Below are 61,137 nucleotides of genomic sequence, written 5' to 3'. Positions count from 1 at the left end.
CCATAGCCGCAAAGTTGTACTTCAAAATAACATTGCAAAATTGATGCCAGCCATCGCCCGACCACGACCTCTCGGCACGGTGCTCAGACAATGACTAACTTTACAGCCTTCCTTACCTTTGTATGGGCAGTGTCCTGGGCTCGCTGGCGTAATTTTCAGCCAATCACGGCGCATGGTAACAGAGGCTTCCACGAAATGCTTACTCCTGTTCCCACGACGCAGCGATTTTGTCTCTTTCTCGCACTCCCGTGACCGTAGCACTCACGCCTAGCGTGTGAAACAAAGCCCAAACTCACGTCAGCATGCCTTCCCACACTAAGAAGCCAGCAAAAAATAATTACTGAAGTATAAATTTATGAATTTTAAAAATAAAAGAAATAAACCCAAACCTAACCTGAAATTTGACAAAAAAATTATAATAAATGATTATTACTGGATTGCATGAGGAAGGCTGTAATCTGGGTTGTTACACCCATAATGCAACGGGCCAGATGCCTCAAATATTCAAACGAAATAATTGTTTGAATTTAAAGCACTGCCGCCAAAGCAGCAGGCAATTCACATTATGCCATTCAGAAACACCGCCAAAGAATTTAGCAGAATCTGATAGATAGATATATATATATATACACACACATACATATACAAATGCCCAATGTTTTCAAAAGCATCTAAATGTAGATGTTTATTTAAAAAAAAAACAGATTTGGTAATAAAAAAATGTTTGTAAGCAACAAGGCTGGTTACGTGGTGAGTTTTTAAATAAATGTTTGTAAAGTGTTTAAACCTTAACTTGAATCTAGTGATATATCCCCACTCGTATTTTTTTTCCTGTAGGTATTTATTTAGTGTATGTATGATGCGGCCATTGCTGTTTGTGATGTTTATCATGTGTAGTAAAAGACGATCAGTACTTATTGACCAACACATTATTTAACTGCATATACCAAACATAGGTTATGGGCCCAGGTGCGTCAATGCAGATCAACGAGTTCGGACGAAGCGGGAGTGTGGGTATTAATAACATTTCCTATCGTGGTTTCACGGCGTCGAACAGTCTGTCCTGCGTGCAACTTGGAGATTTCATATGAAACCTTTGTTAAGCTTAGAAGACCAGTAGGATGTCGTCCAAGGAAACATCAAGATCGATAAAGCGAAAGACAAATATCGCAATACATTAACCAATATTTCATTACTGGTAGAGACATATTTATTCCACCACATTGAAAAATATCAAAGAAAACATGGGACAAGATCCAAACACTATTTGAAAATTGTGGTCTCACTCTGAAAGTTTGGTTGTTGCGTCAATTAATCTTGACTCGCTTGGATAACTGAAAATCACTTACGATACGCCTACATGATATTAATTTTGAGATATCTGATGAAAAGTTTGGGACTTTATTGCTAGCAGATCTCCCAAACTAATGATATGGCCTTGGACAGCTCAGGACTTTCAATCACAGTAAATGCCATTAAAATAAAATCGCTACTAGTTTAAGCCAAGTTATACATCCAATACAATTTAGCACTCTACAGTAATTGATCGTCATGGAACAACAAACAAAACAAACCCGTGCTGTGCCTCGCAAAAACAACAACTGCAAACAGACAAGACATTTTGCTGAAGATTTTTGTGTCAAGGCAGTGGCGTAGCCAGGATTTGTGTATCGGGGGTGTTAAGAAGCATGGCCCCCCCTGTATTAAAGCGGGGGGTCCGGGGCTCCTCTCCCGGTAAAATTTGGATTTTAAGGTGTAAAATAGTGCTATTTTAGCAGTTTTCAGTACTGAAATTTAAATATTGTAATGGTAAAAATTTTATTAATTTTAATATGAAATTTGTTTGAGTGATGAATAAGAAATTAATTAAAGATTTGTTGCTAAGGGGGGGGGGGTTTGAACCCCTAACCCCCCTTCCCCTCCTGGCTCCGCCCCTGTGTCAAGGGAAATGAAAGAACGAGGTATAGTTATTGCGACTATAAAACCAACAATGCATTTTTAGAATGTATGATACCAAACATTGAAAACAGTGAAATTGAGTGGTATTTAGATTCATGTGAATCAGTGCATTTGACAAATAGTAAGTTAGAGAATTGTGTGTCGTAATCTAAGCTAAAAATCCCAATGACAACAATCCTCTCACGACAGTATCAGTGCCACTAGGGGTCTCGTTTTGCAAAGTGCACTGAAAGTGGAAGACGAATCATGCTAGGATTTAGAATTATTTCACACTGTGAATAGTTATTATAATTTTATAAGTAAAGGCTTTTGACATACAACTGTCTTTTAAATAAAAGATTTGAATTAATTTTACATACACACTGGCCATTCGAATCGGTGGACTGCACTGCGCAACTCTTCACTCAAGGGTGTGTTCGTCGCACATGCCTGCCTAAGGGGTCGTTGAGGCATAACAGTCTGTTCAACCAGAGGGAACACATATGTTCAGCAGCAAGGTTGCAAACTACTAACAGAAATCCATTTTGACGAAGACATGATTTTAATCAGACATTAAATTCTGTACAGTTGCAGAATTTGTGTGGGTAAATTACAGTAACACTGAAAATGCAAAACACGTTACACTCTCAATAGCTGTGAAATACCTAGAATGTGACAGTCTGGCCGGGGACGTGGTAGTTCATAATGGAGTCAGCCAATCCCATAATGGCTTAGTTGAAAAAAAAAAAAAGAATGATTTTTACAGCACGAGCTGTGATTCTACATAGACTATGCTGGAAATAATTAAAGTTTGATGTCTGCAAGCATATGCATTAATTAATGATGGTGGAGTTGCCGTCGCCCGGATTCTCGTGTTCCAGACTCGGCGAGTGGTTCCTAGCGGGAAGGCTGTTTTGTTGCGTGAAACGTGTTTCCGGGAGGGCGCCAGGCTAACGTGGTGGTTAGCCCCGAGGTGGGTCGTGAGGTCCGAAGGCCCCTGCGTGGCCTACTAGGAACGGCGGCAGTGGTCGTGATGTTAGGGGTCCCTAATGCCTGCTGTACCACTGGCCCTACACAACATAGGACGCTGATCCCTAACTGGATTGGGATAGTTTGCAAATAACGTACACGGTTTTGCACTAGTTATGTTAGTTTACACGTCGCGCACGGAGTGTGCGGAGTGGACGTTTAATTACGTAGTTACACTTGCAATTACATTCACACGATTTCCCTACATAAAGTACACTGCCATTATACACTGAGCGCTCTGACGCCCCATCACTAAAGTTACGTCCTCACGCCAGTCGAGTTTGAGGGAGAGAGTTTGATTGGAGTCGGCCAATCCTGTAATTTGTGAATGGCGACGCGCGGGCCCACCTGTGTGGACTGCGGCTCGCTATTAAATTAATGAAAGTCTTCGATTAGATGTGGCCAGTGCCTGTGCACTCGGCAGTTAATTGAAAGTCTGGTATGGTGGGAGTCGGCCCGTGCCATATATTGCACGGTAATGCGTTGTGCGGGGCGTGTTATGTTTACGCGGCTGGGATAGGCCCTACACCGGAAAAAGACCGGGCGCACACGGGGAGTAATTAAAAAAGGTTTTGAAGATTGACACTCACAACTGTATTATTAAAAAACTACACGTGACTGACCCGGGCACTCCTACGTCGCACTTATGTTGCACGGTGTTGTTAATTAAAATGGCGTATTCTTTAATGTGTTGACGTCCCTCGGCTTCTGGTCCCTATTTCCCTGTTTACTAGAAATTCCTGTTATGCCCGTACTGCTCTCGTCGGAGAGGTGTGGGTCCAGGCCGACATGGCCGGGACCGGGAAATGCGGAACCTGGAGGGATGGTGAGGTAGAATGACAGGTAGATCGAAAGGACCACTCGATGTTGATCGTTCCACGAGCTCTTTTATTGTAATCAGAGAGCTTGCCGTGGCCTGGCGGATCCGTCGCGGGGTGCGCGCCCTTCCCACGAAGACCCGGACTCCCGAAGACCGTCTCGTACGGCCCACTCGTCCCGACGCGTACTGGCAGTTCTCCCACGTAACAAAGTTCCTGATATCCAACTGCTTCGCAAAGGCACGTGACACGTGCGCGGTTCTTACGTACAAACTCGTAACGTCGGCGATGGTTCAGCAAAGAGTAACTATGTCCCTCACAAAGACACGTGATGCGTGCGCGGTGCTTACGTACTGACTCGTAATGTCGGCGAAAGTTCAGCGATGCGTAACTATGCTTACGCGTCCTATAATGACCGACTCGTGACGTAACTCGTAACTCGTGACTCGGACACCCAATCGCGTGGGCGGCACAACGTAGGCAGCGCGGCTGCTGCGAATGCTCGTACTGTGGCGGTGTCGCCGGACCGTGAGCTCGATAGACCCGTCTCGCGATCAGCGCGGAGCGGAGCGCGCGTCCGCCGCTGCTCGAGTCCTGAGTTCAACTGCTCTCCCCCGCCCGCGCGCGGGCTGCGGGGGAGGGGAATCGGCTGGCGTGGGAGAGTGCCACCCCTCGCGACGCAGATGAGCGCCAGGCCGCACTTACATACAGACACTGTGACACATTTACGAGAATTACAAGACCATTTACACACTAATAAATACATTACGGTTACATTATTTACACCCTTAAAAAGTCACGGTCATTTGGAAAGAATATATACAACACAGAAACATTTACACACTAACTCCGGCTCACTGGCGTGCTAGGGCGCACGCGGGTGCGTCCCTGGCCGATGCACAACACACTGAGGGTTCACTGGGGAAACAAGGGAGGACGTTGACGAGACATAACGGCCTGAAGGAGCCGAGGAGACACTTGGGTCGACGTCAGTGTATTGAATTTAAGATGTGCGGGATTCGGGTTGTCTTGCCGATTAAGTTAAGGGCGTTGATTATACCTATGTTCCGCGGCGCTCGCCTGACTCGGGTGGGCCATGGCTATGGGCGCGTTCCGTTAGCGGGGTCGGATACTGGCGGTAGCAGGTCGGGCTTTAGGGTGGCCTTCGGTCGGACGACGTCAGAGTTATGCTCTGTATCGTAAATGATCCGGGGACATGTGGGAAGTTGACGTCGTCCGACTGACGACCATCCCTAAGCCCGACCTGCAACCGCCAGTATACTCTCCCGCTAACGGAACGCACCCCTGGCCGTGGCCCACCCGAGTCGAGCAAGCCACCGAGCCGAACGGCCAAACCAGACATTATTATTATAAAGCACACTAAATCCGAGTGGACTAGAGACGAACCACACCCATTCCCCCTCAAACAATTAATTACGAATTTTGCGACCTTAAAGTCTCTTCCAGACGCAGTCATTTAGTTTTTAACGTAATGAGGTCAAGCTTGGCGCGGCAGGGGCCGACGCGCCACTGGACGCCATGCCAGTTCCGCAGTTCAACTCGACTCGCGGACCGGGACGGACCTACGTCCCACGGAGAGACCACAACCATTGTCTTCATCGCAAGTAACGTCCGGTAAATATAGTCATTTAGCATAAACCAAACCTTTTTCTATTCACCTCTCCGTGCGTGCCCGGTCCGTTTTTTACGGTTCAGGACCTAATCCGACCGCGTAAACGTAAAGACGCCCCGCACCACACCTGGTGCGCAGGGTCGTTCTTCAGCATACAGCACGGGCCGTCTCCCGCAAACCACAGAACTTTCTTAAGGCCACGCGCCTTCGCGCTGACCACAAACCCGCAAGGGAAACTTCGCCAAGTTTAGTGGCGGTGCGTGTACCACCCCAGTGGGCACGGCACCCGCGTAGAAACAATCGCTTACGGGACTGGCCGATTCCAGTCACCCACAAACTCTGTGTGCCACGTCAATTGTGCGCGCCTAATTTTCATTAAGGGTACTTTGTTAACGTAATTTTGCGCCACGTCATTTGTGCGCGCCTAATTTTCATTAAGTGTACTTTGTTAACGTAACTTTGCGCCACGTCATTTGTGCGCGCCTAATTTTCATTAAGTGTACTTTGTTAACGTAACTTTGCGCCACGTCATTTGTGCGCGCCTAAATTTCATTAAGTGTACTTTGTTAATGTAACTTTGCGCCACGTCATCTGTGCGCGCCTCTCTTGCATCAAGTGTACTTGGCCTGCATACTGTTACCCGAGAAACCAGTGCCACGAAACATTGAACATGTACCGGCCTGCACCCCGCCACGGACAAGTAGCCCTCAGGGGCATGTCTGTGCTCAGTAATTGTATGGTGTGACGTCAATCCCTTGAATAAAGGCACGTCGCTACTACGGCAACCCCACGCATTCTTCTTTAACGTAAATTCCCAAGCAATACCGCCGACGGTTCTAGCGGACCACGCTGGGGCAACGAACCACGAACCCCCATTGGTTAGACACCGAGCTAGCTTGGCGCCCTCCCGGAACATAAAACGTTAACCAGACCAGCCACCCCGCTAGAACTCGCGCCCGGACTCGAACACGAGACCGCGGCTGACGGCAAAGTGAAACACAAATGGTTTTAAGGTCGATGAAATAAATTACTAGAATTATTGAATCAGTTAGACTAAGAGCAGTATTCCAAGAAATTCGGGTAAGGTAGTGAATAGGCAATATCTTGTTAGGATACAACCATATCCTAACACGTACCAGAACTTGGGTTATCCCAATCCTGTGTAGGTAACTGAAAAAAATCGTTTTAATAAACTGTGTCCTGCATAAGGCTAGAAACTTGATTAAATGAATTCTAGCTAATTATTGGCTACCATCGACATATTTGCTACACCAAAAATCATACAGGTAGCAAAACTATCGCGCGAATTAAATGGTGTAATTTTAATTTTCTCAAGAACTGTTAAAATTGAAATTATTTGTTTTTGTGGCTATTAAAGTGCACAAATCGTGTTCTAAGATATTTTCGCTACCTATCACAAAGTTTCCTTTGGCACATATTATGTCCCCCGATGATAAAAAAAAACTGACTGTATAATTGTGCCAGATGCAGTTTTACCACCTGGCTGAAATTTTTTTAAAAAAAAGTTGTCTCTATGCATGCGTGAAATTTTGGTAACAGAATGGCAACAGATTGGACGCCAAAATCCGTTGTTTAAAAATAAGGGACTGACCATGTCCTGTCGTGCACTTAGGGATATGATTAGGGTATAGTTGTAGCATATTCAACACCTAAACCCTTACTTTTTTGTCTTGGAATACCGGTCTAAGACGAATGCTCTCCATGGGAAGATGTATCAGCCTCGGCCTGATAAAGACTGCTGGAGAAAGGACGGTGTGAGGAGGGAGAAATAGCGCAACTTTGCGCCCAACCCACAAGAGATACAGTAAATATTTTTACGTTAAACTTACAAACTAAATACATAGCAACTGACTTTATAATTTTTTTAAATTTAAAACAAAGGGTTAAGGTTGTCTTTAAATTTTAGTTTAAATAAATTGTTAAAAGAATATAAGTAAAAATGGATACTATCTTTTTATTTGCATAACTATTATAGACTATATTTATTACTAAAGGCTAATCCGCTATTTGGAAACACACTTGGCAACAATTATTAAATTAGAAAATTAAAAGGAGAATTAAGGGAAACCCTCACTGAATGATTGTTGCAATTTCTTGTTTTGTTCTCATGTAGACTGTTTAGAGGATGCGTTCCGCCAGCGTGGGAATAGTACTGGCGTAGTGGGGAACGGCTCTACTATCAGGAAATATGGCATCAGTAGTTATAGACGGAATGTAATTATATAGGATGTTCTTACATTTCTGCTATAACACACTTTGATTATTTGACTACCATATTTGTGTCATTTGCACACAATAAAAATCAACAATATATGTCGATATGTGTCGTGCAGTATTTTTTTACAATCTATATTTTCGTCCAATGAAGAATCGGAAGTGTTATTTAGTTTTCATGTGTACTCTATGATGAATATTCAAATAAAAATTTAAGAGGGAAATTTAAGTTTACGTTATTGCAAATTGTTACTTAGTTAAAATACTTTGTTTTAGGAAAATTGTTCAGAATGTCATCTAAGGATAACATTTTAGATTTAGATGAATTAACTACAACTTTTACTATTCTAAAAAATGTACGTATCATGGAGTTGTCATGTTTACTAATAAAATCCAAATTTGTAAGATTTGTCATACATTGTTTATTTGTTTGTTTCATCTCAATGAAGTCATATTTAGAGGAAACTGAAGAGCGGAAGCAACTTGAAAGTCTTGTGCATAACTTCAAAAAGGAACTTATTCTTTCTCGCCAATGTGAAACTTCTGAACGTCTAAGGGCAACGAGTTGTCAACAATATGTTGCACACGAGCAAGAAATTGTAAGACAGCTAATTGCAGTTAGAGGTAAGCTTTAGTGTAAAGTGGCTTTGCTTGTAGTTAATACTATAGTTTTTGGTGCATACTTATTATCTACACATGCAAGATAGCATGTGGCCCCCACATTAGATACGGGCCCTGGACCCAGGATCGGAGACAGGGGGGCCCCCCTATTTTACAGTCACGTGCTACATTATAATTGCATGGTTATTATTTCTTACCTACACTCTTTTTAGAATGTTATTTAACCTGAAAATATCTATTTAAAATTTTAACATATAATTAGCTGTAGGCATAGAATCTTCTGAAATTTCATTGGATAGAAAAAATATTCAATATATTTTTCTAGTTTGTAAAAAATTATAATAGTTAAACATTTAAAAATTAAAGGGGCTGGGCCAGGGCCCCCTCCAGGGGTCCACTCAGCCCCGCCCTTGAGGGGGCCATGAGATAGCATATAGGACATTTTTGGCATGAGGTAAGAGAAAATTAGACTCAATGGCCATAAAAAATGTTCATTCTGCTGACAAATTTTAGTTAAATATAAAGTATTATAAAGCACGGAAATGTAAAATAAATTTTTGCAAGTTGTTCATTCATTATTCTTTATATGACCAGAAGCTTATCAATTAGGTACAGTTGAAGTAATCAATCTTGTGAACTGCCTATATATAATTTTGAAATAAAATTCAACATTAACTGTAGCTTTTTTTTTTTTTTGGTCACAGAATAGTGAAAATAAGTTAGGAGTTACAAGTGTTCGTCACATATACATTTATCACTTGTTCTAATGATGCTTGTTTTTGCCCTGCCATTTATTTGATACAGATTTGCTAATATCCTCTCTGTCTATTTGATTGTATGTCAGTCCTCTAATTTAAGATTTTTTGAAGAAATATTTAAAAAATAAGACTATACCTACAAGCTCTTTTGTACACATTCAATGTATTAGTAACTTATTTCACAAAAATGTACACATATTATTACCGCCAATAAGTTAAAACAAATAAGCACAGATTTAAAATGAGGGTACATTGCAAGTGCCATGGCTTTTACATAAAAAGAAATTCCAAATGTTTACTGGTCTGTGTAATATTACTGTTTCTATGGTACATAAGGAAGCCTGTGACACAGTGATTCGGCTAATGCCATTGTGCTTAAGCATAGCTGAGACTGTTTTCCATGAGGCTTAATTGTTGTCACTGCGCTGCCCTACTGTTTACTTGATGCTAGCTGCAACTTGATCCTGTGGTTCTCCAAAGATCTTTAAAAATATAGCGTAGCTGAGACTGTTTTCATAAGTACAGGGATGTAAAAAATGACAATACATTACGGTTGGGGAGGAGACTGTGGTTTTAACTAATTAGTTTTAACTTGAAATTGAAGCAAACGTGGATCAGGCTTATTTTCAAGGTGGTGGCACACCCGTTTCTTCAAAGATACCATTTATAAAGTTACTAACATATGAACGGCAGGAAATAATTATTACGTTATGTGATTTGCTAACTGTAGGTAATGTGACTGAAAGATGAATTTTGTAAACTTCAGTCTAAATATTAATTTCAGATTTAATAACTCTGCATATTCAAATCATATACCAGTGACAATTCTCATTGGTAGGTTTAGAAATCTAGCCCTTAGAAAAATTCTTGAGATTTTTTTAAATAAAAAAATACTTAAGTAAATTTTTTTTGGAATTAGAAAAAAAAAATTAGGAGTTTTATTTTCTTTCCATAGTTCTAAGTGATTTATTTAAGAATGATTTTGCCAGTGCTTGTTATTGATATTATGTAGGCCTACACTAGGGCCAGTAAACCCATACAAATGTTTTGCAAAATAAGTCACAAAACTTTGTGTGTTCAAGTTTCTCAGCCCGTTGCTTCTGTACGGTTATTAAATCATCAAAGGTGGCATAATAATTCATATTCTAGCATTTACTAACACTTAGCTGCAGTTCTAAAGCTGTCTCTTCCTTCATGGTGTGCAATTAAGATTTCCAAAAAAAAGTATTTAGTGTTTTTGTAATAATACTGCTTCTTGAGAGCCATTATTTCAGCATAAAGAAATATATATTGCACACAGCTCTTGAATAAAGGTGACATTATTGTTTCACCGAGCGTAGCATTGCTTTCATGACAATGTTAATTTGATAAAATATATCATGCTGCACATTGAAGTTAGCCTATATCTATTTTTAAACTACACCTAGGTAAACGATCGAACTGATGTTCAGGATCCATGCAACAATAGAATTTATTTCTATTTCTGACATATTTTGCTCAATAGAAGTTATTTTTCTTTGTTTCTACAGTACCCACAAAACAGCACATACAAAATAGCTTTCATAGACTTATTTTTTGAAATTTTTATTCTTAATCTGAAATTCTGAAGAAAAAATAAAATAAAAACAAGTACCTACATTAAGATGAGCCTTAATAGATCAAGTTGTTCGCAGAGCAGCTTGTAAAAAAATTACCCATTGAGAAAGAAACTAAGTGCACTGCTTTTAAGTACTAATTCTGTGAATCTTAGTATAGGCAATTGTAATTTTTTTTTTCAGGTGAAAATGTGAAGCTAATGGAGAGTGTTGCTAAGTTCAAAGAAAATGAAATTGCTCTGAAGCAGGTTTGATTCAGTTTTAAGTATAATCCAAAAAAATATCATTAGTTAAAAAAATAATTGTCAGTAAATTCTCAACCAACTAACAAATTTCCACACGTGCTGTAACTGTTTTTCAACAAAAAAGCTCTATTTTATGTTGTTTTTTTAAGTACAGTGATAGGTCTTAATTCAGTACGTTTCCAGACCACGGCCATGCTGGATTAACGATTTTGCGGTTTTATTGACAACAATTATTTATTTTCACGGATGTTACATCCTGTCATACATTATTTTCATATGGTCCGTGAGCTTAGGGATAAAGTTTTGCTTTCACTATTCAGTCATTTCACGGAAATATTTTATAACAGTGTAATAATGCCCCTTTTTTATATGTATCAAGTTTGCAAAATTTCAACTTATAAATTGATTATTGATGTATTGGATTAGATACATTAAAGTTACCTTTTTAAATTTCATTCTAGACTGTTCACTTTGGTAACCATCAACTTCGTTAAAAATATTATGTTAATTTCATTGGGGAAAAAAAAGGTCAGACAACCCACAGATTCTGCATACGTACCTAGTAAATTCCCAAAAAATTATACATATATATAAAAAAACTGCCTCCTCATAGCATGCTTCCGAGAAGTGTGAAAGAGCCATAAAAAGGTTAAAAACAGTAGGTAACAATTTAAGTATTATAGATTATGAAGTCATTCTGGGTAAGGACATTTGTTACTTATTTCTTCTGCCGTCAAGTTGAGAAAACAAAAAAATTATATATATATATATATATATATATATATATAGAGAGAGAGAGAGAGAGATAGATAGAGAGAGAGAGAGAGAGAGATAGAGAGAGAGAGAGAGGTATATATATTAATGTATGAACACAGTGAAATAAATTACTCAATTCAATTTGTAGGGTGGAAGAGCAACAGACGTTCACCGAATCACTTTTGCTTTTATTATAGAAGAGTTGCCTCTCTTTACTTCCTTGACATTACTCACATGAATACTAAACATATATTTAGCTCTTGCAATAATCCATTCTCAGTAGTGAAGATATATTTAATCAGCATACTCCGTGTCCTGTAGGAAGCTGGGTCGCGACAATCCTCCAAGTAGTTATGAAGTAAAACACTACGCAGCAGCACCAGTACGATTTTCACACCCCTGCATGGTGGCCGTAATGTGATGGGATTGCGTCATTTGCTCGGACTGGTAGCAGTTGGCTTGTGTTTCAGGAGCTGACCTCACAGCAACTCCAGCACGAACAGGAGACAATGAAGATTCAGGAGCAACACAAAGTGGAGCTGGTCTGCCTCAACACAAAACATGATGTGGAGATCAAAGAAAAACAGGCAAACTGGGACAAAAAAGGTGACTTAGTAGTCCCTGTGACGGTAGAACTTTGAGTATTAGACTATGAACATTTAGAAATTACCTAACTGATTAGCAGCAAAATCTGTTTCACAAAAATTGACTTTTATTAAAGTAACAAACATGAAAAATGATTGTTCTTTATATCGTGTTGACATCTAGTCCATTAGACGATGAAAAGTGACGAGATTCTAATGGAGCACGGATGGAATAGGAGTGCTACAAGAAAACCCACCAGCACACAGCAGTGTCCACCACGTTTCCTACTTGCAGGGATAATGCAGGTTCAATCTCGTCAGGATTCAATTCCAGATCGCTGTGGTGGGAGGTGAGGGGTCTGACCACTCAACCACAGAGGCTCCTAAAATAACAAATAATTTTATGATTTCTTTGATGAATTATAGAAGTTCAGGTATTAAAAACTATATGTTCATGATAAATTAGTGTTTGTCGCCATACTGCTTGCCGTGAATAAGAATTAGCCCGGATGGGCGCCAATCTGCGTTTCTAAAAGGCTGTCTGCATATTCAGTCGCAGGAGCGAGGGAGAGGGTTGGGCCACATGGCAGGACATCAAGGATACGGAGTTGTTCTCGAACTGAAGATGTCCTGGATCAAGAATTACGTACACGGACATTTTCTTGTATAGGCTGGTTTAATCGTCCAGTTGTCTTAGACTCTGCAAACAGAGACTACCGTATTTACTCGCATAATGTCCGCAGTAATTTGGCTACATTTTTGACAAAAAAAATGGGGTGCGGACATTATGAGGTGAAGTCTGAAAAAAAAAATTTTTCCTCAAAATTTTACGTTTTGTGTAGAGTAAAAAAATTGTTCTCTCGTAATTAGTTTACTAGCAGAGCGCTGGTGACTGGCGACCCTCCGCAGCGGACGTGAGAAATGTGACAGGTGTCAAGATAATTGGGTGCCGGCGATTAGTGGAAGACACCACTCATTTTTTTTTCTTCTCTCACTCGCGTGTGCGCTCTTACGTTCAGAAGCCGCAGCCAGCCTACAAAAAATAAACGCTTTGCGTGAAAAGATATTTTTTTAATCTTTCATTGAGATGGCCACTGACAGCATGGGGCAGATGTCTAATGTCTGCATTAGCCGGCGCCGGCGAGCCTCCCTCCCTGTCCCTTGCCCACTGTGTGTATAAAAAAACTGTGCGCATGTACCCCCACCACTTCTCCGCTACCTCCCCTACCTTGTGACGTAGTGTGAGTTGACGTGTACTGGCTTGTGCTATATATAGCCCATCCCCTTGCAACTAGTGTGACGTTGCAGGCAGCTGCGCAGTGGAGTGCGAGTTTCTGAGTCCGGTCGGTTTCACCACGCTACAAAGCCCTCTCAGTGACCGCTCTGGAGAAATGAACAACTCAAGGTCAAAGCATTGTTGACAGCGTCGGTAATTTTCCATCCCGTTACTGTGCCTTTCAGGGGTGGCCAAGGTTGCTTTGTCTGGTGCGGACTTTATGCGGATTTAAAAAAATTCCATTTCAAGTATTTAAAAAGAAATGTGCGGACATTATGCGATTAAATACGGTACATACTTGGGTAGCTGTAGCATTGATAGTGACCTCGTCCTAAAACTATCATAAGAACTAAACACAAAACTTATCACTGCATGAAAGCGTGGTCTCGAGGAGCAAGGAAGTACGAGCGTGGTCATAAGGAGCGAGGAACTATGTGACTGCCCTGCCTCCTTCTGCCGGAGGAGCTAACTGTGGGGTTCCGTGCAGGACACTGTGCAGCTATCCTTGCCGTGCGGAATGCATAACTATTGTTTATATGTTTAAAAGAAAATACATAATTATATGCTGGATTGGCTCATAACAGCTTTAGAAGGGCCTTAGTGCTCAAGAATCTGCATCAATTTTAAATATAAACTGACATTTTTTTTTTATTATTGCTTTTCTCCACGTAATTTCACCTTAGTTTCTCCAATCATTGTAAGTAAAATTTTGGTTATTACGAGTTTAATACTTAATGTGAGTGTGTGTGTCCTGTTGCCCTACAGAGACTGAGTGGAACAAACATCGTGCAGAGCTGATGGCAAACATAGAAGCCCTGCAGAAGAAACTGGACATCAGCGCTGAAACAGCGAGCATCGCAGCTTCGCTGGTTAGTGAAACAGGCTCTCTCATCATTTTACAGAAAAAAAAATTGTGGTTTTCAGCCTGAAAAATAAAATATTAATTGGCCAACTTTAGAGTGAGAACCTCTAAATTGTGATATGAAACTACTTGGGTTGAAAAGAGAATGAAGCACCTCCATACTTAACCACCAAAGGCCATCCAAGTATGTACAGGTTCACCTAGTTTAACACTTGTAATGTTTGGCATTGATGGCTTACGTGTTTCATGAGTGCTGCCAACAGATAAAAAACAGTTTTATGATACAGGTGTGGGTCATTTTCAGCTGTAATTACTGTTTTAATAATGGTGATGGGACAGTCTAGTATAAAGATTTTGTTACCAGCGATGACTAGAGCTGGCCCTATGGTTAAATTGTTTAGGTGTCTACTGTCATCAAGCTTTTGTATCAATATTAAATTAACCATTAGCATGCATACACATTCAAGGTAAAAGCCAAAAGATTAAATTCATATAGGTGGTGTTTTTTTCTTTCACCTATGCTGTGCATTATATTGACCAACTTGCACGTCTGTCTAGGATAGATAATTATACAAGAGCTTGTGAATACGTTCTGCTTTTGAAAGTACATAAATGATTAGGAAAAAAAAGTCACTGAACATGTAATGCTAGTAAACAAGCAGAAATGAAAGAAAAATGTACCTGTATTGGGGGATTAGGTTACCTTACTTCGGCCGGTATTTGAAGACAAAAATAAGAGTTTAGGTGTTGAATATGCTACACCTGTACCCTGACCATACTCCTAATGCAGGATAGGACATGGCCAGTCCCTTATGTTTAGGCAACGGATTTTGGTGTCCAATCTGTTGCAGTTCTGTTGCTCAAATGCAGTGCATGTGCAGAGATCACTTTTTTGTTGATTTCGTCCAGATGGTGTACCCGCGTCTGGCACCATTAACTCATATATATTAAATTTCATGAAAATAGGGGGAGATACCAAACATATTGTTGTGCGAAATGAAACTTGATTGGAACACTATCCTGGAATACATTTTGTACACTTTAATAGTAATAACAAGAAATAATCGCAACTTAAAAAAGTAATTAAGAAACTTAAAGGCAGTTCCATTTTTGTGTGATGGTGCTGCTATCTCTTTAAGTATTTTTACCTCAACAATTGTATCGATGATTGCGAAAGTCCAATAGAATGCATTTGAACCAGTTTCTAGCCTCGCACAAGGCACTGTTTATTAAAACGGTTGTCAATTTGTTCCCTTACTGGGATTCGGTTTGGACACGTTCTGAAATACGGCCCGCGAGTTAGGTTACGGTTGTACCCCAACAAAGCAGTGCTTATTCGGTACCTTACCCTAACATCTTGGAATACCGCCCTTAGTCACAGTTTGTTTTTGTATGCATTTTTTTTGCAGTTTGAAGAGAAGATAAATAACCTCCAAACAGAAAACGGAAACCTGCGCAAAGAACTGCGAGATATGCAAGAAAATATTTCCCTTCAGCGGGAGCGGTACAATGCTAATATCAATATGTGGAAAAAGGTCAGTACATAATTGTCTGGGCTCGTACATGGAATATGAGATGTCAGAATGGGAATTCTCATTTCATATTTGGTTGTAAACATATTTGGTTGTAAGAAAAATAAACTGCAAAGAACATAGTGACTTGTTGAATTTCTTGAGACAATAAGATTTTTTAAAAAGATGATGAAATCTCTTGGAATCTCTACCTTGTGTATAAGAGGTGTGATGTCTCTGAGATATTGTATTCTTGGTGATTACGATATCTCCTGCCTCAACATACCAGCTCCTGTTTGTCATCATGTTTTCGCTTAATGATATTTCTGGCCACTCCCAGCCCAGAGAGCGCAGCTTTGGATGCATTCTCTGGCAGATTCTAGGTAGCAGATAAAGGACACTCCTTAATGCATGCAATTACATTTGAGCGATGAATGCAGTCTCAAGGTGATGATTCGACTGTTCGGCTGGCAGGGGAGGCTAGGGAGTGAAAGAGATGACCCAAGATGGCGTCAGCAACACAGCGCTTAAATGGGTAGTGTCGAAATGTTTGGGAACAGTGGAGCGCGGATAAGGACAAACAAGAGTGTTGGTTACTGTCCAGTCAGATACTAGTGACATATGTAAATGATAGTCTTTTAGGACAGAATTTGGACTGAATTATCTATTTCAAGATTTAGTGTAAAGTATTGCAAGGAATTTAAACAAAATACTTGTGTAAATATTACTAACTAAATAGACATAGACTAAAACAATAATTGGGCTCTCCTTCAAACCTGATAAGTCTTTTCTCATCATTATATGGTAAATATATGTTATTTTCTTGACATCATTAATGATCATTATATTCTATGACTTTGGTTTTATAAATCATCTTAGAATATTTTCTGACGAAAAACAGTTTGCAACATAATAAACTAGTGTTAGTAACTAGTAATATACAACCATGTTGATTTGTCTAATTGCAGCAGCTATCACTAACTTGCTTGAGATTCAGGAAATACGAATAGTTTCTCTGTGGAAATTTCTCACATAATTTAGTAATGGGAATAGGGGGGAGAAAATGCAGTGTAGAAGTGCTCTCGGAGCACGTGGCAAGTCTCGAGGGACGTTGCAGAAATCGCTGCAGCAAGAGCGCCCGCAGAAGACGCCCCGCCTCGCCGCGGAGCGCCAGCTGCCAGAGCCACCCAATCCCCCCTCCATCCTGAAGAAGGCCAAGAGCGTCAAATTTGGCCGCGACGCTGTCCTCAGCTCTCCCAACGACTTCCAGGACGCCGGCGCCGGGGGCCCGAAGGAATGCGATAGGGTCTGCACGCCCATGCCGTTCCCTTGGGACGTGCCGCAGCACCCGGGGGACACTTCCTCCAGGTCGATTCCCAAGAAGAGGAGGCTGTTTTCCGACAACAGCGCCATGGACGAAGACCTGTACGAGCGCTGATCTTGAAGACTCAAGTACGAGCACAGGTAAAGTCATCTTGACGAGTAAAGAACTGACCTTTCTTGCCTTTATGTAATGCTGGTGTGTTGGGTCCAACACTACTGATTCAGTTACCTTATGGACTCCACGTGAAATACGGACTTCACTTTTCAAACTACAGTAGAGCACCCCTCAACCGTAATTCCCACAAACGGAACTCCCGATATCCGGAACTAAAATTTCCAAAAAAAATATTAAAACATAACAAAACATCTCCAAAACATTTCCGTACTGGAACGAGGCGTTTTTGCTTTTGCCTGACTGTACATGTAGGCGCGCGCGCGCACGTCTGTCAGAGAGCTAATTATAGCCAGTCTTTCCCACGCATTGCGTAAATACACAGCTGGTTTTCGCGTCGGACGTGAATTACTATAAAGATGTTTATGCTATAAGTAGTTTTATTGTTTCACTATGTCAAGTAAACGGAAAATTCCAGCTGGCCCGAGAGTATGTACACCGATTCCCACTACACACGCTGACACACGTGATACTTCCAATGTGTGTTACTTTCAGTTTGTAGACAATAATTTAGTACAAATATGTATTGTGTACATATTTATGTGTTAATATATGGTTAAACAGTCTACATTTACCTGTATTTCTCTATCTCTGTGTTTTTAAACGAGATGCTTGAAGTGTTATTCTTGTGTATGTGAACTGTAAACTGTGCGTGGCAGTGACTATACACTCTCCAGGAAGTGTGAATCACTAGCACGTCAATACAGAAGTAACACAACATAGCAGCTGTAGTTCTACTACCTCCCCTGAACGCTCTTCTCGTCCTCTTCGCTCACGCACGCACCCACCCACAGAGATAAGAAACACGTGCCTGCCAGCTTGCTTGAATGGTCATTCAACCGGCCCGGAGGCCGGCCCTACCGCCACTCCCCTTACCCAGAATTTCCCCATAACCGGAATAGACCTCCCCCCAATGATTCCGGTTGAGGGGTGCTGTACTGTACTGCATTAACTAGTTTTTTTTTTTTTTTTTTTCCATGATAAAATATTAAATTAACAATTTGGTTAATTTTCAAATACTGTTACTACGTATTTCTTACTTTGCCCTTTTAAAAAAGTTTTTTTATGCTCTCTCTTCTGAAAATTATTTTACCATTAAATATTATTCTGTCACGTCAGTAATACAACTGAATTCCAATAAAGTTTAGTTAATTAAACATTTGACGAGGGCCTTCCCATGCTGCTTCAAGATTAGGGCAGCTGCCTTTCTTTAGCTGAACTACTTAATTTAAGTCTTATGAAGTTTTAATTTGTCTTAAAGAGCAATATAATATTGAAGGTATGCATGTACATAATACATATATTATACTGTACGTTTACAGTTATGAATCTGTTATTTGACAGTTCCACTTTTGAAGATTTTATTGTATCTTCTTCATTATTTATATTTTTTCTTTACGTCTGTTGTACTGAGAAAAGCTAAATCGCCAAGACATTATCTGATATGTGTACTTGAGCAATCAAATAGTTGAACTTTCAATAAAATTTTCTGGATTCCTGAAAAACTAAGACATACGTATATTTATTCCATATTAACAACAAAAGAGCACATTTTAAATACACAGAATGCTTGGAATTTTTCTTTTATCCATTTTTTAAAGTCTTGTTATGGTGGCAGTAGCTGAATGACTTAAGCAATTGCTAAGTTTTATTGTGTCTTCATAAAAAGTTTAGGATTATGTGAATATAAACACAAAACTAAGAAAATAAAAAAGTACAAAACTGCCTGCTGTCAAAACATTCAACATGCAAACATAAACATTGCACAGTATAAAGTTTACCAGCAATACAAAAAGGTAAGAAAAATATTTAAATCGGACAAAAAACAATACAGCATAATGCGACAACCCTAGACGACACACACACTGAGACACACATAATTTAAATATATTTATAGGGGTCACTTGCAACATAGTCTCAGAAAATTTATAAACTTGTATGTCTCCTGAATCACATTTAAAAAATATATATTCAAAAATGTTACTGCAATTAAAGAGTATTCATATTCTATGTTGTGAAGTACACTAGAGTCCCGTTATAGCGAGGTGTCACGGTTCCGGGTTTGATCCTCGCTATAACCGAATTGGATAGATTTTGGCCCCCCAAAAATAAAAATTTACCGAAAATAGCATAAAAATTGTGTTTAAACCTGTATAATGGGAAAATAACAGGTTATATTAACGAAATCTTTAATTTCTGTGAGCAGATGTGTGAATTCTCTTTAAAACGATACCCCACAAGCATGGGCGCAAATCTGTAGGATTTCCAGGGGGGCCCGTGAATTCTGTGGTTTAAGAATTTTGCGCTAGAGGTCAACCGAAACAAGTCTTCTCTGGATGATAAGCTCGTATGTTATACACTTTATTTTTACGTAAGTGATATTAACAATAAAGCAGAGCAACATATGTTTTAGTAATTATTAATTAATGACTATAATAAGTGATCGCTCAAACATGTTTGAATAATTTGCTAACCTAAATACATAAAATATCCATGAAAAAATCTATAAAAATAATATACGTGAATATAATGCAAATAGATAACACCCCACCCATACATTACCATTTTCCAAAAGTGTTTATTATAATTTCAGATCTTGAAGCCAAATCTTTAGCTAATTCATGTAAACTAAGTTCATCCAAACGACTTTTGTGAACATGACACACAGTCACTGAGTTGAGACGGGTTTGAGTCATAGTACTTCTTAACCATGTCTTCAGATGCCTCAGAGCTCCCATACAACAAACGTGAAAACAGAATAAAATTTCACAAATGATGTATTTCTGTTGCCGCTATAACAAGAAATACTAAAACAGAATAAAATAAATTTTTAAGTGGGGCTCCCATACAACAGACATGATTTTTTTTTTGCCGTTTTTATAGATAATGGTACGGAACCCTTCATGCGCGAGTTCGACTCTAACATTTTGTCGGGTTTTTTATGTCACATCACATAATTACTGCGATTCAAATGCTGTTCGTGAAATTCTTTGTTCACAGTTTTTGATGTGCCCTAAAAACCCAAAGCGCCAAAGCTAATAAACGGATCAACATCAAATGAACGATCGAATCATATTAAAACCCTTAAAGACTATTTTATTTAGTAAAGGCATCAACCAGGTAAAAAAGAAAAAAACTTAATGACACAAATGAAAAATCTCTGAGATAGAACTATGAAATTTATCCTACAGCTAACTGAACCACATACATTTCTCGGCTTATATTTAGTATAATCAGTATTTTGGCAGTGAGTTATTTAGTTAAAATATGCCGCTTGATTAGTTATTAAAGAGACGTGTTTGCTTCCTTATTAACTGAAATACGGATGTGTAACGGAACGTTAAAATACTTCTTTCTCACTCTTACTTCTGTTTACTCGTGCAGTGTTGCAGTTATCAAATAACAAATGTTATAAGGTGATTATCGGCCATGAATTGTGAAAATTAACGTTTGATAATAAAAGGGGAGTGATTTTAATTCCATATTGACGAGGAAAAATATTATTCCCTGTATATTCACATGTAACTTACAGAGCAGCTAGCCTTACAGAATGGAGATGAGCTAAAAAATTCCAGAAAATGGTATATAAGTTTCAGTTCGTAAATAAACTAAATTCTGCTATAATTACTGTTAAAGTATTAAGTTGTTTATTTACTGGAAAACATAACGTTACATAATCACTTAAATAAAATATATTACCTAAATAATAGTCACTACTTATAAAACAATCAAGCTTACCAGGTGAGAATCAGATTCTGTTTTCCGTTTCTTCCGCGCCACGATCTTATCCATGTTGATGTTTGCCAAGAAAGCAGAAGAATGGCGCACATGAGAGCAAAACCACTTTAAAAACAGACTACCTGAAACCTATAATACTGTCGTTTCAGAGGACATGGTAGTGTGGGTAACAATGGGGAGGAAATGCTAACGGAACCCTACCCTACCTTCGTCCTTTGGAATGAACGGTTTCTAGGAATTAAGGGTTTCAAATTTCTCACTGGAAAACTACATACCATGGCTTTTGCAGAAGGGGTAAGGGAAAATAACTACGGAACTCGAAGGTAGGAATGTAAAGCATGTCAAAGTGTCTGTCGTCGTTGTAAATAATAATCTGATATATATAGATATATGTTGTGTACATTATTAACTTTAAAATCACGAAGTGGGCCCCCCCAAGGAGGGGCCCATTAATTCCAAGGGGGGGGGGGGGGCCGGGCCCCCCTGGCCCCCCCGGGATCTACGCCCATGCCCACAAGTACGGATGCGATCACCGATTGCGTCAAAATTAACCAGAATACCCTATCACGCCACGTAAGTATAGCACCTCAGCCTGGAATCGATTACTCGACTTGGCCCGCGGCCGACGCAGCATTGTGCTGCTATCTATTGTCGACGCGGGCTGTCTGCTGGCGGCCATGTTGGTTCGGGATGTAGCAAACAGGCAGCGCTAGTGTAGCGCGACGATTTAATTCCTTACAAAAACGCAGGAGTGCGGCAACGCACGTACGCCTCACAACGAAATAGTCGCTGGAAAACTATACTTTTTTCATTTAAAGAAACCTGTCAACTTTTTTTAGAAAATAAATTTGGAATTAAACTCAAACCATCTCCACCCCTTTCCCGGACAGATACCCCAACAACTGACCGAAACAAAAGTTACAAGAAAACTGTCCTAGCGATTAGGAAATAAATACGGTAGTGCCTACTATTTCTCAGATAGTAAAATAAATGTGACGTGTTTGTAAACGTGTCATGACCGAAATAATTCCAAACAATTTTTGTGTATTTGTGTATTATTAACGCGATCAATTAGCAACAAGTATAAAGACGGCTCTGACTTTTTTGGCCTAACATAGTTATAAACAGTGTTATTATTCGTTAATGAAAATGTCCCAACAAATTAATTAAGAGCATTTATATATATATTTTTTTATTTGTGCACAATGTCATGTTCAATGGCGGGAAAAAATAGATTTTGTCTATTTTCTAAATAATAAGAAATGCGTACAAGTATATGTATATTCAAAGGCTTGGTTTATTCGACTCGAGCATACCTTGGCCTTGAAGCCAGACAGTGATGCTGTGACTGTGAAGTCGCAGGCACAGATAACTAATGGAAGTTTGATAAGAGAAAGAAAGGACGAGATTCTATTTTTAACGCCACACATTTAGGTGGCGACTGCAAGGCTGAAAAATGTGACAGTGTCAACGGCAAAATGTCTAGCGACGTAGCGGTGAGCGAGAGGGGTGGAGATAAAGCAGACAAATAACCAAAGCGCGCTTCACGCGATCATGCCGTAAATTCCTCAAAAAGACCTCATTATAGCCGTGTTCTCGCAATTACCGTGCTCGCTATAACGGGATTCTACTGTATATTTTCCCCCATATTACAGGCTCATTAATGGGATAAGAATTTTACATTACATTACACTACACTACAGGTAGGTCATTACATACATTATTTATTTTGTTTACTTTTAAACAATGTGATTGAGAAGGTAACTGCAACAATGCTATGAATTGTTTGTTTACATTCAGTTTCCCGACAACACATTTCTTGAGCCAGCTACTGCCATACATGGGCACGGTGTATTGTTACACTTAACATTTAATGTGTATTTGTACAGAACTTTTGTTTCTAAGAATAAACATTTTGAATGCCAATGTTTATTATATTTTGTTTAGTTTTTTAGTCACTTCTTGTGGTCGTTTATTGTATCTGACATCCGGTTGCTGGATGTTAAACTTATTATTAATGGTTAAATAAAACATCCTAGTAACACAATATAACCACATTATATCCGCCATTTCCTTGACTCGTTGCCACAACAAAACCAACAACTTCCAGTGCTGACTACACAAACAAAGGTTAATTCTCTACATCCCCCTTCAATTTTAAGTTATTTTGTTTTTACATTTTAGATAACTTTAAATTGCCCCTAAGTAAACAGGAAGGAAGTACAGTACAACTTTCAATCAATGGGCACAACAGATAGCATATTTCTAAACATTATGAATTTTTGAACAGACAATGCCTTTGTGAGCATATCTGCGACATTATCCTCCAATCTCACATACTCCACAACAAGTTGATTCTTTGACACAACATCTTTAATAAAATTTACTCTAATGTCAATGTGTTTCGACCTTTTTGAGTTTTCATGATTGTTTATCATATGTATAGCACTTTGATTATCACAATATAACAAAGGCACAGAGTCACTAGATGAGATGTTTTTCAGTAGACCATCAAGATGAAGAATTTCACATGTTGTCTGAGCTGCTGCAACATACTCTGCCTCTGCGGTCGACAGTGCTACAGTCTGCTGTTTTGTAGACTGCCAAGACACGAGGTTTCCTGCGAAGAACACTGCTGATCCACTGGTACTCTTTCGGTCTTGCTTATCTCCTGCCCAATCAGCATCCGTGTATGCCACCAGATTCTCGTGCTGATTTCTCTTAAACACTAAACCATAGTCTTTGGTGATACTCAGGTACCGTAGTATTCGCTTCGCTGCGTTCCATATACAGTTGGTTGGTCTGTCAAGAAATCTGCTTAGAAATGATGCTGCAAACATAATATCCTGCCTACTCACTATACACACATACATTAAACATCCAATAAGCTGCCTGTAGGGTACATTCACATTCTCTCCCGTTGGGTGTGGGATTGCATCATGAGACATTGGTGTTTGCATCCCCTGGCATTTTTCCATGTTGAATTTCTGAAGTATATTTGCAATCAGATGTCTTTGAGATATCGTGATTTTTGTCCCATCATTTACAATTTCCATGCCCAAAAATGAATGTAATTTTCCCAAATCTTTGGCATTATATTCATCTTTCAGGTGACATACAGATTTCTCTATTTCTTCAATGGTACCAACAAGTAAAATATCATCTACAAACACAATTAAATGCAAGTCTTTCTTGATATAAAAACAGGCATCACTAGCAGAACGTTCCAATCCTGACTTAGTCGCAAATATGTGAAACCTCTGATTCCAACATCTTGGAGATCCTTTAAGACCATACAGTGCTCTCTTCAGTTTTAATACTTCAGCATCACATACAACCCCTTCTGGTTTCTTAATGTAAATGTCTTGATTTAGTTCTCCATTGAGGAAGGCAGTGGGAATATCCAATTGCCTCAGTTCAAAGTTCTTTTGCAGTGCAAATGATAACAATGCCCTGATCGTTGACATCTTTGCTACTGGAGAATACACATTGTAGTCACAATTTTCTTGAAAACCACGTGCCACCAATCTTGCCTTTTTGAGTCCATTTTGTTTTGTCTGGAATATCCATTTTGTGTCAATAGGTTTAACTCCCTCTGGTAACTTGGCAGGTTCCCAGGTATGGAATTTATTGTGAGCATCAAGCTCACTTCTACTGCTTTTTCCCAGCCATTTCCTGTTTCAACTGCTTCAGAGAATGTAGTTGGGTCACCAGTCATCAAGCAATACGCACTATACAACTCATATTCACCCAGTCTTCTTGGTAGTGACGTGGTCCTCCTTTGTCTTTTTGGTAGGTTGCTCATAGTCGTTCTCTGTGAATTGTTGTCAAATCCTCTAAAATCTTCACTTTCATCCAGGTCCACATTTTCCTCACATCCATCAGTTTCTTCCATACTAACTATTAGGTTAGGATCGACAGTTACTTCCTGAAAAACCACATCTGTCTCATCAAATGTAACATCTCGTGACACTCCTATGCAATTTGTTACTGGGTCCCACAGCCGGAATCCATTTGGACTATATCCGACCATCCTCACAGGTGTTGCTCTTGATTCCAATTTTCCTGTCTGTGGCAACTTGACAGCCCAGGCCTTTGCACCAAAAATTCTTAACTTAGACAGATCAATCCTTCCATAATACACACCAGCTGGAATCCCCCCACTCAGCACTGTCGTAGGTGACCGATTAATCTGGTATGCAGCTGTTCTGATTGCTTCGCCCCACAGAAATTTTGGCAAGTTAGTCTCGATGAACATGCTTCTAACTTTGTTAAGTAGAGTCTTGTTCATCCTCTCACTTACTCCATTGCTCTGTGGACTATACGAGGCTGTGTACTCTAATCTCACACCTTTGTCTGAACAAAAGGATTTTAGTTCATTGGATGTGAACTCACCCCCATTGTCACATCGCACACGACTGACAGAACCTCTCCCAAGCTGAGAATTCAACTGGTTGATATACTTTATCAAATTTTCTCCTGCCTCCGATTTGTTTGCAAGCAAGTACACAACAACAAAATGTGAATAATCGTCAATAATAGTTTGATAGTACCTCTCGCCATCCTTTGTTGGAGGATTTACTGGCCCCCCCACATCAGTATGCAGAAGTTCTCCAATTCTCTGAGACCTTGGTACCTTGACGTGAGGAAATGGTTGTCTCTCCGCTTTTCCTTGGCGACATGAGTCACACACTTTGTTTGAAGTTGGCAGGCCCATTGACGTCAAGCTCTTGCGGTTCAAATGTCCGAGCCTCCGGTGCCACAGGTCCTCTACTTCTACCAGGGTACACTTTTCAGCTTCCCTAAGTGAGAAACTTATGACATACAGTTTCCCAGCCAACTCACAAGGAATTTTCAGATCACTATCATCTATTATTTTTGCCACATTTTCATGAAAGATCACCCTTTTTCCAGACTTTACAATCTTCACAACAGATAGTAGATTCATTGTCAGGTTAGGGACAATAAGTGCTTCTATTTTTATGACTAACCCATTCTTGTGAAGCCCAAGGGTTCCTACCTGTGTCGCCATCGAACTCTTCGCCATTTGCAACTCTGATATTTACCGGCTGCTTGAGTTCCTTAACCTTAGACATATGATTTTTCACGTGCATACCAACTAGATGATCTGTACATCCCGAGTCTAGAACAAACTGAATTTCATGCGTTTCTTCACTACACAACACAGTCTCTTCACTAGTTGCCACAAACGAAACTTCTTTGGTTTGACCTTCTCCATCATCGTAGCATAGATAGTTACTTCTACTTGCGTAGCCATCTCTATTTTCATGCCCACGACTCGGGTGTCTTCCATAACCTCGGTCCCGCGAGATGTTAAGATTTCCCCCAGATGATTTATAATTAACCTTATAGCGTTTAGGACAATCTGCTATAAAGTGTCCTGTTTCACCACACTCAAAACACCTCTTAGGTTTAGAGTTAGACCTATTGTTAAATTGTGTAATAAATGAGCTCTCACCTACCTCACTTGTCTGCATATGGTTCAATTTCAATTCAGCATCCAACAACCTTGATTTCACAAAATCCATAGTCAAATCTGTGTCTATCGTTTCCAGAACTGTAATTACTTTCTCATATTTCTCAGGTAATGTTAATAACAAATGGCACACAATATCATCTTGCTAGAGCTTTGAGCCCATCCCTTCCAGGTCCCTGACTAAGTTGTCAAACATATTAAAATGATCCTGAAGAGAAGTCGTACATTTTAGGCTTAACAACTTTTTCCGCACAAGCAACTTTGAAATAGTGCTTTTTCTTTCGAAGACGTTACTGAGGGCGGTCAACATACCCCGGGCAGTTTCACAGTCCCGAACATAATCAATATGACGATCACTCGCACAGTTTATAATGATATTCTTAGCTCGCCTGTTTACAGCTTCAGCCTCTTCTTTCTTGGTTGAATCAGCCGTACATCTATCCCCTTCTTGATTCACAATCCACTTTATTCCCTTTTCGTCCAATAGGCACAGAACACGGTATTTCCAGTTTTTTAAAATTGGTGTCTGTTAACTGTGGATATGAAGTTGTACTGATATTAGTTGCCATGCTTTCAGGCTCGTACACACTCAAAACTGTTTCTCAACTACTGCTTACAATACCGGCCACGACTTCAACATTAACAGGCTGACTGTTTATCTGTTTCACTGAGTTTCTGGGCCCATAACCTGTTAAACTTATTATTAATGGTTAAATAAAACATCCTAGTAACACAATATAACCACATTTATATCCGCCATTTCCTTGACTCGTTGCCACAACAAAACCAACAACTTCCAGTGCTGACTACACAAACAAAGGTTAATTCTCTACACTGGATTAGGTAATTCAGAATGGTGGTGTGTTCCAACGGGTCTTGCTGGACCAAGAGAGTCTGTGTCCAGCTTCATCATATCTGACGAACACTGAATCTAGAGCTAATTTGTGTTTGCAAAGAATTTTTTAAGATCCAGTGCATTGGATGAATATTAAGGGGGATTAATTTAAAATATTTTGATTCAGCTTGAAATAAAGCTTGTGCTAAATTTTTTTGGTTTGACATTACAAAGGACTTGGCTTTGGCTACATGTTGAAGTCAACACTTGTGAACTGATGTGATAATGGTAGTTGTAGACACCCACGTGCAAAAGTAAGTTACTCCATCGCTGAACAGACTAGAGCCTGTTAGTAAATATGTGGTTGCAACAAGTAAAAGTCATTCCTCCTAATAATAAAGCAATTTTGGAAGAGATTGAAATGTGAAACCAGGGCATAAATACATATATATTTACTGTCTTTGAAAGTTACTGTTTGCCCAATTGGCAAATTGCTATTTAATTAACTGGAGGAGGGCTTAAATTATTGGGTATGTTAACTATGATGAGGATTAAACATGTTATTCAATGGTTTGTTACTTTGCGCACGTCTGTTAAATGACATTGAATACATGTACACATGTGTCAAACAATTGTCCACAGGTATACATACGAGGTTTTTTTTTTTCAACCTCCGATCGGCTGTAATAAAAAACGGGAATGAATTGGGAAATTATTTTAATGTCAAAAGAAACGTACATCTTTACTCTATATTTCCACATAATCACCGTGCAGATTGAGGCATTTGCCGTACCGATGCACCAGCTTTCAAATACCCTCTGCATAAAATGATGCCTCCTGCCTATTCAGCCACGTTTTAACAGTGCTCTGCAGTTCATCATTGGTGTTGAAGCGTCGTCCTCCAAGCCACTTTTTCAACGTGGGGAAAAGGTGATAGTCACTCGGTGCCAAATCCGGACTGTAAGGAGGGTGATCAAACACTTCCCATCTTCAACTGAGGTGTGAGTTGGCCGCTCCACATGGTTGGTGGAAGGGGGTAAACACTACGAGACGTGTCGATTCGTGTACGAGCGATTAGGGTATCGATTAATGGGCATGCCATGGAGAAATTAAACTGTAATCACACTGCAGGGCACTGTTAAAACGTGGCTGAATAGGCAGGAGGCTTCATTTTATGCAGAGGGTATTGGAAAGCTGGTGCATCGGTACGACAAATGCCTCAATCTGCACGGTGATTATGTGGAAAAATAGAGTAAAGATGTACGTTTATTTTGACATTAAAATAATTTCCCAATTCATTACCGTTTTTTTATTACAGCCGATCGGAGGTTGAAAAAAAAATAACCCTCGTATATTTCACTTATGTTATAAAATGTCTCTCATTTGTCTAACAACAAGTTCAGAACACTAAAACCAGGATTTGTACAATTTATGTGCACAACACCAAGTTATGATCACTAAAAATATGGCATTTAATCATTCACAAATTAAAAAAAAATTAATTTACCAGCTATAAAACATGAGTAGTAACGCAAAACGAAAGTTTAACATAGTCAGGAAGTAATTAAATTTATTTTTTTCTCATGCTACAATTCTGATTATCAAATGAAGCTTACAACATACCTACAATTTCTTTTTAAACATAGTACTTACAGGTTGATGCACAAAGTAAAAAATTTGTTGTTTTTTTATGAATGTTCAAAAACATTACAATTTGTTCACACACAAGATTCATCAGCTAAATATTTATTTACTTAATTTAATAGAGACATTAATAAAGAAAAATTTAATGTAACATAATTCATAGAAATAAAATGCAATACTAAAAAACATCTTCAACACTTAACTAGATCACAACAGTCAACAATACAATATTATGCAAAAACATACATTGGCAATGCAACATGTGAAACAGTTCCAGTCACTGCTGTGTACATTACAAACAAAAATTCTTGCTTCAACTGCAAGAACCTACAAAAATATATATCATGAGCTATATTTAAACCTACTGCTATATAGAGTTAAGAGTATACTTCATTGCAGATCCTGTATTATCAAACTAAAATAGACATTGTAGTAACTTCTGGTCAGATCAACAGCAATGGAAAACCAAATTCCTTTAATTGATATGCTTGCAGAAATTTCACATGTATTATTCAGACAATTCACATGCAAAAATTATTTCGTTAGATTAAGTACACAATAGTAAATAACATAAAATATTTAATATAGTTTCCACAGAGTTAAATGAATTACCACAATATTTTGACATCATACATTGTATAAATATGACAAAAAAGTTACAGACATTAACTTTTAACTGGTAATTTGTGAGAAATTTAATGAAGCAATGAAATGTTCAGTTAACTTAAGTGAACAACCCTAATGCTTGGAACTATTCAGGGCTTTATTCCCACGAATCAAAATACAGAACGTCACCAACTCGCGCGCACATTTTGTGGTTAATTTTTCCATAAGTAGTTATCAAATCAAATTTTAAACTACATCAAACATGAATATAATTGTTTATTTTATCTACTTGGCTGCACGAAACTCATGTTTACAAGCCTTCTGCAAGAGAAACTAGACTTGAAATCAATGAATTATTATTTTATTTAATAGGCTGACATGTGCTGAGTAAAATGATAAAACCAACTACGAACGTAGGTATGTCCTTAGAGTGAGTTAAAGCGGTGCCAGTGTTGTCCAATTTGGAAAAAAAAAAAAAAAAGTTTAGAAATAAGACCTCGCGTACAGCAGCAAATGCAGAACCATATTCACCGGGCTAACAAGTATGTAGATTCACTGAGACCCCATTTCCTAGCCAGAAGCAAAGTTGAAAATATAATCCAAAACACTGAAAATCACCTGCTACATAAGGTTGAAGATACAAAAAATAATTGCACAAAAATTGAAATACAAATGACATAAAAAATAAAATAATAATTCTCTCTAGTGACTTAATGAAAATGCAGGACAAAGAAACATAACACAGATATTTTAAAGCACCAAATAAATGCACCACTCCTACAATTAGATGATTCCTAAACAAAAAAAATTAAAACTACAGATGTGAAAAACACGACGAGTAGCAACCATCACTGACCTGAGCCATCTTGAAGAATGCCTTGGACAACAGACAAAGCAAGTAATTAAGAACGAAACAACTGAACATAGGAAGCTTACAGAAATGCCAACAGGTTGTACGGGTGGTACCAAAAAGGGAAGAAAAAAGGAACCGAAGGGCAGATGTTTTGCAGGAAATCACGAGAAGAAGCAAGGCGAAACTGCAAGGAACTGCTTAGCGATCACAAGGGCAGCACGCCGGGATGCGGCGGACAGGCAGGCGTTACCCCAGGGCAAGAAGCGCTCTAAGCTAGCACAGAACATCCGGCAAAGAAAAGGACGGCTAACTGACTGGAATTATAATAAACAATCTAGATATAAAAAATATACATTTTTCAAAATTAAAAATCATGATAGTAAATAAAGTTAAATCAGAGAAAAACATAAAATTAAGTTAAAGATGAGAATAAATTTAGTAAAAGTTATAGGACTAAATTTAAAATAAATATTGCTGCTCAAAATTTAATTTATTTTAATACTATTTTTTTTTTAAATATAGTGCCAGAACTAGAAACAGCATAGATTAAACTAAAATGTGACGTCATTTAGCCTTGACACAAATACATTTCACATAATAATGCCCAAGCTTACAGGCCTTCCAGTTGAACTTTCAAAATGACAGTTTTTTGTGCCGTGAGTGTTTTGCAAGTCTGTGCATACCTGGACACAATTTTTAGTGTCATCAATCATTCAAAATTATTACTTATTTATAGAGTTGTTTAAATATATTTATATATGTAAACAGCTAGTGCAATATTTAGTCTCCAATTGGGCAAGTACAATACATCAGCTACTATGTAACACCATGAACTACAGCCAACTAAATTAACAACACAAGCCAAAAAGCAGTCCTGAATTTTTCAGTTTTAGATTTTTAAAAAAAGCACCAAAAATTAAGTAAGTAAACTAACAACTTGCAGGATTGCACAAGCAGTCAATATTTTTAGGATTATAAAATTCCATTGACATTATGACTGAGTTCAAAAAAAAAATACACTCTACTAAATTATTAATGTAGGTAAAATATTCTGTTTAAAAAATCTAATCCCAGTAGTTGTACATATCACAATGCTACAATCAACTTTTGCGTTAAGTCATCTCTCACACAAATTATAAAGTGCACAAACTGAGTTACACTGAGACAAAAATAAAATTATTAATACATAAGTTACGAGATTTAAATGTGTGCTTTAAGATAAAATTTTATTTAGTTTTTTAATGCTTAAATGTACTTTTTGTGATAAAAAATTATGACAAAGATGCTAGAATGGTGCACATTCCTATGGGCAACAGTTTTCATTAACTCGCAATGGTTAGCATCTCAATGGCGTCTACAAAATGCAACCCAGAACAAGAAAACAGACTATCAATACATAAATAGCAGTTCACTTTTCACATAGCATAGCTGATACTGTATTATAAAAACATACAAAACTGCATGATAAAAACCACACTTCCTCAATAACACATCAAGGCTACTACAAATTCACTTTGAACAGAAAGGTAAATCGCAAGCATCTGCTACTTTATTTGGTTGCCAGACATATTCCATGACCCAGACATTATTTGCATTGTTTCCTAGATGCTCACTGACATTATGCTGTGAAGGTCAAATCACCCTGATTGTACTAATGTTTGGTAAACTGTTCTTATGATATAATATTTTTTCACAACCAAACTAATGAATACAACTTTCAAAGAATTTGAATTAAATATGGTACTCATTGAGTGTCAAATTTGACACATTTTTAATTTTAGAGTGCAATTGATAAAAATTTACACTAGTAAATATTTTCTTCTAAATTTCAACAATTATCATGGTCTAAAGCTAAAGAATGAAGAAATGATTGTAGTTAAATAGAACTGCATTTAGAAGCTATTATATTCAAAGAAATTAATATAAAAATAATTAAAATGAAATAGGTACCCAAAGTATTTTGCCATAAATCAACAAAATGTACATGAAACAACAATAAACTACAAATGTTTATTACTTTTGTCATTGCCATAAGCAATATTCAGCGATCAGCAATTCTACAGCATAATTACATGTTTTTCTCAATCTCACAACAAAAGTATCTACTAACGACTAACCTATCCAATCAAAAACACATAACCTAGTCAACTATTTCCACTAACAATATCTTTCATAAATCTTTTAAGCTTTAACATAAACTAAAAGTGTACTTCACTTAGTAAGTGAAACTCAAGTACAAATTAGTAAAACAAAATCTACTCCCGACAACTACACACAACTAGGCCCTTCTACCTAAACTGATCACATTTCATACTGTAAATCATAATCTCATGGAAAAATTAAGGACATCTACTTAGAACTATTGCACATGTCACATGTGTCAAACAAGCAATGACTACATTAATAAGGGCAATAAAATTAATAAATGTCATTATTTTTTCAATTGTTACTAAACAAAGCATCACAACAAACTAAAACTACAGTATATTAAAATATTGCACCACTGTTAGTGCGGACACACAATAAATCCGTTCAGCACGACTGTGTCAGACTAAACATTTACACAATGTTATTTGCGTATTTCAGTGTCATGAGGCTGTATTTACAAACTACATCTCCATCTGCCAGGCCCAGTAAGCTTACGTGTCGTACTGGAGGAGGGTGAGTACAAGCCAACCAAGGGCTTGATAAGAGCTATCAGCAAGAGCTGCAGTGCACCTGCATTCCCGAGCTCGCATCTAGAGGCAGACGCCAAACAAGAGAGAGAGAAATCACCGACCACAATAAATCATCTTGCATCCTAAAATGCATTTCTGTGGATTATAAACCTTTACGATGTTCCCAAAGCAATCACTGTGTATCCAAAATGCCCGTCAGAGATCAGGTTGATCAAATTTGAAATCTCTTTACAGGATGCCTAAAGATACCTGGAGAATCAAAATCAGGACTTTTTAATACTAATTTCTTACTAAATTTTTATATCACAGTCATTTTAATATACAAGGAAAATTAAACATACTAACAAACATATCAACTAATCACAGGAATGTGTCAATTTTTAAGTTAGAAAGCTAGAACCTTTTCAGAGATAATTTCCACATAATTTAAATGGTCAGTATACAATATTTTTTTAATGTGTAATTTAAAAAAATAATTAAGACATCAACAAAAAACAAAATAATTGTTAGTAAAAGGCTACTGGATATTAAAGTTTCATGACTTCTAGCACTGATACTTTTTTATTTCGAGACTTATCAGTGACCAGCCCTTCAGTTTCGTTGCCTTCTTCGCAACCGGTAGACACCCTGCTGTAGGTCATTTATAACAATGAGCAGAAGTAATAATAAATTGTACTGAATGGATGAATTATTAGAGCTTAACTTCTTGACTACAATGAGGGGCTCACTAGCAATATCTGCAATGTTTCCCAATTATTTCAAAATTAAATAATTAAATTTAATAACCCTCAACAACTATCACCCCGACATCACATTGTATCCAAAAACAGTTCATTTAAACACACACTTGCTGTATTTTCATTGAATTCAAGGTCAAGTAATGTATTTTGAAACAAAATATTATTCAACCAAATTTTACAACTTGATACATGATCTAGATCACAACACAATGGATAAACAGCCAAGTGGGAAAGGAAAGTGTAGTGCTATTCACAATATTTTATGCAAGTTAAAATACTTTACCCTAAAGCTCACCAGCCATACAGTGTCCTGTGATACTTCAGTGCCTTCCTCTTAAACCGAACCATAGACTACTGACAAGGTAGATCAACTGTTCCTTTGTGTGTAGGCCTATCACATCATTTTATGATTTTCAAATGAACTGTCAAAATAAATTGATGTCAACCATGGCACATACGTTTCCTTAAACAATGAATTAAAATCATTTAATGTAAAGAAATAACATCAATAATTTACTATCCATAAACTATTAAACAATTAAAGCATTACAACTCCATAATATCAAGTAATTTTAGATTTTATAATTCCAACAAACTGCTAACTTTGTTTGCCATGACACATGTTACTACTTTTTTTATCACATTATTTCCAACCCAATCCACACAGGGCTTTCTGTAAATCAGTCTGCGAATATTTATGTAGTAATTTGCTACTGGTTCCTCACGCTCGCACCCCATGTCTCTGCTCCATACAATACCGTACTTTGAACTATTAAGTTACATAATTGCACCCAAATCATGTTTTGAATGTTTCCATACTAGATCATCACATAGAGCACGGTGTGCCAGGAATATTAGTTGAATCTTAATATAATATTTAATGTTTTGAACCCATTTTAAAATTTTAACTGCCATTAATAAATAAGTACCTCTTAAAAACAAGTAATACTGTATTAAATAAGTTTTTAAAGTTAAGTTTTGACACAACAGAGTATGGTTTCACAAGGTAAAATGACATAAACAAGCTAAAAATAGTATACGCATACTGTATTGTTTGATAGAATGTTATAAATAGTAGATGTTAGAAATCACCAAGAAAAAAATGAGTCAGCTAGATAAATGATATCATAAAAAATAAAATGAGTGACAAAATCTGTAAAGAAGAAGTGGGTAAAAAAAAACAGCAAAGATGAGCATTCACATATCATTAAGACACTTAAATATGCAAATACGAGTAATAACACATCCATAAAATTTTATATATCTTAACTAAAAATTTAGTTGTTGCATTATCACCCAATAACTCTTTTATAAAACTTTCCAACAGATAAAGATAAAAGTGCAGCAGTTTTTTTTGGACATACGCCATTGCAGCATGGTAATGACATATGTCCAAAAAACTGCATTAAATCAAAATTACCCATTGCATGAATCATTTAAAGAAAGATAAAAGTGTTGCAAAATGCAAGATGACAAAGATAAGCAAATTGGTGGAACTCTTAAACCACGTAAGCATTACTTGGGGCCAAACAAGATTCGGATTGATAAAGTTATTTTGCATATTTTTTTTTTACTTATAGTCTTGTATGTGTGGAAGTGCATTGCAATACTTTAATTTAAAAAATGGACTAGCAGCAGGCCAAACATGGAAAACAGCTTACAGTAAAATGTAAAAAAAGTCTCATGTCACCAAAACACCACCTAAATTTCAAAATTTCTATAAAATAACACAATGGATAGAGAGCTTCTAACATATGCTAACAATAAAACTTGCTTTTTAATTATTTGTTTTATGGCACACTAAGTTCAATCACATTCTAAAGAATTTAATGTAATAAAAAAAATTCATCATCTGAGCTGACCATTCACAATCACACAAAAATAGCATTCCCAATGATGCCTGTTCAAGTTTTTCTACGTGCTTTGAGAAAATAAAAAAGACACTAACAATAATATGGAAACAGGTGTCGCCTCACACTTCGATGAATTGCAGCTCAACAATGAGTCAAAAAATACACACCAAGCGAGAATATTCATAAGCAGAGCAATCTTGCACGTTAAACATAAGAAGTGCTACAAAAATACACATAAAAGTACTGGGTTTACTCGAATCTAAGACTCAACAGATTCTAAGATGTTTACCCACATACAAGATGCATTTCCATTCTAGTAACATTTTTGCATGTAAAATGTAAATGGTAACACTAGTGCATTAATTCTTTTGAGTACTACACAGAGCTTTCCAGCAAGTTTGAACACAGGAACCTTAGATAAGGAAAGGTTCCATGGAATGTACTACTACTTTGCTTGTTCACATGTAATTGCCAGCACTTAGTGTTACTGAGACAGTTTACTTGCTGCTCTAGTTGTAATGCTACATCCTGAATTACTGTCTTACTAAAATACTGTATTTATACTTACTACAATCGTTGAAGAGTTTTCTGGCAAATGTAGGAAGTCATCAATTTTGTAAGCCAAACCCCAGCCTTACAATAGAGTAAACTACATACTACTACTTTAAAGCTACTCCATGTGGGAACTTCAACCCTTGCTCATTACATCATTACCATTCATTTCATGGCGTAGTTTGATCAGTCCGGCTTCACTCATGAAATCACACACACCAAGAAGTTTCATCTGGAATATATAATACAATATAAACCACTGATAACAAACATTTTACTAACTAGAGTAAAGCCCACTGCACTCTGAACAATATGTCCTATATAAATCTTACTATATTCACTTGAAGCTACGTAATGGGCTACGAAACAAGGTAGCTTTACACGAGACTGGATTCCTTTTGTGTGGTTCTTCAATCATTGAATCAAGAAATATTCTGGCTTGATTTAATCCTCCAGGCATACCATGGTTCTTACCACTAGATGGAATGTTCATTACTGAATAACATCTATGGATGTTACGATTATTCAGATAAAAGTATTTGATGGTAATACGATTCAATTATCAACATATAATAATTAAATTAATCAAAATCATAATGAGATTCTCACATGTTTCATAACATTAAATAAATTATAAATTGCAGTAATAACATTACTTTTATTTTTGACTAATGTTACACTTCAAACTTGCAATTTTTTTACAAGTATAATTAATACAGTAAGCTCTATTTTAACTAATGCAATGCAAATTTTTAACATAGGTTTGGGCCTCTGTTAATAGTTTTTTTCTTCTGTAAAAGAATCCTAAAACATTTTGTTGTATAAAAGAAACATGAAACGAAGGACGTTAAGTTTTGATTTCAGTTTGATGAATGCACAGTATTTGATGATGCAGAGTATTTTAAAAATTTTATTTCATTACCCTTGTCATTTGAAATTTAAAAAAAAAAACTAAATATTATTACCAATATTGAAATAAAAATTTTAGAAGTTATTGACAAATACTACAAAATATTATTTCAAATTACTTTGAGGCTGATGCATGAAACTTATATAGAAAAACATTTTAGCTACCTATCCCTCACTTAGCACAACTAATTTGTTCCTAAAAATGCACGTGTTATTCGAAATTGTGTATTTAGAAGCATTAGTTTCCATAAATAGCATAGCTAATTTATTTAATGTGTTCCAAAATTGTGTAGAAAATATATTTTATGTAATATAAATGCGTTGAATAACACTGAACTATAAATATGTCACACCATTTATCTTTATATGCCTCCCATCACACTTTGTATCGCAAATACGACACCGCGTAACGGGAGATGGTGGTTATGTACTTTAACGTCAGTCGGCTGGCTGACTTGCCCGCCTGGGCGTGACCTTTAACTCACGTAGTGTACCTTTCCAAAGCATCCTTTACTGACAGTTAAACCGATATTACTGTCCAAATAATTACATTTTAATTTTTCAAAAATTAAAGAGCTTATTCGCGTATCACCACCTGGTTAACACCAATGCTGTCAGGCTAAAGATTTTTTTTTTCATTGCAACACTCATTTAACAACCTTTTCCATGTGAATCATCTGTTAATTTCTGTTCCGGTATCTAATGTCAAATATATTCCCACTAGTACAACCAACAGCATCAGACTTATATAAACTTTTGGTAAGAGTCCTTATTTGGTACGATTGTGTGCACAGTTGACTTGCTTAAAACTAAAGTGCGACAAACATAAGCTTGGCCTTCATGAAAATCTGCGCGCTGTAATACTTCTAGCTAAATGAATCAGCACAATCTGAAGACGTGTTAAGTGAGAGATATAGGTGCACCACTAATGTTTCACTTAAAATAACCTTAAAATAAAAACTAATTTAGAATGCACCAAGTTTAGAACAAATGACCAAACATCTTTGAGGTAAAGGCTGTTATGCGCTACATACTTCATTATTGTAACATCTGGAAATAAAACTCTTACATTTAGTGCATGTTATTGCAATAGTCTTCAAACAGGAACTTAATTTTCAGAAAATACAATTTATTATGCAATACACAAGCAAAGTACATTATATAATTAAAAATACAAAGAGCATCATAGCACAGGCCCTACTGTAAGCAAAACTACACGAGTATGATCTCGTAAGGAATATTGTTCCCTGTGCGGTGGGCTTAATACAATGGTTCTTTTTCTTACAAGAATGAAATTTGTCATTGTGCACATCCCCAAATCAGACTTCCACATTATTTCAGGCCACAAAAATAGAACTAATGCCACCATATGCAGTTAAAAAAAAATGTCTCAGTTATAAAATTTAATAGTATCAACTGAAAGCATGGTAGTGTGTTCGTTCAAGGTCACAATTAAAGAGTTTTAGGTAAACGCATATGCAAATTCTGCTTTGTTTTCCTTCTCGCTTGCAGCACGAAACAATGGCTCTTTCCCCAAATAGTAGAAGGTCAACCTGTAAACTTTATTTGGCAAAAGGATGGAGCACCTCTCAATTAGAATCTCTTTGTACGAGAGTGGTTGAATGTCCAAGCCCCGTACCATTGGAATGATCATATTGGTTGAGACGAAAGAGCTCTTTTTCGTTGGCCTCCACATTCACCTGACATAACGCCAAGCAATTTTTTTTCCCTTCGGGGCTTTATAAAAGATTGTTTCTATGTTCTACCACTAAATAATGATTTGCCAGAGTTGAGGCACATAATTACTCCGGACTTGTTAACCAAAATGTGGGAATAATTGGACTTTAAGTTTGATGTGTGCCATATAACAAATGGTGAACATATCGGAAAAAAAAAAAAACTACCCAGTTTAGTTTACCTTTAATTTCATGTATGATTTGTTGTAAATAGGCTAAATTAAAATGTTATATCATACTATTGAAACTGACACATTCTTTTATGGACATCTTGTATCCTTTAACTAATTTAGATAGTATAAAAATATGGCATACTGAAGACTTCATATGTTTTATGTTATTATAACAGAATAATAAATAAGTAATATCACAATTTTTTGAGAGAAAAAAGTCAATACTTCTGATTATTAGTACTAATGTGACCAAACAAAGAGCAGTTAAAAAAAAAATTATCTTTAAGTTATTTTGTGCTCTAACAGGGCTAACTTTGAACATTTAATCCACAATAATTATGGAGAAAACATGGGGCACCAATTTTATGCTGGGAATGAGCAAACGACCCTTGTCTTAAAAGTTAAAAACCAGGGCTCCGAGACAGAAGAGTGATTACAAGCGATAACCTTGCATTTACAAGCAGGCAAATCACCCAAGCAGACCTGTTAGTTCTGCACTGTAGGCACTGAAGTAAATGGTTCGAACTGAAGAATTTTCATCATTCACAAGATGCATATGAAATATGATGCACTGAGTGAAGGCCTTCCAAATATTACCCATTCTGATTTGTATTTTTATTATAAAATATGATTTTTGTACATTATAGCACCTTAGTACAATAAACTTTTATACTAAATACACCCCTAAAAAAGTTTCAATTGCTTAAAAATCGCTCACAATTTAAATACTGCCTCAACTACCTATCATAACTAGAAACATATTATATGGTTATATTTTTATAGGCCAATTTCATTTTTAAAACAAGATATTTATGTTTTTGTTTTGTTTTGTTTTATACATCCCATTTATTCATAAAATATGTTACCAAATGCATTTTAACACTAAAATAATCTGTCATAAACATGTTGAGCACGAATTACTTAGAATAATAAAAATAAATTGCCAAGTATCTGTGAGTTTGAAACATGTACTATCAGTAATGTAAAAATGTGTTAGAGATACAAAATCAAATAAATGTAAAATTTACATTTTATAGCCATTTGGTATTTACACATTAGTAAAAACTTCAAGTTAAACCATGGTGGCCACTCACAGTCACCAAAAATATTCCCTGATTTTTCCCTGATTTCCCTGATTAAAAATTCAAAATTTCCCTGATATTTACAATTACAAAAAAAAAACATACTTTTGATGAAAAAATATATTATAGAAAGAGATTACTCATATTTTAGCACCCTGCTGTATTTTCTTCATTATATACATACGGAAGTTCGTTAAATAACAAATACATTTTAAATATGTCACTTTACATTATAGCGTCCCGTTCAATGACATGCAGTCTGTGTTTTGTTTTATGTAATGGGGTATTTCAGTGGCGAGTGCTCAAACATTTTTTTCACACAACTTTTGATAACTGTTCTTTAATTCATTTTTGAAGTGTAACATTTCTAGTTGTGAAACAACTAATGGATAAATCTTCACTGCATTACAATCAGTACTCCCATCTGTAGCTAAAGCAAATGGTCAACTTACTAAAGATTCAACAGTTTCAATTTAGTTTAACCAGCCTATACTCCACTAAGGCAGATGTTTTTGCTCTCGCACAGCTGTATTTCTGTGCAATTTTTGAGTCCGGAAACATAGCTCTATACAAATTACCCGAATGATTGGCTACTGCTATCGGTAAATTGTGTTCTACCAAAAAACTTGTAAACAATAACTCTGCGTTTGTTACTTTCGTTTCTTCAGATGTAGCGAAAAACGACGATATAGATTTATTGCTCGTCACGGCTTTAAAATGTTCTGCATGTTTCTTTGATTCAATATGCCGTCCTCAGTCATCCCTTCCACCATGCGCAATCGAAAAGTCACACGTGCATACATTACAAAAAGCGTGGCGTTCCACAACATTTGAAGATGACAAGCATGACCATTCTTTTATATAGTTTGGTCGAAAGTTCTGAAGAATAACGTTCTTTTTTTGACTCAGATACACATTGTTCTGTCACACGCTTCATTTCTACAACCGGCACTGAAGAACACAACACTATCGAACGACATAAAAAGGTTTCACGTCTGTACACACGACAAAAACACTTTGTAAAAAAAATGGCTTTCAACAAAGTAAATAACACAAGACAGGTTAGCCAAAGTACCATACAAAAATTATCGTGATGTAAGTAGCTAACAGACGAAAAGTCCGAGAATATGTACTAGTTGTATCGTACAACGGACGTAATACCGTACCATTTCTATTACAAAACACAACAATTAATCTACTTATTTCGACAGTACATGCGCACATTTATCAGTTCCGTTATCTGCGCAACCACGTGATGTATTCGAACTGCGTTCACGAAACACGCACACCAGAAACGGATTTTTTTTTCCGTAAACCAGCAATGTTCCGTATTTCCGTAATATTGTGTTAAATCCGTAATAATTACGGAAAATCCGTAATGGTTGGCAGGGAAATATACATGACACAAAAAATTCCCGGTTATTAAAAAAATTCCCTGACATTTCCCTGATAATTCCCGATCAACGTGATTTCCCTGATAAATCCCGGTTTTCCCGGTTTTCCCGGTGAGTGGCCACCCTGTAAACTCATTGAATTTAATATAATGATAGATTAAGTAAATGCTGATTATTTTGTGATTTTTAAATAAAATGTTGTGCTACATAGTGTCCTAACTTGCATTTAGGTGTTACATGGTGCACGCATGTGCTTTTTCTGTGTTTTTTTGGTTTTAGTATCACAATTCACTATAACATCATGTCCTTAAATGTAAAATTAATTTCGATTTTAAACAACAAAAATTTGTACAGCTATGTCCAGGGGACATACAAACTTACACAGTAATTAATTATCCAAACAACTGTAATACTCTTTGCACATTTTTTCATCGCCATGTTTGTTAAATCATGAACCTCCACTTGACTTTATTGTTTTCTTTTGACTTTCATGTGAAAGTCCAAAGGACGTGGCAGTCAAGTCCCTAGTTTTCAATAACATTTTCTTTTCTGAATACAAAAAGAGAACAGAATAGATTTTAGAAATCAATTATAAAAATGGTATAAATGACATCAGACTCAGCAGAACATTAGAAATGACCCAAAACTCCAAGTCAAAATTGGCTGAGCTCTTTCAGTAGCATTACAAAATCCTACTACATATTTTAGTATGCAAAAAAGTTATTGTAAAAAAATTAAAGGTAAAAAAACTACAAATGAGGAAAAAACTTCTGACAAATAAATTTAAAATAAAATATGGAGCATAAATGGATCTGTAACTGTAATAACTATGGGCTTGCTGTGCGGATCAAACCATCAAAAACAAGATTTATTTGGCCAGGCCATAACTGTAATGAAAGTTAGTAGTTTCCTCCTTTTAAATCCTCTTTTTGTTATAAACTAAACCATTAACTCTACTCAATTCATGAAAATACATTGGAACCTCGCAACTATGAGAACTGACAATGGCAGATTATTCTGTCCTATGAGCTCTCACAACTTGTAACAACCTAAGAATAATAAAAAATATTTTAAAAAATGTCTCAAATTTAATTTCCCACTCCTTCCAAAAATTTCCAAACTCTATGTTATATTTCAAAAATGTAACTTTGTCGGAAAAAATGCATAGAACCAAAATGGATTCTACCAGTATTCAATACTAAATTTTTATCTCTAGCCATTTTAATTTCATTAGTAAGTTACCGTACGACCTGCCGGCGAGCCGCTGTTGTCTTTGCTTAAACTAACACATGTCCCGACCCGATGGGAATAGCTTAGTTGAAAAACTACACGGTGATAGGCCCAGGATGGCAGGGAATAAGAAAGCACTAACTGTGGTGAGTCCCTTTCAAAACCCCCCCCCCCCCCCCCCAGTTCTTTATCTCTGTAGCAACGTTCATATCCTTCCTTTATTTGCTTGCTTAGTGACCCAAGGGCAAAATTCTTTCTTTCACTGCTGCTTGTCGCAAGAAAGAGGCACCAGAAAACCTGTTGTTAATACCATATAGTAAATGTACTACGGTTTCTACATCAAACTGGCAGTCCATTTCAAAACATTCGTAATTCCAAGCCTCTCGTAATATACCGTTCTCGTTCTCATATCAGCGAGGTTCCACTGTACGTAATACATACACAATTTAGCACTTTCTTTTCTTACATGATGCTACAACTACATAGTACAGAAAAATATGGGTTGACTTGCCAAAGCAAAGACTTGTCGTTCCCACATAGAGGGGGATTACAGCCAATTTTAAACACTAGTTTTTAAAAATCCCAAATTATTAAACTTGTATTATAAAACTGATACAGCCCTAATCACTTTAGTGTTAAACGTAGAACCAAGTACAGAAAGGGTAATCATTTTCTTACAGTTTATTAAATACCAGCAGTCAACAGCTGTAAAAAAAAAAAAAGGAAAAGTTGAAACCACTTGAGATTAAATATTATACTAAAATGTATAATAATGTCCTTTTTTTTTTTTTTTTCCCTCAGCTAAAATTGACATTTTCATTCTAGACAAGTTCGTAGGACCTGGCAGTGACCAGCAGGGTGCGGGCGAAGGATGGGGATCAGTTGCACTGACTGTCTCCCTCGCAGACAGCGAGAGGAACGTGACTACCGTTGGCAAGCGCAGGCCCCACACTGACGGCACGATGCAGTGCAGATGCAGTTCCCGGTGCGTGAGCTGGTGCATGTGGCGAACAGCGAACACTGAATACACGGTGGTGTCGTTTACAACTTTGTGCGCTACACGAATTACAAGGTTACACACTCACTTGTACAAGTAGTTGAGAGCAGCAGAAGAAGTTCAAGTACTAGTAGTTTACGTTTTACGTAATGGTGTTTGCGTCGTTCCCCATAGAAGTATGAGACTATCACAGTCAAGTGCCCTGAAACACAGCACAAAACCCCCAGTTCTCAAGACGACATAATGTAAAAAAAACAAAAAAAAAAACACACACACACACACACACACACAGACATACTCTACATTATAAACAAACATTGAAGGCTGTTTGAGTCACTAGACTGGATCCTAGGATAAAACATAATGACTCCAATATATGCGGTAGCAGAGCGGTAGAGTGTTCGCTTGGTAACCTCAAGGGGCAAATGTTTCTATGTATTTTTGTTTACATCTTTTCCTCCCACTCTTCTTTATGAACATACAGGAATTGAAGCAGTCTGGATTAAAATTATAACCTCTCCAAATAAATTTCTTACACTTGGTATTAACTCAAACACCTCCAACTACTTATGCTTTATACATCTTATATTGATGCTCTTGGAAGAAAAATTTACAAACTATCAAGATAATCTATTAATTATGGTGACACTAATATGCCTGGTGTTGATTGGACTAATAAGCACGCGTTCAACATATCTAAAGTCAAATATCTACTTAATTTTTCCATTGGCATGAACTTATCACAGAATAATAAAACTCAGAATACTAATCCAATTCTTTACTCAATCCGTGTTTTTCCCATTTTTGGGACTGCACAGTTACCAAAGCTTCAGATGCTTTAGTGAAAGATCTATTTATCTCATCCTACCCTTGACATTAAAATCATCTCAGATATTCATAATAATAATACTTCCTCCACCTACAGAAACTACAAAAATGGTGATTACCTTAGTTTATATAAAGCTGCGAAGGTTCAAGATTGTACCAGCTTCTTTAGTATTACTGATGGGAATGACTTGGTTGATCAGTCAACAAAATTTGTACGTAATAAAATTAATATTATCATACTTAAATCATTTAAAAAGTTTCAAAACTGCCCCACTGGTTTTCCAAGTAACTAATTCAAGCTTTAAAATCTAAAAAAACATTTTATAAATTATTTAAAAGAAATAACAATGTGCTTTAATATACATACATATTTTTCTTATTATCATAAAACCTTTAAAAAACTTATTAAGTGTGATAAAATATTTTGGACACGACACAATAACATAAAGAAAATTACTAAAAAATTCTGGCAATATGTCAAAATTATGATGAATGGATACCAGCAGGGTTTATCTTTGAAGGTCAATGGATCAGTTCCTGTTGACCCTAACATTGTTATCAATTGTTTTGCTCAATATTTCTCTACTGTTTATGTAAAAGCAAACAAAATCCGTACTCATATTGAGCCAAATGATACCTTCAATACTATACATTCATACCCCCAATTTAAACCCTTAGTGTTGTAGCATAATCCATTTTAATACTCAACCTTTTATAGCATCTCAAATCATTTTCTTCAACTATTTGAGTTTGACTTTCTTTACAATGACTTAACTACAAAGTAAAGTCTGGATAAGATATTATAACAGAATTCAGCTCAGCTAGACTTAAAAATTGCACTAGTCAATTTCAAAAATAGAACTTTGTTAAGTTTATCCAAGTAAAAAAAAAAAAAAATTCAAACAAAAACCTCTAACATACACTTCATTCCTATTTTTACAATGAATGTGTTACAATCAATAAAAAAAAAAATAATAATTGTAAATTATGTTTTGTGTTTTGCTCTATCTCTTTTTATTAATTAATTTGTTTATTTAGTTACATATTAACATGTAAAGATAGCTGTCCGGTAACACTTGCTGCAAAACCTGTGGTTAGTTTTGGATAATAGAAGATTCAAGGAGATATTTATTTAAATGTGTATTAGGTAAATTATTTTCATATTATTGTTAAACAAGACTTGTTCCAATATATGTGTGCAAACCTCATGTACACACAAAAAGGATTCATTTAGTGATGAGTCGGTTCTACTTATTTTCCAACTCACAATTCTCTTCCAGTCATTAAAAATCAGTTCTTTGTTCTCGGTTAACCTACTCAATTCCAGTAATTCCAAAGATAAATGTGTTATTTGTTTGATATGACTTAACAGTGTTCCAGTTCACTCTAATCTGATTAAAAAGTCACCTACACCTACGTACCACAGTTGCTTCATGTCTCACTAGGTGGCTAAAGCAACATTGTACCTACATCCTGCGGCACAACACCATCTAATAATACGCATTAACTGTTTTTTTTTGTTTGGTGTATATTTAATGTACACACTCATAACAATTTCTCTAGAAAAGTGCAAATAACTGTTCATGGAGAGATTAAATAACTCATAAAAACATAAATAACAAAACCAAATACAACAGTAGCAAGCAAAGCGTAAAAGCAATATTATATTGCACTATCATAGAGAGAGGGTGTGAGGGTGAGTGGTATCCCTCAAATTAACAGATATCTGTTAAAAAAAAGTACACACATACAATTCACTGGTTAAATTAAAGTAATGTAGAGCTGCAAAATAACTGATAGAAAATAACCTGCTGTTTATAAGAAATGAACAGTACTAAATCATGGAAATTTATTTTTTGGTAAGTTTAGAAAGACATGTGACGTAAAACTCAAAACACACACGTCACTATATGTAATGAATGCAATAAACTACAATAAACTAATCTAAAGAAATACACGTGCTTCAACAACAAACTAACCAGGAAGGAACTACATAGATGTGAAATGGACAGCATCATATCAAGACACAACCATGCATGATTCGAACAGTACACTAAGATATTGGTACATTTGCACTACCTGGCAGCCTAACAGTAAAAGGTACACAATGGCCAATAATGGTACATGGATCATTCGAATGGTAAAAATACCATGATAGCATGGCATTTAATAAAACCTAATTAGAAAAATTGGAAAATTTACAAGTCGAGTACAATTTTTACATAGTACTTTTTGTTACATGATAATATTTTTACAAGCCATAATTTTTTTTACTTTACTGCAATAGTTAAAAAAATATTAAAGACTTTGATGATTTTTATTGAACAAATTTCAATATAAGGACTTCTAAGCAATGTGCAAACATTGTGAAAGAATTAATTCCAGTATTTGCAGGGGGATAATCGACAGAAAACCACGGAGAACTGAAATCAGGACGTCTCAGACCGGGGTTCAAACCCCACTGGCTTCGTGACCCGGACGTCACGACAGGCTCACCCGGCAGGCAGACTCCGCCTACTGCAGCGTGTTGTTGCCGCCGTCGTCGGCCAGCTCTCTGTCCCAGTCGAAGGCCTCCTGCGGCCGCCCGGGGAGCTCTCCCAGGTGGGAGAAGCGCTCCGGGAACTGGGGGTCGCGTGCGCGGAGCCGCTCGAACCGCTGGTGCATCAGCCCCCGCGCAAACTCGTACAGCTCCAGGTCGAGGGCGTTCAGGCGCTGGACGGCGTCCTTCTGGTCCGGGCGCAGCGCGGCGAGCGTCACGCTCGACACGGTCGCGTTGTGCTGCTCGAACGGCACCGCGAAGCGCAGGTTGAACGTCTCTTCGAACACGTACTGGCTCACCTACAGGGATAGCAAAACCATTGTTCGTGATGAATATATTCCACTACATAATGCCAAAGTCAAAATAGTTCCCTCAGATTAAAGATTTAATTTAGGTGTGGCAATTTTAAGGGGTGTGCGAAGACAATTTTTTAGATTTGATTTGAAGTCAAAGACGAAGAACTAAGTCTTTGCCATAGACGAAGACAAAGTCGAAGATCACTTAAATATTTTGCTACATTAAGAAAAATCCATAGACACAGTTTTGAGTGCTTGTAAGCACACAGAATAAGAATACTGTGGAAAACACTTAGTAAGTTAACTGATTGCCATAATTCAAATAAGTAATAAATAGCCCCATTTGAGTGATCTGAACTTTAATTTTCTGAGCACTTAGTGGTAATAGTTGAGTGGAATAACTATAAAGTTACTAACTTTGGTTTTGGGGACATTAATCCCAAAATGCCTAAGCGAAAAGTCGAAAACATGTTATGTTGGAGAACAGAAAGAAAACAAGCAAAATCACCTGAGCACAAGCAATTAAAAATTCTGAGAAGTGTTGCAGGTATCGAATGAGGCAGAAAGTAAAGTAAAAAGTAGCCAAGAAAAATGAGCCAGTGGAGAAAAACTAGCCTGCGAATGAGGCATGAAATTTGCGCTTTTTGAGCGAGCCTAAGCGTCTAGGAATGCAGAAAACTGTTTGGTAATGGACGTGAATATGCTCTCTGATGAATCTGATATTGATATGAAGTCAGTTGAGCCAGTAGTTGAGAACAATGGGCCAATTTGTCGCAGTTTTGTGCAGCAATTTTTCTGATGTGACTGCCCGACCGTCAAGTAAGACATTCATAGAATTCACGTCAAAAATAAAAGAAAATCAATTTTTTCTTCATTTTTAAAGTATTTTCATACACTAAATTTCTGTTAGGTACGATGGAAATTCATGGAACAATCCCCTGGCGGCTATAGTCCAAAATACAGCCTACCCAAAATATTTTTTTTTGTTAAATGTAAAAATTGGTTGTCTGTAAAGTCGGTTTACGGACGATAGTTTAACGTGACAACGTCATAACAAAACATTGATGAAATGATTACATACTTTTATGAATAAAATTGAATCATTTTTATTTTAATAATAAAAGAATAAATACTTGAAATTAGACTAGTAATCAGATTTTTAAAATGCAAGAATAATTAACCTTTATTGCCGAAATTGTTGTTGTAATAAGCAATGAAAACCAAATTAACTTTTCACTTCACTTTATAAACAGTCGACGAAACAGTTCACGTGTAGATGACTTGTTATTAATTTTAAAAACTGGCGTTTAGCTATAAAGTTTAAATATAATTATAAACAAGTTTTCATATAAATAAACTATAATCAAATATCTATCATCAATTATATGAATCACCATAATTTTTTAGTCAATTGTAACATAACCTATTATTACTGCACTCGCCGACAGATGCTACTTTTTTAATAATAAATGAATAAATACTTGAAATTATACTAGTAATCAGATTCATTTTCTTACGTACATTTGACGTAGAAATTATTTCATATTACATATTTATAAACAAAGTTTTAAGTTTTCACTTCTGTCGGTGCGGCGCAAGCGTACAATGAGCATAACGGGACACAGCGTAACGGAACAATGTGCGTAACGGGACACTTTTTCGTGCGTGCAGCCGGTGTTCATCGATCTATTAGACGTCACGTCAAAAATATTAATACCGTATTTAGTACAAAGAATCTTCCTCTCTCTTTCATACTTTACATATGTACAGCTTAAAACAATTAATTTTTTTATCTTTAATAAATAAAACAATTTTACAGTTACATATATATGTATATGTACTTGCTAAATTCTTACTCTTTTATAACACTGATCATGCAGCTGCAGCTTAGTTTTACCACCTTTGGAAGACAAGCAAACTAGTTGCAGTGCAATGATTCCTCTGTGTTTATAGTGCTCTATCCCCCTCAGGAGGGGCATATGGTTGGGAGTAAGAGAGAGAGGAAAAAAATAGTGGAACAGTTGTACATTGCTTTTTTTTCCTATTATTAGGTCGAAGAAAAGTAAATTTATTATGTAGAGGATAAATAAAAATGGTGAGACTAAAGCAAGTACCATATTTATCTGCGCATGGGTCGTGCATTTTATACATTTTGAGTTTCAAAAAATGTAGTGCGACCATGATGCAAATATAATAAAAGTAAAAAAAATTCATATTACTTTGTGTGGTTAAATATTTAAGTAAATAAATGGCTTGTTGACGTGACGTCTAATAAATCGATGAACGCCGGTTGCACGCACGAAAAAATATGACTCATTGTCCTGTTACGCTTTGTCCTGTTACGCTCATTGTACACTTGCACTGCATCTCTCTCTCTTTCACTCGATTGGAACAACCATCGATTTGACTTTTTCGAGGCACATTAAACTTGAAACACTCCCATTCGTTTCCTACTTTTCCTATCATCGTCCTATCCTTAACAGAATAACACAGATTGGAAGAAGTTAAATAGCAAACATGTATAAAAGTTTATAGTTAAAATAATCTCTTCGTTAAAGTAATAAACATATTTGAATTAATGAGTGCAAATAAAAGTAAATTTATCAATTAAATTGTAGATTTCATTTCACTCCTTTGTATCCATACAAAATAGTGATAATTCAATAACAATGATTCAATTTTATTCATAAAACTACGCAATCAATTCATCAATGTTTTGTTATGACGTTGTCACGTTAAACTATTGTTCGTAAACCGACTTTACAACCAATTTTTTTTTTGGTAATAAATTTAAATTCACAAGTAAGTATAAATATGTATTGTTTCATTCAAATGTCTTGGCACAGTGTGTGAAAACCAGGTAATATATAAATTAATCCAGCCAGAGTTTGTATGTGTAGGTTTTTTGTGACCATAGATTCGGCTGTAATGATAGCTCCACATCTGTCTTCAACCGTAGTAAACGTCTGTGAAGTGGCTACTCTTACCATTTAGCCTCAAAATCTCCTTTGTCTTGTATTAGTGAGGAAATAGGAGGGGTCTCATAGTAAAGGGATTCTTCTTCTTTAAATAATAGAGCAATCGCTAATTTAATATTTTAACACATTTTCCAAATTACTCTTTGAAATTCCGAGTGTAACATCTGTGTTTGTTTCATTACTGTTTAATTAACTTCTTAATTGGATACTTTATCTTTGATTTTCATTATCCAATTAAAAGTTTGTTTGTAATTTGTGAATTTTAATTTAACGACAATAATATGAGCAGAATACTCCTTATAGAAGACCAGATTTGATTCAGGTATGATTTTGATACTGTTTGAAAGTGAATTTTGATAAATAACTTTATAATAAAATAATTTGTGAATACATGGTGAATTTTTAAGATCTGTGTTGATTGGCCAGTACAAGCCAGGAAGAGGTTTATGTATCCGAGATAGCTTGTTTGGAAGCTTTTAGTCTAGTTTGAACCTTCATGAATATCAGTCATGTGACTCGTGTTTCGTCGATTTACAAGTTTTGGAAACTTTATTTCGGAGTGCTTATATTGAGTTTTATATTTTAAGAACAATTTTATTTATGATAAGTTACTTTGGTAACATATCCTGAAGAAGAAATTGAAATTCTATTTAATTGTCTCCAAGTAAACTACTTTCTATATAGACATTGACTTCATCATGTTAAATTACGAGTAGGCTTTGATGTGAATAATTTAAAAAAATTCTTATTGGAACAAACTCATTTGGAAGCGAGTGACGCGGACAGAATCAACTACAGGACATTAATTTTACATCACACCGATACATCGAGTCCATCCATCTATGTTTCATCTTGTCTGCTACCTCTGAGAAGAAGCCCATGTTCCAGCTGATTGAAACAGTCGCTGTTCTGTGAATCCTATAATTTGCTGCATCTACGTCCTGAACTATTGAGCTTCGTTGTAGATCTTCTGGGAGGGTATTGAAAGAACAATCGTCAATTTTAATGGAATTTTAAGACCTACCAATCTGTTGAAAGTCTCTAAAAATAGATAATGTTGGCAGAAACTGGTATGTACTGCTTTGATACTATTGAGAATGTGTATGTAGTCCATTAACAGTTTTCCAATCGTTTCATCATTATAATCATTTTAATTAGATGAATTCAGAGCTTTCCCTTAACTTTAAATTCACAAATTCACTGTTTTGCATTGCCCAGAGATAACCCTGGAAAACAGGGGGCAGCTGATTATATGCTCCACGGTCATAGTGACCTAGTTTGATATTTGTATTCTAATATCATGAATGTTCTGGTAAATAATTTTGATGATTTATTATTTTATTCATACAAGCTGTTGAACTGTTATTTTTTTTTTTTTTCACATTGTTATGTTAGAATTATTTTACGTTTGGATTTATATTATCTTGGACCATATAATCAGCTGATTTCCTTCCTTACTGAAAATTATTATATCACAAGAATATTCTGCAATGCCACAAGTTTATACCTATGCTCTAGACTCACAAACTATCTAGCATTGTCTGTTATTTCTAGGGTTGTGCGAATGTTCGGTATACCGATACCGAAATCGAAATTTTGCTACTTTCATTTTCGATTTCGGTAAGAATTTCATCTGTCGAAGTTCGTTTTTAGCGAAATATTTCGAGCCAAACGAAAGATCCACAGCTTACCGAAGTTTGTTTGTTCTAGTTGAAAAAGAAATCGTAATTTAATAAAAATGTACAGTAGAATACCGGTACAATAACGTACCTTATTGTAAAGTATATTTCACTTAACGAATTTTTTTTAAGTGCCCGCCAAAAATCGTATCTTCGCCATGCAAAACGGTTTCAGTTTAAAGTATCATATTTTCACTATAACGTATAAATTCTACTAGTAGCGTGGCATTACTACACCAAAATTTACTTAAACTGGTAAATAAATTTCCAGCTAAATGATTAATGTAGTATAACAAAGATACACAAATACCACCGCAACGTATTTTCTAACCTCTAAATTCTCAAAACAAAGTTAACAAACAGTTGCGTGCACAACCATAGATTATACCGTATGTAGTATGCGACGTGAGCAACACAACACCATTCGATACATCGAAAGACGGAGGTTTGAGAGAAGTATTAATTATTTAGACAAAAGTGTTACGCTACGCTAAAAATACTGTTTGATGTCTGTGCCGGGATTGTTTATTGTTATTGTTGAGTTTATTTACAGGTTACGTTATTTAGACACCGCATTATATTTGTGCTACAATATGAATGATCCTGGAGATAAAAAGAAACGAAAGCAATTCACGCTTAAGGAAAAAGTGGATATACTCAGAGAACTAGACAAGGGGAAAAAAGCAAGTCGCAGTTGCGAATACATATGGCATTGCGGCTCTCCTGTAGCTATTTTTTTATATATGTATATTTTTTTCTCTTTGTAAAGATATGTATGCATGTTTCAGTACTAAGTACAAAAACTTGAGGTACCTGTAAGTACTTAGCACTGGGATTCTACTGTAATGTCTTTATATGATTTGCTTGTTATTACTAATAATGTAATAACATATGCAAATCATATAAAGACATTAATTAGAAAAAAGATTTCCATTAAGATTAATTTACGTGGTGATGAAAAAAACTCACGTTAATGAAAATATGGTAAAATCATAATTTGAACAAACATGGCAGATAAAGTAAAAATTCAACCGTGATTACAGTAGGCCTAGGTATCAAAACAAAATCATGCAATATTTGAAAAATTACCTGATTCATTTGCTTTCAAACAGTAGTGTAGGTACTATATTCGTAAAACATACATTCCAGAACTGTTAGTACACTATTTAGTATTTACCGTATACACATAAACAAAGAACGTACCTACTTTTATTCGCGCACAGCCAAACAAAAACATTGTCGTCTGCTTTATTTAAAATTTACATACTCTGACTGGCATATAAAATCCTCATAATATACAGCCAATTAGACAAAAAGGTCAACAAGTCACTTGGCAGCAACCATTTGTTATGTTTTGTTTTGACCATGTCCCTTGCCTGGTTTACAGCTTCCTGAGCTAGCCATGTGTGACAGTGTTGCAATATGACGGCCGTTCCGCAGTAGTCACGTGTTTTTTCATCAGTACCATGCACGTGATAAATATATTATCATAGACTGCGACATTACGACTGTAAAGGAAATAGTCTGTGCGCTGAAAGATCTGGATTGATTCTTGAAATTTACGAGTGACATGGGGCTGTGTTGTGTGGTCTAGGGCGGATGTTGACTATATTAAATAGTAATATTTATATATACATCAAAAGTTACAAAAATGATTTATGTAATAGAATTTATTACTGAAGAGCAAATTTTGGGGCACTTTTTTTCTTTGTTAATTAAAAAATTTCGCTTAACTTTCGTTAAGAATATATTTATCTCATAGAAAAATTCATTTTCGTTTCACTTTCGCGAAACTTGATAAATTTTCTTTCACTTTCATTTCGTGTGGATAAAGTCACTTTCGCACATCCCTAGTTATTTCACGACATCCTTATAAACAGTGGCACCCTCCAAAGCTAGTCAAATTGCAAAAAAAGCAACAGCCAGAGAAATTACACACAACAATGAGCCTACTCAATATGCGGTTGTTGAAAATAATGTCCCAAAAAAAAAGACAGTTATCATGCCGCACCTTTTGGTCTTCTGTGAGGCCGAAGAAAGCCATGGCAGCAAGATTCCTCTTGGCGCTCGCCAACATTACTCTGTTTCTCTCTGCGGCTGATGGCATGTAGGACGTGTTGTAACAGCCGACAAGAGCCAGGTCTGCCAACATTCGTGTCTGCCTGTTTGGAACACAGCAACAGCATTTTGTTTGGGCTAGCAAAAATGCAGCAACCTCACACGCACAATGTTTCTAAATACATACTTACAAATTAAAGTCTGAAAATCCAAGCACCATTGAAAAAAAAAAGTATTAGGCAGACCAATTTGGTCTTTTCCTGTTGTCAAAGCATCCAAGCCAAAAAAAAATTTTATTTAATAAATAAAGTATAATTAATATCTATTTTCTGTTAAAACTACTAGAAAAACTGAAGGATAGCAATGTTCATGTTAGTTGAGTGGGTTCGTAATATTTGTTGTAACAATAAATACTTAGTAAAATTTGTATGGTTTTGTACATCAAATATTGTTAAATTATTCCAAAAATTGGGGGAAAAATCCACTTAGAATTTTTTTAACTTTCAAAGTCAGGTTTTTAAGGTAATACAGGTGTTATTTTTTAAAATTCCCAATAAGTAATTAGATGATCAATGTGGTGACAATCATATAGTTTTACATCTAGGACACAAAAGTATTTTATAGAGAGTTTGTTAATTATTTTGGTTTCCATTAGCGTCACATGTCTAAATATTTTTTAAGTGTGAATGAAATGATTTGATTGTTCAGAGGGAGTAATGGAAATTGATCACCAAGAAAATTTTGATGACATTACAGCCTCTTGAAGCTGACAAGTAATCATACGTGGACTTTTTTGCAATTTTCACATCTGCATATTTATGTATTAGGATTGAAAAGTGTTTAACTGTGTAAGATCTTCTTTGAACATGTTAATAAATATAGAGCTAGGTTACCCCCTTGCTTCCTTGAAGGACTCCACAAGGAGATTTCGTTTAAATGAACTGGTTTCTTTTGAAATGCCGAGAAATGTTTGTTGTCGAGAAATGACGTAAACAAACCATAGCAGTGCGGACGAAGTGGAAACGAAAGGAACGGGCGGTCACCTGTTGGCTGCGAGGTTGTGCGGGCAGGCCATGAATTCGTCGAGCGTGACCCCCTTCCAGGTGAGCCCCTGGTAGCACTGAGGCAGCTCCTGAGGGGTCGCCGAGTGGCCCCCACACCAGTGGCGCGAGTTGCGCCAGGTGGCGCCGCGCTGCACGTGCCGGAACTCCGACAGGTAGCGGCTGATTGGCTCCCGCAGCAGGGTGATGTAAAAGTATCTACGATTCGCAACTCTGTCATACACTCCCCCCATGTTCATGAACCACAGGATCATGCTATCATCATCAAGAGATAAGCTGGAATACAATATACGGAACTGTTACCAAATTAAATTTTACAACACTTTATTTTATTAAAATTAGAAAAATGTAGTCAACTTCTCATCAATTCAGTAAATTACGAGGGTAAGAATTTTAATAGTGGCAACACTGCTGTATAGACGCCATGCAACGGTACTATTACAGTGGAATGTCTTTTCTCCAGCATCGTATGGTTCAGTTAATTTTGTAATCCAGAACCAAATGAGCTTCTCGAGTTCAGGTTTTTGTGGGTGAATTCTGGCAAGCATCATATACCACAGGATCTATCATCCAGGATCATGCCATAAGGATCAAATGATACAACTGGATACATGCTACAGAACAATTACCTTCAGATTTTTTTTCAAAGCATGTACATCAACATTTTCTGCATCACCTTCAGACGACTGGCCAGGATTAACACAATCTTCCCTCAGAGAGCAACAAAGGCTTTTCTCAATTTCAAGTCTAGTCCCTGAACACATGGATGTGAAGAAGGGAAGGGAAGATGCATATGCCATCTGTCATGATCAAGAAGCTGGGGTATAAATGTTGCAGAGGAGGATTCTAAGACTAGTATAGTTTTTTTTTACGGTGATCAAGGGGTATACAGGCTGGGGAAAAATGGGTAAGAGGGTGTACAGAGGAGGGTACAGAGGGAGGAGAGACCATGCATGAAGATACAAGGGAAAATGAGACAAACAGAAAGATGGAGGCACTCTTTCCTGGTGAGGACAGGGTGGGGGTGGAATGGGCTGGAGGAAAAGGTGTTGAAGGTGAGATATGTAAAGGAACTACCGAGAAAGCTTAAAGAGGTTGGAGAGTGTAGTGGGGGGAGGGGAGAGATTACGGTAAATATGTATTGTACGGATTAGCGCCAAAAAAAATCGTACAAATATGAAATAACTTTCATTATATGCTATCTTACGTCCTCTTTTCAGAACCGCCTGCGGAGATAAAAAATTCCAAATACTTTTGGAGATATGGCCGTTCTTATTTTGCTATACCAGACGTGTGTAATAATTTGACCGTCGCCATTTTATATTTTGCCGTGTGCGCGTGAATGTCTAAATAACATAAATTTTCCATTAGGTAAGGTTAGTTACATTATAAATACTTCAAAATAAACAGAAATTAAAAATAATATCAATTTATTTTACATGTTGTATAGTTTTAAGTATTTATAATGTAACTGACCTGACCTAACAAAATGGGACAAAGGTAGATTAGGTCAGGTCAGCTACATTATAAATACTTTGAAACTGAACAGACATTAAAAATAATAAAATTAATTTTATTGGTTGTTTAGTTTTAAAGTATTTATAATTTAGCTGACCTGACCTAACAAACCGGGAAAAAGGATGAACAGAATAAACTCACGTAAGTTTCTTTTTACATGATGTATTCGTTTACGTGAGAGTCCTTAAGATCCACATAAAGTTCTGCCATTCCCGATTACACCCGAATATTCACCTTCGGCCAACCTCGGGATTTATTTATTTTTGCGCAGGAAAAATGAATTGAAATATTAAAAGTGGTCGGATAGGTTAGCTACATTAAAACACTTTAAAACCATTTGGATGGTTAGTTAGGTTAGTATAGCTACATTAAAATAAACAGAGAAATATTAATAAATAAACCCGAGGTTGGCCGAAGGTGAATTGTTCGGGTGTAATCGGGAATGGCAGAACTCTATGTGCATCTTAGGTTTCTCCGTTCGGGAACATCGCAAAAAAAAAAAAATGATACTTGTAAACAAGCAACCGTTATCGCCGCACGAGTGCACAGGATGAAAATTAAAAAATTCGATATCTCCAAAAGTATTTGGAATTTCTTATCTCAGCCGGGTTTAATGAAAAGAGGAAGTTTAAGAGCACAGAATAAAGGTATATTCGGATTTTTAAATTTTTTTTAAAAAAAAATCGCCAAAAAATGAAGATTAAAAAATTCGATATCTCCTAAAGTAATTGGAATTTTTTATCTCCGCAGGCGGTTCTGAAGAGAGTACGTAAGATAGCATATAATGAAAGTTATTTCATATTTGTACGATTTTTTTTGGCGCTAATCCGTTTAATACATATTTACCGAGATTACTTGCTACCAGGCGAAAGCCCAATTCAAGTTGATATAAAAGTACCTCTAACAAAAATAATTCTTAAGATCATTTACCTAGAAGAGCCACTAGGATAATTTTATACAGCACTTGTTGCTTTCAGCAAATGTCTGATATTTACCTTCGTTTTACTGCATCTCCTTCGTTTTTGTCAAGCTCAGAGTCCACACAACTAGTCAACTCTGTCCAATCAGCATGCAGGCCACATTTCCACCCAGTCGAATACCGACTGAACAGCCAATTTTCGTTTCGGTTGGGGCGAAAGCAATAGCAACGCTTCTTTTTCCGCTGGCAAGTACAGGGTCTCTCCAAGTCAAGGTCGCGGACCAAGTGTCTGCCGAACGACGTGCCGCCAGTTTTCTGTATATGCAAAAACACCATGACATCGTGGGCATTCATGTCGAACTGAAAGTTTTCGTTCAAAACATCATCGTAGCTCATACCCGGACTAGCCACTTTAGAGTTTACGGGCCCTGAGTGCATAGCTAGAGGCTTGCCCAAATTGTCTTCTAAAGGATATCGTAACGTCCAGTCACGCCAGGACGTTTCTCTGGATGTCAGTGCACAAATTTGATCGGGGCAAAAATATCCCAAATAAATAATACCACTAACTGCTAACATAATGCATATAAAAATTATCCCACGCAACCTGCTCTTAGACCGTGATTCCACCATAATTTCGTACGATAAAGATTCGCGAAGATATACGGCAAAATCACTATCATACACTTGCACTTCAACACTTTTCTTTGCCATTTCTTAGCCCGATGGGTCATGAACTCGCTGATGCCATTTCTCTTTAAAATCCTAACAAAAAACGCGAGAAAAAATCTTCACTGTCCTTGATGACCATACACTGCATAATGTCGACAATGTAACTTTGTAAACATTTTGTTGATGTAGCAGAATTTAGTTTCAGCCATCACACAAAACCACAGTCAAAACAAAACAATTTTTTTTTTGTTTTAGTTTTCAATATCTGTGACCAACAACAAAGAGTACCACCATAATTATTTAAAAAAACAAAGTACTTAAAATTATTAGAAACAAAAAAAGAAAAATGTTGTTAGAAAAAAAAATGTGTAAGTTAAAAAAAATATAATTTTGATAAATTAAGCCTCAAAGCCTTTGAATAGGTTTAAACACTATTTAGTTAAGTAATTACCCAAAACTTGCTACATGACACCTAAAATCAGAGCTTTTACATAAATTACTTTGGTATCAGTTTCATTTGCCCAGAAATAGTTTCATATTAACATTACACTTAACAATATAACAATATTATCTGTTTTTGGCTGCTTCAATGAGAAAATAAACAAATTACAATACAATTCAGGACACGCATCAGTACTGGGTCCTTATAGGCCGCTATGTCACATCGCAAGTGGAAGAAACCATTCTAGGTATTAGGAATAGACTGAACAGGCTAGGAGAGAAGAGTTGGGTGAAGGCTGGAGACCTGCCAGGGGTGGTGTAGGAGCAGGGATCGTTGGAGAGGGGAGCAAGGTAGTACAGATGGGCATCTCAATTGGTAAAATAGAGGACTGGAGCAGTTGATGATAAAGAACACCAGAAAGGGTAAAGGAAGAGGGGAGGAGAAAATTTGAATTCTACTAGATATGGTGCTACTGATATCAGTGGAGGCGATTGTAGGTAGTATGGAAATGGAGGGGATCAGTGGTTTCAGGTTGTGGAGATTGAAATGGGACAGTGAGTAAATAAGGAAATGAGGGAGAAAGTGCTTAAATAATGGGGTGGGGTGGATAAAGTAGGGATTGAGGCATATTTGGAGGTGGAGTATTGTAGACAGAGAGAGATTAGAGGACTGGACATAAAATGGGCTATACTGAGAGACATACTGAAGCAGATAGTGGAGCATTTTGTGCCCGAAAGGAGGATAGGGATAGGGGGCGACCCTCCCTACTATGGGAGCGAGATAAGGTCCTTAAAAAGAAAGTGCAGGAAGTCACATGGAAGGGCTAGGAGGACAGAATGAGAAAAAATAAAGTCAGTGATGAAGGAGCTGGGTAAGGAACTCGGGAGGAAAACAAGGGAGGCAATGGATGCATACATGAAAAGACTAATGGTAGAAGGGGTGAAGGGGATGGATTAGATCTTTACAGCTATGTGCAAATAGTGAAGGGAGAAGAAGTAATATCAGAGCTCAGGGAAGAGAGGGGCTGGAATGTACTGAGTACAGGGAGAAGGCAATTTTGCTATAGAAGCAGTACCTATCTGTATTTGTAAAGGGAGAGGTATGAGAGGGTCGTAAAGTAGCAAACACGGTAGAATGAAAAGGTTTAGAGATACTGATGTAAGAGATGCGAAAAGGACGAGGAGTCTGAAGAGGAAGAAGACATCTGGGTCGTAAGGGATAAGGAATGGTCAGCTTAGATTGTGGGGTGAGGAGGTATGTATATACCTAATGTTGAAGATCTAATAATCCCTGGAGGAGGAGAGGTTTACAAATCAATGGAAAGAAGCGGTAGTGGTACCAATTTACAAGGGAAGTAGGGATACTGCAAACCCGGCGAACTAAAGACTAGTCAGCCTGATGTCCTGTCTAGGGAAAGTAATGTATAGGCTAGTGGGTAGTTATGTGATGGGAGTAATGAATTATCTAGGTTGATGGATTATAGACAGCATGTTTCAGGAGAGGGTGCTCATATGAAACACAGATGGCAAGGTTGCTGGAAGATCTGGTGGAAGGGGTGGACAGGGAAAGCAGATAAATGAAATCTTCATAGACTTTGAAAAGGCATTCCACAGAGTACCAGACAAGAGGCTAATAGAGAAGATGGAGAGGGTGGTTAGTTGGACTTCCTGAGGGATATAAGGCAGAGGATAAGGGTTGACGTCGTACCGACCATGGCCTTTAAGCCCGTGCTCCGCACCGCCATTACCGGATCCCATTTTTGGAGCGCACCCCTAGCCCAGCCGGAATGAGTCAAGCGAGCGCCCCGGGTGTGACTTCAATTAACTGAATTAAACATCAGGACACGAAACCCCGGGGGCTCGACTACGGAAAACAATTCCCAAATGAAACATTAAGACAAATTAATTAATCACAAGCAGTGAGCAAGTGCGTCGTAGAGACTCCGTGCATGCCGCACACAGAACAGAAAACAAACCTCGTTACTAGCCACAGCGGCTACTGGCCTTGATTAATTGGCCTGTGACAGTAGTCTAGCTAAACTAAGGGAATTCAAACCCAAACAGTGCACGTTGAGACAATTTATTGTTAAATTTACAGTCGCCAACTTGCCGTCGTCCGGGGTCTCGGGCTCGAGTCCCGGTGTGGCTCCTAGTGGGAAAAGGCGGTTCTTGCTACGTATTGTCCGGGTGGGCGCCAGACTAGCTCGGTTCTAGTCGTGAGTTTGGGGGTCGTGGATGTATGTGCCCCTGCGTGGCCCACTAGGGCCGGCGGCGGTGT

The 61,137-nt window shown here is 36.9% G+C and overlaps 2 protein-coding genes across 3 annotated transcripts; one reads left to right on the top strand and one right to left on the bottom strand.

Moving 5' to 3' along the window:
- The first annotated feature begins 8,037 nt into the window (after nt 1-8,037).
- Nucleotides 8,038-17,530, top strand: LOC134542204 (trichoplein keratin filament-binding protein-like). The gene is made up of 6 exons (XM_063386270.1): nt 8,038-8,277; nt 10,811-10,875; nt 12,099-12,234; nt 14,254-14,357; nt 15,760-15,885; nt 16,979-17,530. Exons 1-6 carry the CDS (start codon nt 8,097-8,099, stop codon nt 17,297-17,299), a joined length of 933 nt encoding a protein of 310 aa, XP_063242340.1. The 5' UTR covers nt 8,038-8,096; the 3' UTR covers nt 17,300-17,530.
- An 11,439-nt stretch (nt 17,531-28,969) lies between these two features.
- Nucleotides 28,970-58,681, bottom strand: LOC134542203 (heparan-sulfate 6-O-sulfotransferase 2). Of its 2 annotated transcripts, XM_063386269.1 has the most exons (5): nt 57,826-58,681; nt 55,295-55,510; nt 54,205-54,355; nt 47,198-47,539; nt 28,970-44,075 (listed from the first exon to the last, which is right to left on the bottom strand). In XM_063386269.1, exons 1-4 carry the CDS (start codon nt 58,458-58,460, stop codon nt 47,216-47,218), a joined length of 1,326 nt encoding a protein of 441 aa, XP_063242339.1. In that variant the 5' UTR covers nt 58,461-58,681; the 3' UTR covers nt 28,970-44,075; nt 47,198-47,215. The 2 variants fall into 2 exon arrangements, with proteins under 2 accessions (XP_063242339.1, XP_063242338.1); XM_063386268.1 differs by lacking the exon at nt 28,970-44,075 and having other exon boundaries at nt 46,210-47,539; nt 57,826-58,648.
- Between the last annotated feature and the right edge of the window lie 2,456 nt (nt 58,682-61,137).

The sequence above is a fragment of the Bacillus rossius genome, assembly GCF_032445375.1.
Source record: "Bacillus rossius redtenbacheri isolate Brsri chromosome 4 unlocalized genomic scaffold, Brsri_v3 Brsri_v3_scf4_2, whole genome shotgun sequence".
Taxonomy (NCBI): Eukaryota; Metazoa; Arthropoda; class Insecta; order Phasmatodea; family Bacillidae; genus Bacillus; species Bacillus rossius.
This window is presented reverse-complemented; position numbering and strand designations above follow the sequence as displayed.

Bases quoted from the DNA above. Each gene is read 5' to 3' on its own strand.
- LOC134542204 (XM_063386270.1), top strand. From the start codon at position 8,097: ATGAAGTCATATTTAGAGGAAACTGAAGAGCGGAAGCAACTTGAAAGT. The intron at 10,876-12,098 runs GTTTGATTCAGT...CTTGTGTTTCAG, and splicing joins ATGAAATTGCTCTGAAGCAG to GAGCTGACCTCACAGCAACT. The intron at 14,358-15,759 runs GTTAGTGAAACA...TTTTTTTTGCAG, and splicing joins CGAGCATCGCAGCTTCGCTG to TTTGAAGAGAAGATAAATAA.
- LOC134542203 (XM_063386269.1), bottom strand. From the start codon at position 58,460: ATGGCAAAGAAAAGTGTTGAAGTGCAAGTGTATGATAGTGATTTTGCC. The intron at 55,511-57,825 runs GTAAATATCAGA...TGCGAATCGTAG, and splicing joins GGAGATGCAGTAAAACGAAG to ATACTTTTACATCACCCTGC. The intron at 54,356-55,294 runs GTGACCGCCCGT...TGTTCCAAACAG, and splicing joins CACAACCTCGCAGCCAACAG to GCAGACACGAATGTTGGCAG.